The sequence below is a fragment of the Pristis pectinata genome, chromosome 5 (assembly GCF_009764475.1).
Source record: "Pristis pectinata isolate sPriPec2 chromosome 5, sPriPec2.1.pri, whole genome shotgun sequence".
Lineage (NCBI taxonomy): Eukaryota > Metazoa > Chordata > Chondrichthyes > Rhinopristiformes > Pristidae > Pristis > Pristis pectinata.
Genome location: NC_067409.1, coordinates 83081177 through 83133070, shown reverse-complemented (window position 1 = coordinate 83133070; position 51894 = coordinate 83081177). Strand labels below are relative to the sequence as shown.

The following is a 51894-nucleotide window of genomic DNA, read 5'->3' as shown; positions in this document are numbered from 1 at the left end:
GTGGATCCAGCGTACTGCATAAAGAAGTTCTTCTTTATGTGCCCTTATTTCTCTTGCCCAATACCTTAAATTTATGTCTCCCAGTGCTTGTGCTGTCAGCTAATAGGAACAGCCTGTCTTTGTCTAGCTTTTTCTTTTAAAAATATCATAATCTTGTACGCCTCAATCACATATGTCCACAGGCTCTATTCACTCATTATAGTTTGCTGCTCACCACAGCACTATAAGGCCTCTGATTCTCTGCACTTTAGAAGCAATTTATTCCACTTTTCATTTAGCACAGAAGAAGAGGTAAACAAGCACAGAATTTGCAAGCATCCCTGCTCCCCCAAGGTTCAGGTCATCACAGACTGCATTCATGTGGTGCTTCAGCCTACGCTTCAGAACCTGGCGCTCTTAATGAATTGCAAGAGCTTCCACTCAGTGTTCAGGAGATGGCCAACCATTTTAGAAACTTCATGTTCAACATAAAATATTTTGGAATTCTGCCTGACACTAAATGAAACAATACCTTACCAGATGGGTAGTGGGAGAGAAGGGTTAAGGACTGGAGTAAAAATGGAGAAAGAAGTTAAAAGGGCAAAAGTAAAGGTACTGTCTCTAAACACATGCAGCATGTGCAACAAGGTCTTTTCCAGCATTAATGAAGGGTCCTCATCAGAAACTGAAATGGTGCAGGGAACTGCTTTTACTTTGCTTAATACATGTTTCATAATCTTTTTACATTTATTCATAAAGTTAATACAATGTACAAAATCTACGAGATTTGCATACATGTTTATCTATATTGTCCATATTCATTTGCTCCTAATCAAAAACAAGTAGTTGCAAATGTTTGTTGTTAGCTGTGCATTCCTTTTTTAAAAGATCAATTTGATGTTTAGTTAAAATTCTCAATGAAAATAAACTGGATCATGCACATTTGTAACAAACATGCACAAATTATGATCCAGGCTATATAATAATGCAAAACAAAAATGGAATTGGACAACGCTTATTTAAGATTTGTTGGAACACATTTGCTAAAACAAAATAAATGCCCCTTGTATTTGAAAACAAAATGTGGTACTAAATTGTACAGACATCACTGTTGCTATGGTATAAAACGCTGCCAGAAAATCCTTGTCTATTCCATTCACCTAAAGACATTATCCCAATAGCTCTGAAAATAAGAGGGATTCTCAGCTGCAATACAGCTAAAATATCAATGCACTTTGACTTTTTTAATAAATATAGGAGAGAGATTTTTATCCTTAAACCAGACCCACCATAAATTTCTCATCAGCACTGCAAATGTGCAGCCTTGCATTTTTATCTTTTCAATCTTGTGTTCATATTTTTATGAACTGATAAGTAAATACATGGAACATTTCTTCAACACAGTTTTGTGGGTAGAGTACAATTTCCATCTCCCCAGCAACCTTCAGCCACCTCTCCACCAATGACACCACCTCTCCTTCCCACCCCCAGCAAACTCTCCACTATTAACCCTTGCCTCCAAGTCCCTCAACTGCATGTTGTTTCAAACTTACTCCTCAGAATAATCCACTGCGTAGATCTAATATTTTTAATACGGGCTGGTAAATAAATCTGTATGATTAGTGTACAAGATGCAAATGGCAGTCCAAGAGTAGATGAACTTAAAAAAAAATTTTTTGTTTTGGAGGGGCTTTAAGGTAGGCATCACCAACATGTGGGAGGGCCAATCACATGATCTCTCCCACTCAGCAGTGATGTCTGAGTGGAGTGGAACCCTCCACAGGGGGCATAATTGCACGGGCAAATTCCAAGATGAACTGTGTAAGCTTCTGATTACATTACACACTGCCCAAACAGACTGCCGTGTAAGCAAGATATAGCAACTGTATCTCAGAGAAAGAAAGATATTAGTAGCTATACAGCATGGGGCTCCAAGCAACTGTCAGCCAGTAAACAAGGAACAAACTGTCAGAGAAACCATATGAAGTACGTTGATTGGTTTGAACAAGTGCTGGGGCATGGATAATTGTGAAGACACATCAAATCATTCGAGTTGGCTACTTAGGTTAGCTGTCCATAAAAAAACAACTTTGCCATTTTCTGCACAGAAAATTTTGTGTCTGTTACACAATTCCCTTTTCAGGGCTGGAGCTACAAACTGAAACTCAGCTAAATGCTGGCAGCTGCAAGAAATTACTCTGGATGTTTCTCAAAGCCATTATTTGCCAAATAAGATACTGTAGAGGGAGGGGGGAAACATATACATGATTCTCTTGCAAGAAGATCATTGTCTAATGGCAGCATTTAAAAACAACACTGATATTACATTCAACTCCTCAACTTCAGAGCAGATTAATTTCTCGGCCAAGATTATTTAAAATACAGGACTGACTTGGATAAGATTGACCAGCACCTGAAACCCACAGACAACTCTGCACTACACAGTCCTATCCACTACACAGTCAAATTGAATTTTTCAACTGCAACTTTTATTCAAGTTAGTTAAAGAATATCATCACACCTTGGACAATAGCTAACTGGGACTTCTTTATCTATATGGTACTTGTAAACAGCAATGTATATGAATGTATCTTCACCATTATCCATGCCCCCAGCACTTGCTCAAACCAATCAATGTGCTTCTTATGGTTCCTCTGACTGTTTGTTCCTTGCTTACTGTCAAAGTTGCTTGGAGCCCCATGCTGTATAGCTATTAATATCTTACTAGAGTCCTTTGAACGTCGGCTTGAATCATAATAAGTTCCCCAGAAATTCAATAACAATTATTGATGAAACTTGCAAAAAGGAACCCAATCCATCAATGATGGCACAAAAATCACAGATCATAATGATGACTAATGCTAATATTTTCCTAAATAATGTGACGACTGCTGTGCTATATGGCACAATAGAAGTAAAAATAACTTACACAGCAGTTTTTTTTTGGGAAGAGTGTGAACTAATCTGAAGCTTACGCAGTTTATCTTGGAATTTGCCTATGCAGTAATAGGGAAGACTGGATATCTGTCGCTTCCACACTCCAGTTCATTGAATAGTCTATTGACCCGTGATGGATATTTTATTGGAAAATGACTGGACAATGCCAAAATGTGCTTTACAATAAAAGGTCAAGGAATCAGTTACAATGCTTAATTTTTCTAAGTACAACATATTAATATATATGAAGCACAAAAATCATTAGATACTAATTAAAAATATTAGACAGGGAAAAGGTGATTTAGAAAGCTCCGCAACTTCAATGAAAATCAAGATGTGCAAAAAAAGTAAAATCATGAAATAATTCTCAATCAGTCCAATTTCTAAATTTATAAAATTTTGATCTCCAAACTCAATTCAACATAATCCTCTGAGCTGAGCAAATTTAAGATATACCCTGTATAACAATTAATTTTTCAAAAAAATATTTTATATGGATGTATTGTTTTGTTCTTGATGCAAAATCGCAATAATTTGAATTGTAAATGGAGTAGTTTCATTGTAATTATTAGTCAATATAGTATCCAGCTTCTTAATATATTCAGCAGGCAACCCACTTTCTCTTGCACCTTTGACGATCACCTGCAAACATAATTCATGCAATTACAATAGTGAATCCATAAAAATGAACAGTATTTGCAAAATAGTAGTTTTAAAGAAAGTACCCAGAAGTTACCAAAAACTAAACACTTTAATTCTTCTTTGACTTATGGTTTAAGTTTGTAGGCAGCAGGACACTTGCTCCTCGTGCGTATGGGACAATGGGGCACAGTTTGGGAGGAGGGGGGGTGAAGGGTAAGTATTGTCAAATATAGGAAGGAAAACTAAGTCAGTCCAATAGGCAGACTAGACATGGATGTGAAAAGAGACATGGGAGTAATGCAAGGCTACACTGCACTTGTTTTAAAACAAGGAATCTGACTAACTAGGCAAATGAACTGTGTTGATTAGTGCATGGAAAAAATTATACTGTGACTATCACAAAGACATGGTTAAAAGAGCAGGATTAGCAACTCAATATTCCAGAATCTATTGGTGTGATGATGGGGGGAGGGAAGTAAAGAAAAAAGGTGGCATTGCAAAGTTGATTAATCTAATTAATCCATTACTAAAGTAATGAGGGACCATATTCTGCAAGGCTCTTCAAACAAAGCTATGTGGTTAAAGCATAAAAACAAAAAGGGGGCAATCATTTTGCTGTGGGTATACTGTGGGGCTTTCCAACAGCAGGAGCTGGAGGTGCAGGCATGTAGGCAAATCACAGAGGTGCAGTAAAAGGATTATAGTAGTAGCGGATATCAACTTTGCCAATATTAACTCTGATTGCCTTACCGTGAAAGGCTTAAAGGGATTTAAATTTTTAAAGACCATCCAGGAGAGCCTTTTGAGTCAGTACATAGATAGTCCTACGACAGGAGGGGCAATATTGGACCTAATTTTAGGGAATGTAGCCAGGCAAGTGACTGAATTGTCAGTAAGAAAGCATTTGTGAGATTGTGATCATAAATCTGTAAGTTTCAAGGTAGCTATCAAAAAGGATAAGAATGGACCAGAAATTAAGATCCTAAGTTGGGAGAAGGCCAATTTTAATACCATAAGACAAGACCCAGCAAAAATAGATTGGGAGCAACTACCTGCAGATAGATCTACATCCAACAAATAGGAGTCAATCAAAACTGAAATTATGAGAGTTTAAGGCCAATGTGTTCATGTCGAGTGAAAGGTAAAGACAACAATTTTAATGAACCCTGGATGTCAAGGGACATCAAGGGCTGGATAAAACAAAAGGAAGCACTTAGCAGCAACAGAGAACTGAAAACAGGGAAGCCCTAACAGGAATATAGGAAGTATATGGGAGTACATAAAGAAATTAAGAAAGCAAAGAGAGGAATTAAAATATCAGTAGCAGACAAGATTAAGGAAAATCCCAAAGGATATGTCGTGCAAGAGGGTAACCAGGGAAACAGGAGGGCCCATTAGAAAACAATGGGGCATTCTTTGCATGGAGCTACAAGACGTTAGGGGAGGTCCCAAATGTATACTTCTCATCTGCATTCACTGAGAAGGACATTGTAGTTGAAGAATTTGGAGATTGTGAAATTCTAGAGCAAGTTACCATTCAGAAAGGAGGAGGTATTAGATGTCCAAGCAAGCTTAAAGGTGGATAAATCCCCAGGATCTGTTGAGATGTATCCCAATCTGCTATGTAAGAAATTTTTAAATCTTCACTGATCACCAGATGATTGGAGGATAGCAAATATGGTAACTTTACTCAAGAAAGGTAGCAGTGATAAGACAGGTAATTACAGGCTTGTGAATCCAATGTCAGTGGAAGGGAAGTAATTGTAAAAAAATTCTGAAGAATAGGATTAATCTACACTTGGAAAGGCAGGGATTAATCAAAGACAGTCAGCATAGCTTTATTAGGGGGAAGATCCTGCCAAACCAATTTAAGTGAATTTTTCAGAGTTAGCAAACTGTACTGATGAGGGCAGTGCATTGATGTATTCTTACATGGACCTCTGAAATGCCTTTGAGACTAGTCAAAAGGTTAGAAACTATGCAGTCCAGGGCAAATTGGATCCAAAATTGGCTTGGTACTAGGTGACTCTTAGTACCAAGGATTGGTTTTGTGATTGGAACCCCCTGTAGCCAGAGGTGTGCTACAGGGATTGATGCTAGAAGCTCTACTCTTTATTACAAACATTAACAATTTTGATGTGTATATACAAGGTATGATTAGTAAGTTTGTAGACAACACAAAAATTGGTGTTGTTGATAGGGAGGAGAGTAATCATTGGCTAAAAGATGATATTGATTGGTTGGTAGGATGGCAGGAAAATGGCAGATAGAATTTAATGCTGATAAGTTTGAGGTGATAAATTTTAGAAGAATTACCAAGGCTTAGACATACACAATGAATTGTAGAGCCCTAGGGAATAATGAATGACAAAGAGACCTTAGTGTACAAGTCTAAGGAAACCTGAAGACAACACAGGTAGATAAGTTGGTTAAGAAGGCATAAGGTGGTTTAGAAGAATGTTGCATTTCAGTTATGAGAAGGGTCAGGATAGACTGGTTTTATTTTCCTTGGAGCGGACGAGGCTGACAGAGGACCTGATTGAAGTGTATAAAATTATGAGGGGCATAGATATGTAGAAATTAGGAACTTTGTTCTCCCCACAGCAGAGATGTACGAAACCAGGTTTAAGTTAAGTGATGGGAAGTTTAGAGGAGACTTAAGGAAGTATTTTTTCACCCAGATGGTGGTTGGAATCTGGAACAAGCTGCCTGAGGAGGTGGTGCAGCCAGAGGGCTCCACAACATTTATGAAGTATTAAGACTAGCACTTTAATCACCAAGGCATAAAGGGCAACCAGCCAAGTGTTGAAAAATGAGATTAGTATTTTAAAACTAACTGTAGCCACGTAGCTAGCAGCTAAACCTCACAAGCGTGATGGGCAAAGAAGCCAACTTCACATGAGCAATAGAAGAGTACAAAGGTAACTTGTGAAGGGTTAAAAGCAACTATCCCAGTATAGTAGAATGGACAAGTATTTTCAATTTGAATCAACATTTGGAGGTTCTCTCATACAAAGATTGTTAATAGTCCAGGAAGTTCTCTGAGAATACCAAGAAAATATCAGCAATGATACTTATAACAACTTCATCAAAGTGTGAATCTCTACCATTGATTAATCACAGTATGAACTAGGTTGGCATGAGATAAAGAACAATAAAGACAGGACTCTATGTTTGTAGTGATACAAGGGATAATGGGTCCAGTCTGATAGCATTCAAGGCCTCAATAGCAAGCAGTAGAGAAAGTTCCTGTCACGCCAGTAACAGATGAAGCCTATGCTAAGGCAGTGAAAAACCTACATGGAAAAAATTGGTCATGAGACCCAGATGGGGAAACTGTCAGGAGCAATCATTTCAATGCTCCCAGTGTCTGACTGGCTCAGTTGAAGTTTGAGGAGCCCAACAACCTCAAACATTGGTGTAAAAACAACAAAAGAAACATTGAGTATTTCGGCAGCAGCAACTCTGGAGACCAATAGTTGACAAGCACTCGGATCTGGGACGTGAGCAACAGTCAGAATCCCAGCAGTACAGAGCTTGGCCAGCTTGGAAACAAGTGTGCAATACTTAACCCTTAACACACCAGTGATAAGTGTACAAAGTGTTTTTTCTCTGGCTGACCTTGGGTTTTACAGTCAACAACATAGATGGGTATTGGATAGTCGGCATGGACATGATGGGCCTGATTCTCTGCTTTATGACTCAAATAAAATAATGTACAGCCATCATAAGTTAATTTGGATGCATGTCACTCTGAAGTGCATTATAAAAGAGGAAACTATCTGAAGCCAATATAACCCTTAAATCTAGTGGTCATTGTAGCAGATCAGTTTCATATAATTGTCTGAATATATAGGACGGAAATCCTTGTTATTGTGTTCTCGGTAAATTTTAAATACCATTAGAGTCGAGGCTTACTGGCCATATTCTGAAAGGGGTTCCCTAGCATCAACAAGTAAGCAGAATTGTATGAAATCTAATCCCTCCATTACGCCATTTACTATTATTGATTAATACAAAGTTTAAACTTCCAAATGAAAATAAAATAAATACAATATTAGTACTAAAAGTCACACCAAGTCTACAAGTAAATACTTTTGTTCCAAGTATTCCCCTGCAATCTCAAAGAGTCTAAGATGAATTTATTTTACTTTTCTCTTTTCTAAAAAGAATCCAAAACAAAATTCAAATTATTTTATTGTATGGAAGAGAGAAGTGATTTCAACTAGAAATATTCCATGCTACAATTAATAAGCTGGTTGGGATACCAAACTATTTAGCACAGTCCAAATCAAGTGCTATGTGATGTGAAGCACAAAAAAATGAGTTCCTCAAGGAGAATAAATCAACACATCAAGCATTATGGTCTAAATCCTGGATCAAGGGAGTTTGTTTATTTTAAATAGGAAAAAGTCAATTTTCTTTTATTTACATACCTCTTTGTAAAGTGGCGATGCAAGGGAGGAATTAAAATGATTCATCTGATATGTCAGACAAATAATTTCTTCTCCCATATCTTCCTGCTCAACTTTAACCTCCATTGGACTATAGATCCCTCCCTGAACACCTTCTTGGCTGTTGGAGAAAGAAAAGAGACATGTGGGCAGAAACAAATAACAACTGCAATTATGAACCAAATGCAAAGTATTTGATTAAACAGCTATTGGATTATATGTAGATATAGCAAGAAAAAATGTTTTGAATGGGAAGTTGGTGTGGGTGGTCACTGACCCTGAAAAGTGACTCCTTTCTTTTATTTGTTTTTAACATTTTAATTATATTTCCATTTTAAAATATTTTAAAAATTATTTTTATCATTTTTAAATGTCTCCATCAAAAGATAGTCCATAAGCCTTTGACAGACATTTGTTGGATGGGACCACAAGTACCACTGCCTGAATTCTACTCACCTACTGTGCCTCTGACAAAACCCAAGTAGGACATCAGTGAGTAAGTGCTGTTTGATAGCACTGTCAGCTTAACCTTCCATCACTTTGCTAACAGTTGGGAAAAGATTGGTTGAGCAATAATTTGCCAGATTGTATCTATCCTGCTTTTTGAGGATAGAAAATACCCAGGCAATTTTTTCATCTGTCATGTAGATGCCAGCCCTGCAACCATATTGGAGCATTCTGGATAGAACAATGACTAGTTCAAGTTTCAGTACTACATATTGGACATAATCTGGTCTCAGGCTTTGCTGTATGCAGCGCTCGCATCCAGTTCCTGTGTAAGCGAATCAAATTGGCTCAAGACTGGTTTCCGTGATCATGCAGATCTCAGGAGGGGGTGAGATGGATCAGCCACTCTACATGTCATAGTACATGTGAGTGCCAATTCATCAGTTTTAGCACTCAAGTGCTACGCCCCAACAGAGAGCACGGGAATATTCTTGGAACCACCACACCATTTAATTCTCCACCAGAATTTCTGAATAGATGGTGGCAGAATTGTGGAGCTCTGATATTATCACCGCTCAATCTATAACACGCCATTTTGCTACCAAGCATACATGCAACATGGTGCTGTAGCTTTCCCATCTTTACACTTAATTTTTGGCATAGCTGGTGCTGCTCTCGGCTAGTCCTTCTCCATTCTTATTAAGCTAGAGTTAATTTTAATGGTGGAGTGAGGGATATCCTTCATGGACTTTATCAGCAAGTGTGTTGAGGACTGTACACCAAAGGAGTCAATCCAGGTGTTCCCAAACCAAAAACCATGGATGAACTGGGAGATCCACTCCCTAGTGAAGTCCAGGACTGCGGCATTCAAATCAGGTGATCCTGACCATATACAAGAAATTGAGGTATGACCTCTGTAAAGCTATCAGGGATACCAAGAGACAATAACAGTCCAAAATTGGGTCCCAGACCAGCCGTCAGTTGTGGCAGGGCTTACATGCTATAATGGACTACAAAATAAAGGCAGGCAGCATTGCCGACAACAACGCATCCCTTCCCGATCAGATTAATGTATTCTATGCATGATTTGAACAGAAGGGGAATAGAATGTCACCACCCACCCTGACAGCTTCCAATGCACCTGAACCCACGGAAAGCATCTGGCCGGGATGGTCTCCCTGGCTGTGTCCTTAGATCCTGCACAGATCAGCTGGCAGGGGTATTGCAGACATTTTTAACCTCTCCCTGCTTCAATCTAAGGTTCCCACCTGCTTTAAGACAGACCACTATCATCTGGTACCTAAGAGAGACAAGGTAACGTGCCTTAATGACTACCACCCATTGGCTCTGACTTCCACCATCATGAAGTGCTTCCAGAAGTTGGTCATGGCACACATCAACTCCAGCCTCCCAGACAACCTCGATCCACAGCAATTCGCCTACCACCAAAACAGGTCTATGGCGGATGCCATCTCCCTGGCCCTGCACTCATCTCTGGAGCATCTGGACAGTAAAGACACCTATGTTAGAATATTGTTTATTGACTACAGCTCTGCCTTCAATACTATAATTCCAAGCAAACTCATCTCCAAACTCCTAGACCTGGGACTAGGATGGGCAGCAACACCTCTGCCACAATTATTCTCAACACTAGTGTCCCACATGGCTGCATCCTCAGCCCCCTACTCTACTCGCTATACACTCGTGACTGTGTGGCCAGATTCTGCTCTAACTCCATCTACAAGTTTGCAGATGATACCACCATAGTGGCCCATATCTCAAACAATGAGTCGGAGCACAGAAAGGAGAGAGAGCTTAGTGACATGGTGTCATAACAACAATCTTTCCCTCAATGTCAGCAAAACAAAAGAGCTGGTCATTGACTTCAGGAAGGGGGACAGTGCACACACTCCTGTTTACAGCAACGGTGCTGAGATCGAGAGGGTTGAGAGCTTCAAATTCCTAGGAGTGAACATCATCAATAGCCTGTCCTGGTCCAACCACATAGACACCACAGACAAGAAAGCTTAATAGCGCCTCTACTTCCTCAGGAGGCTAAAGAAATTTGGCATGTCCCCTTTGATCCTCACCAATTTTTATTGAAGCACCACAGAAAGCATCTGATCCGGATGCATCACGGCTTGGTATGACAACTGCTCTGCCTGTGACAAGAAACTGCGGAGAGTTGTGGACATAGCTCAGTACATCACAGAAACCAGTCTCCCCTCCATGGACTCTGTCTGCACTTCTAACTGCCTCAGTAAAGAAGCCAACATAATCAAAGACCCCACCCACCCTGGACATTCTCTCTTCTCCCCCCTCCCATCAGGCAGAAGATACAAAAGCCTGAAAGCACGCACCACCAGGCTCAAGGACAGCTTCTATCCTGCTGTTATACAACTACTGAATGGTCCCCTAATATGATAAGATGGTCTGTTGACCTCTGTCCGTAACCGTGACTTGCATCTTCCCGTTGCCAGTCACTTCAACCGCCCCTCCCACACTATCACTGATATGACAGTCCTTGGTCTCCTCCACTGCCAGGAGAATTCCAAGTGCAAACTGGAGGAAAAGCACCTCATTTTCCGTCTTGGAACCTTGCAGCCTAATGGCATGAATGTTAAATTCTCCCACTTTAGGTAACCCCCCCTACCATGCTTCTTCTCTTCTTCCCTTTCCTAGCCTTTTTTTTCCTACCTTTTTTTTCCCTCTCTCTCTTACCTTTGACCCATCCCCCCGGTAAATCTACTCTCCCCTCCTCCCCCCCACACCTATCACTATCTCTTACCTGCATCAACCTATCACCACCCTGTGCCCACCCCGTCTCTCCTCTTTTGTCCACCTATCACTGCTCTGCTTTTCCCTCCTATATATTGGGCTTCCCCTTTTCCTATCTTCAGTCCTGAAGAAGGGTCCTGACCCGAAACGTTGATTGCCTGCTTTTCTCCATGGATGAGCCTGACCTGCTGAGTTCCTCTGGCATCATTGTGTTTTTCATCTAGATTTCAGCATCTGCAGTCCTTTGTTTCTCTGACCTCACAATCTATCTGGTTATGATCTTGCACCCTATTGTCTACCTGCACTGCACTTTCTCTGTAACTGTAACACTTTACTCTGCATTCTGTTATTGTTTTACCTTTTACTACTTCAATGCACTGTTGTAATGAAATGATCTATATACACGGTAAGCAAGACAAGTTTTTCACTGTACCCTTGGTACATGTGACAATAATAAACTAAGTTACCAATTTTATTCAAGGCCATGAGGCTAAAGGTTGTAGTGGAATATATTGCTGCTACAGCTGATGGTCCAAAGCACATGGATGCCCAGTTTTGAGTTGTCAGGTTTATTTTGCCTACCCCATTACGCAAGTTCGTAGTGTCCCCAAAATGCAAGGAAAGGTGTCCTCGATGTAAGAAAAGGCCTTTGTTTCAACTGAAATTATATGATTATGATTCCTACTAACGTTATCATGGACTGCTGCATCTACAACAAGTAAGTACAAGAAGTCCTCAAGTCTGCTCTGTCATTTAAAAAGATGTGGCTGATCTGATTGTAACCTCAACTCCACATTCCCATTTACCCTCTGGTACCTTTCACCCCCTTGCTCATCAAGAATTGACAAAATAGTCAAAGACTCTGCTTCCACCACCCTTTGAGCAAGAGAGTTTCAAAGACTCACGACACACAGAAAACGATTAATGTCAACTCTGAGTTAAATGTGGCCCCTTATTTTCAAATTCTCCCACCAGAGGAAACTTTTTCTCCACATTCACCCTGTCAGAGCCCTCAGAATCTTATACATTTCAGTGAAGCTCCTCTTGCTCTTGTAAACTCCAGCAAATATCAGCCTAACCTTTCCACCCTTTGTTTTTTATATCCTATTCAATCTTTTCCAATTTTTTTCCTTTAGGTTTGATGCTGTTTTTGACTTTTTCAGTTAACCGTGGATGGTAGGTTCTCCCTTTGAAATGTTTCTTTCTTGTTGGAATGTGTCTATTTATTCTGAAAAATGCCTTTAAATATCTGCCACTGTATCTCCACTCACTAATCCCTTAACCTCACTTACCCGCTCATTTTGACTAGCTTTGTTTTCATGCCCTCATTGTTACCCTTTCTTAAGTTTAAAATACTAGTCTGCTAGATCGGTGGGAATGATATCCATTTGATTTGTCCCTCATGTTGGTTCACTCACTACCAGCAGGAGTTCCTCAGGGAAGTATCCTGAGCTCAACCATCTTTAAGTGCTTATCAATGATCTTCTTTCTGTCATAAGGTCAGCAGTGAGGATGTTAACTGATGATTGAAGAATGTTCATTTCCATTTGCTGAAAAATACATCATATGTGAAAAATAATAAACCATACCTGATTGCCATCATCTTCACAATCTAAATATTTAGAGAAACAATTGTAAAATTGGTGATTTGCTTAAAAATATTAAAAAGTATTGAAGAAAATACTTACTCATCCAAAGACTGTCGATCATTGGTTTTCAAGCGCCATATAACTCCCCATACTTCATCATTAGGACTTGGAATAATAGTGGCAACACCTCCTCCCCACCGGGTTACACTCGTATTCTTATGGCCAAATGCAAGCTTATAGCCCTGAAAAAGAAATTTCTTTTTTCAAAACACAATACACTTCTGAAAAATTATGAGATCTATTTCTGAATATCAAGATTGAAACATGCAGTCACTGAACATGCTGAAAATTAGCTTATAAATGAAATAGGTTTTATTTGGTTTAGAGGCAAAACATAAAAGAGATAAACACTATAATCAAAAAGTGAAATTTCATGTAGGTGTTCCCTCAGGCTCAAGGATTATCTGCTTCCACTACAATTCATTGGGTTCCAAAGTAACCAATGCAATCTACCCAGGTTCCACAAATTCTGTCATTAGTAATGCAGGAGAATCTTTAAGGAGCTAATGGTTCAGTTGTTTGCTCATGGTCTCAGTATGCTCCCAGAGAGTCTTAATGTGCTCATGCTTTCCAATATGCTTCTCCACCAATCTATACAGTTTTGGATCTAGGATACCAATGAGTTGGAGAAGATCTCAGATTTTTCTTCCAAGGAGCTTTTGAAGACATTTTCTGAACTCCTTGGAATCACTTGCTGTGACAGAGCTCAGGGATGGGCTACTCATTGATGGAGCTTGTTGTCAGACCTAGTAACAATATGGCCTGCCCTTTGGAGATGACTGAGCATGATCAAAGCCTTGATGTCAAGGATGTTGACCAGGGAAAAGATGCTAACACTTGTTTACCTATCCTGCCAATGGATTTGGAGGATTTTGTGAAGGGAGCATCGATGATATGTCTTCAGTACTATAACTGCCCATGTCTCCAGCAAGCAGGAGGGTGAGTATCACAGCTGCTCAGCAGACTTTGAGCTTATTCCTGGGTTTGAGGCCTCGGTCTTTGGATCTTGGTGCACTGACAGATTTTGTCCAATGTCTGACCTCACTGGCTCTTAAGAAATGAGAAATTATCTACTTTAAAACTTGTTGGATCTTGTTATGGATTTTGCTTATCCAATAAATGAGGAGGGGGCAGGTTGATGAAGGAACTTTGCCTTTGGATTTTAGGTGCAAGGCCTCTTCTCCCCTACTCTTCGGTGAAGGAATCAATGATGGTTTGAAGCTCAGTCTACACAAGCATCGTCTGCATACTGAGGTTGAAGCAATTTTGATTCTGGAGTGGAGGCAATCAAGTTTGAACAGTTTCCTGCTCATTCTGTAGATTAACTCCATTCCAGTGTTTGTTGGAGCAGTTTACTGCACTGATAACACTGTCTTGCTTGATCCCAGTTGGCAGTGGAAATGAGTCTGAGATGGAGACACTGGTGAGGATCATGGCTTGCATATCATCATGAAGCAAATGACAGATAGTGACAAGTTTCTGAGCACAGCCAATTTTGAGAAGGATCCTCCAAGTCCCTCTTGGTTTATGAGTCAAAAGCTTACTAAGCTTAAAAACAGTACTGTGGTTGATGCTGCCTCCCACAATTTACCTACATTTATTGCTAAGTTAAAATCACCTCTGTTGTGCTCTCGATGGATGGAAGCAGCACTGCAACTCTGCTAGGGGATCTATAGCCATTGGGAGGTAAATGAGGGAAATGCTTGCAATTACCCTCCTCAGGAACACAGCAAGGAGACTTGTCTGTAAGTACCACAATTGGATGTCTTCTTTCTTTAAAACAGTTATGATTATGACATCTCTGATATCTCTAGCATGATCTCCTCTTCCCAGATGAGGGAGGTAAGGTCATGAGTTTGTTTCAGAAGCACATTCTCCCCTCCACCCTCTCGACCTTTCAGTACTCCAGGAAAGTATTTTGTCTGTTCCAGCTGACCTGTTTAAGTTACTGGATAGCCTTCACTTTTTGGGCTGAATAGTGCCAAGATTGCAGTAGATAACATGCTGTGATATGAAGTCGAGAAGAAACTAATAGCCCCTTCACAGGTGGTAATTACAGTAGACTTCAGGCCAGACCAGGCACTATTGACATTCTGTAGTTCCTGTTGGATACGAATTGTCCAGTTGGCCATGAGGCATTGACAGAGTTCAGATTTCTTTCCGTTGCCTTTGAGCAAAACATCTGTAGACCCTCTGTCTTCCCCATATTCTTTGTTTTTGTCTATATCATTGGAAATTTGTAATTTCCTTGACACACAGTAAAGAACACTGAACTGTGCATCAAAACTAATGTACAAACTCTATTACTGGTACAATTATACAATCAACATATATTCACATATTTTTGAACTAATCTATTCAAGATCTGGACTAAAGTTGACATGGAAAAGGTGTAGAAGCCAATTACATGATAGGATGCACATCTTTCCACATTCAAGCAGAAGGGAGGGATCTCTTTAGCAGAACCTCAAAATTAAAAGAAATTGCTCAGTCCGTACAAACACTAACAACAAGTCATTGCTAACCAATGCTTTCTTTGATTAGCATCAGAAGGGCACAAAATTACAGCAGTCAGATAATTAACTACATTCCTTAGTGTTACAGGTGTAAACACTATCTATTCAAGAAAAATAGCTCAAGATGGCACCTAGCAATTGAAGTGCAAACAAAATCAACCCTCAGCAACAATTCCAAATCCCAAGCCGAGCAGGGGCATTGCTGCTGCAGCCTATCTTACTGATATTAGGGGAGATTTAACCATGAGATTCTTTCATCTCAGGTGCCACAATAGGTTGATCCCGGCCAGAAAAGCAGCAGGCGCTAGTTAATTTCCAGCAATACCCATAGCAACATTTGAGAGCTCTATGCATTGCTTCTGTCCATAATAAATTTGCTCCAAAACATATTACAATGAATAACTATGTTCAGCCTTGCTAGGGTCACTGCTGATTCAGTGCCTCTTTCCTGGCCTACAAAAGATTTGACTTATTATTCCACACATTATGTATTCATTTTCATCATTTGGTTTATTGACTCAAATGTTTGTGAGCACAAGACCTTCAACTAGATCTCCCAAAAGATAACTTGGCTCACTTCTGTCATTTTTTACCAGAATAAATCGGACATGTAATTTTGGAGTCAGAATTAGGTTTGGTAGCCAACTCTAGTTGAACATTTGTCTTCCATTTATGCCAGCAGAATTTCTTGATAGCTACCATATCTTGGAATAATTTAAACAGATTATATGTTACCATTTGTGTCTTTGCTAGTACTGAAGAGGCAAAGGACAAATGCGCCCATCCAGATTTTACAGATATATTTACAGCAAAACCATCAGCACTAACTCAGTGAAACTGACAGCCTCTTAGGGAATTCTGCACAGATGTAGTTGAATACCAAAACATCCAGGTTGTTGTCAGTGACTCAGCACTCTTCTTGCAGCTTTGTCCTTCATAATAAGAAATCTCTTAAATTGATGTAAATTTCATCTACTAATGAACCTGTCAGTAAAAAAATCCCTTAATAATTGTATCTTTTTCTCACGGGGATCAGAGTTTTTAACCAGCAATTCCTTAAGCAAACTACCTGGCCCAAATAGAGTAACTTTGTATTTGTACTTCTCTCACACAAATAAAATGGATTTTACAATAACAGTTTCAGAAAATATGTTCCTACTTAAGGCCATTTGTATCTTATTCAACATTGTTTAAATAGTTAATTAAAAGTTGTGCTTCATGCTTTCTGATATGCTGCTTCTGATAACTTTGTTACTTTGGCTGTCTAGCTGACTTGATCTCACTGGCACCCTAATGGCAGGAGAAGTCAAACACAAAAATTCTAAGAATTTTTTGATGAACTTTAAGGTCAATAATAACCAGCATTGTTTTGCTTCATTGCAAATTCTGGGCTAAATCTGTGCCAGACTAATTATAATCAGGTACATAAACAGTTTTACATAGATTACGGATTGCTGCTGTGTTGTGACTGATTAGGTTGGAGTAGGGGAACATAGCTAACATGGCTGAATTTGCTATAATTCTCAACCTAAATAAAAAAGCTGATTAGAGGACAAGAATCGAAAGTTTGTATCTTGAATGCATTTTTAACTTTTGTAAACATTCTTATGGGATCAATATGGTTCATTGCTTGAGGAATACGTTGATGATTTATTTTGTAATGGCATTTGCTTAACTATTTGGAGCTCCTGAAACTTTTATTCTGCTAATTTTGCAACAGAAACAAGATATTTATTTAGGGATTGAACTTTTCAATGTTAATAAAAACTGAAAAACACACATTAAAGGTCTGCTTAGATTTTTTTTAAATGGCAAGACTTCATGCCAGTAATAAACATCAAATATACAGAATTTACATTTGCATTTATTTTACTTTAAGAATGTTGCGCTTAGCTTTCAAATGCTCATAGAGACAAATGACAATTCCATTTGTTTGAGAGATTCAAATGCATGCAAAGAATTTTCTACTCAGATTATTGAATGTGGCTAAATCACTACAACTATAGCTGATGACTGATTTCTATTACGAAGCCTTGAACTAGAATTTCCCTGACCAGCAAACAATATCATGGGAGCTTTTCTGGCAACAAGGGAACAAACAGATCTACAGTTTAACATTTTGTGTGAGAGAATGCATCATAAACAATGAAGCACATCTTTAAAACTTCGGAAATATTTTGCAACTGCATAACAAGAAATACATTCCAAAAACCTTTACAGACATTGAAATACATCATAAGTATGATGGAAAGTAGCAGCACAGGGAGATGTAGTGGTGAAGAAGGTATATGGGATGAAGACAGAGACTGCAGATGCAAAAACAGAATGCTGGAAGAACTCAGTGGGTCAAGCAGTGTCTTTGGGGGTAAAAGGTGGATGTTGATGTTTTGGGTTGAGACCTCGCATCACGTATAAAAGGATGCTTGCCTTCATCGACCATGGCATAAAGTAGGAACTCTTACACAACACTGATTACACCAATCCTGGAGTATCATGTGCAGTTCCAGTCACAACACTTACAGGAAGAATGTGATTCCATTGGAGAGGGAGCAAAGGCAATTCACCAGGGTGTTGCCTGGATTAGAGCATTTCAGTTATAAGGAGAGATAGGCTGGGTTTGCTTTCCCTGGAGCAGAGGAAGCTGTGGAGTGACCTGATAGAGATATACAAAACTACGACAGGGGTAGATCAAGTAGATAGTAAGAATCTTATCGCCACGATGGGGTGTCTAAAACAAGAGGGCATAGAGATGAGAGGTAGGTTTGGATGGAATCCGAGGACGATCTTTCTCCCCACTCAGAATGGCTGGAATCTGGAATGTGCTGCTTGAGAGGTGGAGGAGGCCACAGTATTTAAGAAGCATCTAGACAAACATTTGAATTGTCAAGGGATAGGATTAAATGCGGGTAAATGGGATTAGCAGAGATAAATTCAATGGTTGGTAAGATAAATTCAATGGTTGGTAATGGATATGGTGGACACAGTGCCCCTTTCTTGTGCTGTGAGACTCATGATGAAATACAGCAGTGCTATATGTATTATAAGTGGATAGTGGTCCGGATGTTTTTTTTTGTGTATGAGGTGTTGATTTATAGATCAATATTGGCCAAGACACAACAATCTTTCATCTTAGAGCGGGCCATCGGCTTTAACTTTCACGGTAAACACAGCATCTCCAAAGACGCTACGCTCCCTCGATAACACACCAGAGCATCAGTCTGGACTGGAAACTCGAGAGTGCAGATGCTGTAATCTGGAATACATAAAACAAACTGCTGGAGGAACTCGGCGGGTCGAACAGCATCCGTGGAGGCAAAGGGATGGTCGATGTTTCGGGTCGAAACCCAGCATCGCGACCAGCTGATCAACCCCCTCGACCTCCACAGATGCTGCCTGACCTGCTGAGTTCTTCCACCTTCTTGGTTTTGATTTTAAGTCAGTCTAGATTTTTGTGCTCAAGTCTCCTGGGATGGGGAGTTGAATCCTGCGACCTTCTGAATCAGAAGGTGATGGAGCCTTGGCCCCCGGGTGCCAGAGGAGCCTTGGACGCCGGCGTGCACAGCCAGAGCTTCCCCCAGCCCAGCCCTCACCCACCTTCAAGCAGCCCACCGACACCCGCACCGCTGAAGGGTTGAGCAACTGCAGCCGCCCCTGCAGCATGTTACTCCCGTAGGCGAAGTAGAGGAAGTCTTCGCCGCCGACAAGGCCTTGGGTCTTCTCAACCGCAATCATGGCAAAGACGAAACCAAAACCCCGCAGACACAACGCTATTCGGATCATTACCCCCGCCCGAGCCATCGCAATGGACGTTACTGCGCCTGCGCGCACCCACAGAAGGTGCTGGGTGGTTGGCTTGGGCTGTTAATGGTGGACGGCCGAGGGGGGTGGTACTGGTGGATTCGGGGTCACTGCCGGCCTCCGCGGCTGCGATGGCGGAAGACGGTCGGGTGAGCGGGAACGACCGTCGGCACCACCGGCGCAAACGGGGCTCGGCCGAGGACAGGGAACCGGAGAGGAAGAAGAAGAAGCGGCTGCACCAAGAAGTGAAGAAAATCAAACACGTCGAGACATTGTAAGGGGGGGGACATGAATGGGGGTGTTGGCGGAGGATAGGGGTCGTACACGAACTGTAGTGTGGAGGGGTGGGTGTGGGGGGCGGATGGGTATTGGGGAGGGGGAAGAGGGAAGAGTGGGTATTGGGGTAGGAGTGGGTATCGGGGGTGGGGGTTGGGTATTGTAGGGGATGGGTGGGTATTCGGGGTGGGGGGTGGGGGGTTGGGGGAGTATTGTGAGGGAAGGGATGGGTATTGGGGAGGGGGAGGGGTGGGTGTTGGGGGCAGGGAGCTTGTCTTCCTGCCACCTACCTAGTTTCCAAAAACAAACTGCTGGAGAGGAACTCCATAGGTCAAGCAGCATTTCTGGAGGCAAAGGAATGGTTGACGTTCGGGCCAAAATGCTAACCATACCTTCAACACTGAATTTCCCAATTTCAGGTAATCTGCTCCTCTGCCTATTTCTCTCCCCTTCTGATCTATCCAGGTCCTCTCACAACACGCGTCCTTCTTTCCAAGTCACTCCAGCCCCCTATCTCCCAGTTTCTTCCCCCCCCCCCCCCCCATCATTAATCCTTAATCAACATGTAGAGGTCCAACTAGAGAGAGCTCGATACTGGATCTTCTCTTAGGGAATGAGACGGTAGGTGACAGAAGTGTGTGTAGGGGATCATTTTCGATCTAGTGATCATAATCCCAATAGTTTCAAGATAATTATGGAGAAGGATAGGACTGGTCCTCGGTTTGAGATTTTAAATTGGAATAAGGCCAATTTTGATGGTATCAGAAGGATCTGGCCGACGTAGATTGGGATAGGCTGTTTTCCAGCAAAGAAATGCTTGGTAAGTAGGAGGCTTTCAAAAGTCAAATATTGAAGGTACAGAAATTATGTTCCTTTTAGAATGAAAGGCAAGGGTAGCAGGTTTAGGAAACCTTGGTTATCCAGGAATATTGAGGACCTGGTAAAGAAAAAGGAGGCACATATAAGGTATAGGCAGTTAGGATCAAATGAGGTGCTTGAGTATAAGAGATGCAAGAAAACACTTAAGAGAAATCAGGAGGGCAAAAAGAGGACACAAGGTTGCTCTGGCAGACAAGGTGAAAGAATCCCAAGGGTTTCTATAGCTATATTAAGAGCAAAAGGGTAGCAAGGGACAAAATTGGTCCTCTTGAATAGCGAGGTCATCTATGCTTGGAGCTGAAAGAGATGGGGGAGATCTTAAATGAATTTCTTGCATTCATATTTACTCTGGAGATAGACACAGAGACTATAGAACTGAGGCAAAAGAGTAGTGAGGTCATGGACTGTATCTGGATTACGGAAGAGGACGTGCTGGCTGTCTTGAGGAGAATTAGGGTGGATAAATCCCCAGGGCCTGACAAAGTGTCCCCTCGGACCTTGTGGTAGGCTAGTGCAGAAATTGCAGGGGCCCTGGCAGAGATATATAAAACATCCTTAGCCATGGGTGAAGTGCCAGAGGACTGGAGGATAACTAATGTTGTTCCATTGTTCAAGAAAAGCTCTTAGAATAAGCTGGGAAATTATAGGCCTGTGAGCCTGACATCAGTTGTGGGTAAATTATTGGAGGGCATTGTGAGGGACAGGATATATAAGTATTTGGATAGACATAGCTTTGTGCAGGGTAGATCATGTCTAACCAGTCTTATAGAGTTTTTCAAGGAGGTTACCAAGAAGGTCAATGAGGGAAAGACAGTGGACTTTACCTACATGGACTTTAGCAAGGCCTTTGACAAAGTCCCGCATGGGAAGCTGGTCCAAAAGGTTAAATCGCTTGGCATTCAGGATGAAATTGTCAATTGAGTTCAACATTGCCTTAGCGGGAGGAGCCAGAGAGTGGTGGTAGACAGTTGTCTCTGACTGGAGGCCTGTGACTAGTGGTGTGCCACAGGGATCGGTATTGGGGCTATTGTTGTTTATCATCTATATTAATGATTTAGATGATAATGTGGTAAACTGGAACAGCAAATTCGTGGATGACACCAAAATTGGGGGCATAGTGGACAGCAAGGAAGGCTATCAATGCTTGCACATGATCTTGGCCAGCTAAGAAAATGGGCTGAAAAATGGCTGATGGAATTTAATACAGACAAGTGTGAGGTGTCGCACCTTGGGAGGACAAACCAGGGTAGGACTTGCACAGTGAATGGTAGGGCTCTGAGCTGTGTGGTAGAACAGAGGGACCTGGGAAAACAGGTCCATAGTTCCTTGAAAGTGGCGTCACAGGTAGATAGGGTTGTAGAGAGAGCTTTTGGCACTTTGTCCTTTGTAAATCAGGGCATTGAATACAGGAGTTGGGATGTTATGTTGAAGTTGTACAAGACGTTGGTGAGGCTGAATTTAGAGTATTGTATGCAGTTCTGGTCACCTACCTACAGAAAGGATATCAATAAGCTTGAAAGAGTGCAGAGAAAATTTACAAGGATGTTGCTGGGACTTGAGGACTTGAGTTATAGGGGAAGGTTGAATGTTAGGACTTTGTTGCCTGGAGCACAGGAGAATGAGGGGAGATCTTGTAGAGGTATACAAAATTGAGGGGTATAGATAGGGTGAACGCATGCAGGCTTTTTCCCCTCAGGTTGGGTGAGACTAGAACCAGTGGACGTAGGTTTAGGGTGAAAGTTGAAATACATAAGGGGAATCTGAGGGGAAACTTTACTCAGAAGGTGGTGCAAGTGTGGAACGAGCTGTCAGCGAAGTGGTAGATGCAGGTTCAATTGTAACATTTAAGAGAAGTTTGGATAGGTACATGGATGGGAGGGGTTTGGAGGGATATGGTCCGGGTATAGGTAGATGGGAACAGGCAGAAGATTAGGTTGGCATGGACTAGATAGACTGAAGGGGCTGTTTCTGTGCTGTAATACTCTATGACTCTATCTACCGATTCTAACTCCCTTATTTGGTTCCATGCTCCACCTTCCTTTCCTGTCAGATTCCATCATCTGCAGCTCTTCAGAGTCTCCAGTTATCAGCTCCCAGCCTTTGTTGCTATTTCCACTGTTCTGGCCCCCCATCTGAATCCATCTGCCAATCAACTTTTCTTACCTGGATCCACCTGTTGCCCGCCAGCTCTTGCTACACCCCTTCCCCTCTTTTTAATGGCTGTCTCCCCACTTCACACACTGCATGACCTACTGAGTTCCTCCAGCAGCTTGTTTTTTGCTCCAGATTCCAGCATCTGCACTTTCTTGAGTACTCACCTCATGTTTGCAGCTCAACTCTGTACCCATGTGAAATTCGAGGTCAAGTGAATACCCAGACGGGCATCTGTCTGATCTAACCTTTTCCTAACATGCCTTGCAGCTCCTGGGGTTTCACACGGGACAGCAAAGGAACAGTCAATTGCCACTGGATTTCCTGGGCTTGTCAGTGGTGTTTCCCCTTGAATCATCATCTGTTTTAGTTCACCATTTGGTACTGGTAGGAGTGAACGGGAGCTGCTATTAACACAGTGCTCCCACCTGGGCATGCCAAGTCCAAACAGAAATATAAAACAGGAGTTAAATTTTAAATAAAATGTATATTTTAAAAAAAAAGTAAAAATTGGGGATTAAAGAAGGAAGAGAGAAAAGAGGGAACAGCTGAGGGGGGAAGGCACTAATTTGTTTAGGAAATGCTTGTGGCTAGAGAGAATTTTCAGTAATTATTACTTGTATTATGTAATACACAACAGAAATAAAAGCAGGAAAGGTTATTGAACCCGTCAAACCTTTTGTGCTATATAGTCTTTGCTTATTTTGGGCAAAAAAAACCAAAAAGAATCTCAACTACTGAAAGAAATTTATCCTTGTCTCAGTTCTAAATGGCCACCTCCTTATCCTGAGCCATAGGAAACAGCCCTCTAGCATTTACTCTGTTGAATATTCTCTGAACTTTGTGTATTTCAATGGTTCAAGGCCAAATCTGGCCTATCAAATGCAACTTTCTGGCAGGGGGCTTCTGAAAGATTAAGAATAGACAAATTTAATGAAACATTACATATTTTACCATTCTTGAATTAATCCTTTTTAATGTGATACATAGACTGAAAGATTGACAGATTAGCCAGTCCTTGAAGGATATTCAATTGAGGAATGAAAAATTTGTCTTTCTGGTTAATGGTCACCTTGAAAATGTTGATGTTGTGGGGTTAGGTGACATTTGAAGCAGCTGATTGTTATTTGACATTTATGTGGTGCAAATAGTACTTTCTATTGATTGGCCCAAGCCTGAATGATCTCTGTTTTGTTCCTTAGCAGATGGGTTATAAAGCTAAATGCTTAACAAGCATAGGGTTTGTTGCCATAATATTTCATTCATTCATACAGAGTTGAGTACTCCCCTGAAATGGGGTATGGATCTTGAAAATGCTACCATTAGCAATCAGTTATCATCAGATTTATTACAGCTTAATGCAGATGTGTCATAGAGCTACTGTAGGAGTATATTGACAACATTGGATCATTGTAGTGTCCCTGAACGCTTGGTTGAAGGAGTATGCTGTTGAAATTACTAACATTACTCAACATAAAATGAAGTTTAGCAGCTACTGATTTTGTCTAAGAATGGTTCAGTCTTCCTGGAGAAGGTAATCTCACTGCACTTCAGTTACGAGTCACTTCAAGCCAGGGAAATCAGTTATATTCCATGTTTACATAGGTTTTAATTTTGGCCAACATTAAATTTGCACAATTTGAATCTACCATTATTCATCAGTACAAATTTCATGCTACTGTAAAAGATTTTGTGTTTGTGAAATCATTAACAATTGATTTTATTTTAATAGTTACGAGAAGCCACCACCAGGAATGATAAAGGTTAGTCCTTATTTAAAATGTCATACTTGTTTTTTCCATTTTCTAATAATTTTGTAAAGCTGGTAATTTTTTTTAAACAACTGGTAACTCTTCATGAATTGCCATCACTAGCCACAATGCTTGGCTAATAATTCCCATGTATTACGGACTCTGAGGTAACATTTGCATAAAATTATTTGCTTCCAGAAATGCCAGGCCTCCTGATGCCCTTAGATTGGTCTTGATTAGTGAATTGTAATGGCCAAGAGCCATTTCTGTCAGTCTGCTTCAATTATAAATGTTATTTTTTGTTTTTCTGTTTATTACAAATGCAACAAAAGTGTAATTCTTTCACATTGCCTCACAATGCCTTTTATTTTAGATTGAATTGCTGCATCTTGGGGATGCCTAGGGTTGAGGATAATTTCAAGAACAGAAAAATAGCTTCGTGTGCACAGTCCCACAAGCATGGCAGTGTAATTGTAGTATCCACCAACATGTCTGTATCTCTTCCTCACTGTGCAAACCACTACATTGGAAACTTAATCTACATTTTGAAGAATAAAAATAAATGCACATTTCTGTCCCTTGATGTCTCCAAAACAACATGAATCTTTGTGTCCCTTACAGTTTTCTTTAAAAAGAAGGATTGGGTCCTCAATTAATATGCAGAAGGAAGTTAATTGAGAATCTTCACCTTTTTCCTATTCCATCCACCTACATGATTGCTATCTATTGTCTTACTTAGAATAATTTTCTTCATTGGGATTCATCAGTACTGAAGCATGGTCTCTAACTTGTTAATCTTGGTTCTACCATTGGAATTGGTTTGAATTGGTTTATTATTGTCACATGTACTGAGATACAGTGAAAAACTGATTTATGCCAGCCATCCATACAGATAATTTCAAAACTTAAGTACACTGAGATAGTACAAGGGAAAAGCAAGAAAGAATGCATAATGTAGTGTTACAGTTACAGAGAAACTGCAGTGCTGGTAGACAATAAGGTGCAAGGCCATGATGAGGTAGATTTTGAGGTCATGAGTTCATCTTTAACGTATAAGAGTTTCATTCAAGAGTCTTAACAGCGGTATAGAAACTGTCCTTGAGCCTGGTGATGCGTGTTTTCAAGCTTTTGTATCTTCTGCCCAATGGAAGAGGGGAGAAGAGAGAATGTCCATGGTGGGATGGGTCTTTGATTCTGCTGTCTGCTTTTCTAAGGTAGTGAGAAGTGTAGACAGTCTATGGAGGGGAGGCTGGTTTTTGTGATGGACTGAGCTATGTCCACAACTCTGCAATTTCTTGTGGTCTTGGGCAGAGCAGTTGTCATACCAAGTTGTGATGCATCTGGATAGGATGCTTCCTATGGTGCATGGACAAAAATTGGTGAGGGTCAATGGGGACGTGCTGAATTTCCTTAGCCTTCTGAGGAAGTGGAGGTGCTGGTGTGCCGCCTTTGCAATAGTGTCTTAGTGGTTGGACCAGGATGAACTATTGGTGATGTTTACATTTAGAAACTTGAATCTCTCAGCCATCTCCACCTCAGCACATACAGGAGCATGTGCTCTACCCCTCTTCCTGAAGTCAATGACCTTATGGGTTGTATTGTGATTTTTGAATGCGCCACATGAGTCCAGATGTAGAAGGTTTTTATTCAGCCCTAATAGACACACTGGGAAGACCAGGTGGAAACTTTGCAAGGTTCAATGAGATCACCCCTTATTCTTAATCTACTTAATATCTCCTCGGCAAAGCCAGGTTGCATGCAGGTCCATATGCACAAACACAGAGCTTATTCATCTTGAAATTTTCTAAAGTATGCTCACAACTCTTGTCCCTCTTTCTGTCTATGTAATTTGCATCAATATGGACCATGACCTCCAATAATTTACCCATCTACCTCGGAACATCCTGCAGTTACTCTGTGATATGCTGGCCTCTGCTCAAGAAACCAGTGTACTATCCAAAAAATGTGTTTGCAGTTGTGTAAACACTTTCATGTTCCTCCTATCCATTGTGTGACCATCACGTTTACTTTTCTGACCATCTTGCTCCTCTACTGTGTAACTGAGCCATACATGGTACTAGTGACCTTGCTTTGACTGTGATTGTACTTCTCAGAAGGTAAGTTCTTGCATTATTTATATCTCAATATTGGTTAGATATAAGAAGCATTCAGAGGAATTCCAACATTATTTTCCAGGTCCACTCATGACATTTAATCACTCCTTTATTGGTGGCTATGCCTTCAGTTGCTGAAGCTGCAAGCTATGGAATTCTTCCATTCATTAGCACTTTACCTGTCTTTCCATCTTTAAAGTTCTTCTTAACCCTTCCTCTTTAACCAATTTGGAGTCGCACATCACACAAAGGCAGATCACTGTGGTTGTTGGAAGTCAGTTCTTCGAGTCCCAGGACATCACTGCAGGAGTTCTGCAGAGTAGCATCCTAGGCCCAACCTGCTTCATCATTGACATTCCTTGTATCATAAACTCAGAAGGGGGTATGTTCACTGATTATTGTGCATTCATCTTTGTTCATAACTCCTCAGTAAGTTAAGTAGTCCTTGCCTGCGTGCAACAAGGCCTAGACTTCCTTCTGGCATGGGGTGATATGTGATAGAACATTGGCACCACTTAAGTGCCAGGCAATAACCATCTCCAATTTTAAAAAAAACAGCAGATCACCAGCCCTTGACATCCAGTGGTGCTATTGTTGCTGAGTTCTCCACCATCAATGCTCAGCTGGACCAGCCATAAAAATAGTGCAGCTATTAGAATAAGTCATAGGCTGGGTTTGTGCAGCATGTGATTCACCTCCTGACACTCCAACAACTTTTCACCATCTATAAGATGCAAGTCAGGGATGTGATGGAATCCTCAGCACTTGCTGAATGAGTGCTGTTCCAACAACATTCAAGAAGGTGGAAACCATCCAGAACATATGAAATATACTGCAGTTTTTTGTCTAAGCTACTCTGACAACTCCCAACCTGTGAGTTCTAGCACTAAGAAGGCGAAGAGCTTCAGGCACGTTGGACCACCATCAGCTGCGTGCTTCTCTCCAAATCATGCACCATCCTGACTTGGAAATGTACTGTATCTCATTTGATCATCTTCACAGTTTGAATCCACAAACTCCCTCCTCAACAGCAATGTGGGATTATCTTCACCAGAAAGATTGTACTGGATCAAGCAGGTGGCTTACCAACATCATCTTGGAATCTACTATGGATTGACAATAAATGGTTGCCTTGCTGGTAATGCCCAGAAAGAATAAATAAAATTAAATCTACCAAAAGTATGTGGATATGCTTTTTTTCATTACTAACGAACACTGTTGAAACTGGAGGAATTTGTGCAGGGCAGGCACAGTAGTGCAGTGGTTAGCATAACACTATTACAATGCCAGTGACCCGGGTTCAATTCTGGCCACTGTCTGTAAGGAGTTTGTACGTTCTCCCCGTCTCTGTGTGGGTTTCCTGCCACATTCCAAAGACGTATGGGTTAGGAAGTTGTAGGCAAGCTATGTTAACATTGGAAGCGTGGCAACACTTGTGGGCTGCCCCCAGAATACTCTGCAAAAAAGATGCATTTCACTGTGTGTTTTGATGTACATGTGACTATAAAGATATCTTGTATCTTATGCTGTGAGCATTTCAATGAATGATTTTTTTTCTGGGAAGTCATTGATAATGGGGGGGAAAAAAGCAATTCTCATCTATTTTCATATTTAAAAAAAAAACCCTCTTTTTATTCTGTAAAGTAAACTCAATCAATGTTATGAGTTTTGAATCTTGTTGGCTCTTTGGATTAGTGGCAAGTACTGAAGCCACCTAGAATATTTATAAAGCCTGTAAAATAGTTTCTCTGCACGTAGGAAGATGATGACAAGCCAGAAGATTGTATTCCAGATCTGCCAGGCAATGAAGAAGCTCGAGATTTCCTGGCACATGCTCCAACCAAAGGACTTTGGATGCCATTGGGAAAAGAAGTAAAAGTCATGCAGTGTAAGCAGCATCTTGTTAAACTTACTGATTTACTTTTACATTGAAGTGAAACAAACTGGTTAGAACACGGAAAAAATGTTAGTTATGGAAATGTAATCATTATTGGTAGAATCTAGTATACATTCTGACTAGAGTTGTCAATTAATCACAGTTAACATAATTAAAACATGTTGGTCTTGCATGTTACCAGCAAAAAAAAATTTTAAAAGAACACTTTTTGGGAAAAATTTATACGTATCCCCTTTGCCTGGATGAAGCAGTCTGTCCTGATGCAATGAATGCCTAAGGAAACCCTATAGTCCAATAAAGCTGTTTGTTTGCAAAAGAAAACATATTAATCAAGTCTTCTGTATGGTTCTAAAGTCAACCATGTTAATCAGTTAATTTCTTTAACACTTTAACCTGCCTGAATAAAAATTAATCTGGTCTTTTTCTATCCAATAAATATACATGAAAGACACAGTAATTAGATTTCTGAATTAAATTTAACAAAGAAATATCAACCTGTTTCCTTTATCTACTTAAACTAGAATTTATTAAAGGCTTTTGTACTCATTCTTTGGGTGATGCCTACCAGAATAGACATTTGGCCTTGTGCTCTCGGTTGGGGAATCAGAAGAAACGGCTTCTGAGTGAGCAATGTTCATAGTTTGCTACTAAGCCAAATATACAAGTCCTACTGTTCTAATCGATTTTTGAAACAATGCAACTGCTCTGCTGGTTTTGAGGATGACACCACTTGGACCAAGGAAAATAGACTAGAAATTCTGTCAGAGTTAACAAGTCTTTATGAAAGTAGACTATACAGGTGTCAGTGGTGACATAAAGCAAATTCAAACAATTCTATGTTTTGAATCATTATGGTTCTTCAGATTCGTGGTAATTACTGCATTTATTTTATTACCAGCTGGTTTCTTACTCCCTTATTGAAGCCAAAACTCAAATTTTGCCTCCCACGTATCTGATTAACTTCAATGGTTAGCTGAAGAAAATTAAAATTAATTGTAATTTGTATTATGTTGGACTTGTTTCAGGTTGGAGATGTAAAAATTTTGGACACAGAACTGGGGATAGAGAATGTCCCTACTTCATTAGTGGAAATCAGAAATTGGAACAGTTCAGAGTAGTAAGTCAGAATAAATTTCATTACACCTTTGTTTCCAAAAACTTTTAAAATTTAAGTTCCACTTTTTCAGCACTTAGCATTACTGATTTTGAAATTAAGCCAGTAGAAGTAACTTTTCCTGAAGACACAGAATCAGAAAATTTATAACTTGGAAGTAGACCATTTGGCATATTGTGTCTCCCAGTCAAAAACAGCTACCCAGCCTAAAACTTTTCAGTAGTAGGACTATGGATCTGCAGGTTACAGCTCTTAAAGTGCCATCCAACCATCTTTCCATTGCCACTCTTTAAGACGGCAAGTCTTGGGCACCTACCACATTCTAAGTTTTAAAATAAAATGACATTTCTCATCTTCTCTAATCCAACAAGTTACTTCAAATCTACCTGACTTACGAGCATGCTAAAATGCTAGGGCATTTCGAGATTAGGAAAGAGGTAGTTTAGGTCCCTTGAAAAACATTAAAATGGATTAGTCCCCAGGGCCTGATGGGATATACCCCAGGTTATTGAGAGAGACAAAAGATGAGATTGCTGGGGCCTTGACCAAGATCTTTCTATCTTCGCTAGCTGCAGGTGTGCTGCCCGAGGACTGGTGGGTAGCTAATGTTGTTCCTTTGTTCAAGAAGGGAAATAGGGATAATCCTGGAAATTACAGATGAATGAGCCACACGTCAGTGGTAGGGAAACTAATGGAGAGGATTCTTGGGGACAGGATTTATGAGTATTTGGAGAAGCATGGTCTAATTAGGGACAATCAACATGGCTTTGTGTGTGGCAAGTCATGTCTAACTAATTTGATTTGAGTTTTTCAAGGAGGTGATGAAGTGATTGATGAAGGTAGAGCTGTGGATGTTGTATACATGGATTTTAGTAAGGCATTCAACAAGGTCTTACATGGTAGGCTCATCCAGAAAATTAGGGTGCATAGAATCCACAATGACTTGGCTGATTGGATCCAAAATTGACTTGCCTATTAAAGATAGAGGGTAGTAGTGAATGGATCTTATTCTGGATGGAGGTCGGTGACTAGTGATGTTCTGCAGGGATCTGTACTGGGACTTCTGTTGTTTGTCATATATATAAATGATTTGGATGAAAATGTGGTAGGGTAGGTGAGTAAGTTTGCAGACAATACAAATTGGTGGCATTGTGGATTGCATAGAAGACTGCCAAAGGATACAGCAGGATATAGATCAGTTGCAGATATGGATGGAGAAGTGACAGATGGTGGTTTAATCTGGGCAAGTGTGAGGTGCTGTACTGTGGGAGATCCAACATAAAGGGAGAGTACACAGAGAGTAATGGCAGGATGCTTAACAGTGTTGATGAATGGAGAAGGATCTTGGGGTCCAGGTACATGGCTTCCTAAAAGTGGCTGCACAGATTGATAGGATGGTAAAGAAGGCATATGGCATGCTTACCTTCATTAGTCAAGATATTGAGTTTAAGAGCCAGGAAGTTATGTTACAGCTTTATAAAACTAGTTAGGATCATCTACTTGGAACTAATGGCTTTTACTGATGTAGCTGGGTGAAAGTGCAAGATTGTAAGTGAAAGTTGAAATCCACAATTTCAGCTGAACTGATTGCTGCTGATGGGAGAATCATGCACCACAGAGATTTGGAGTCCAGTAGGAGAATACCAACATCCACAGATTTCTCAGAACTTCAGTTGGGAAATCTGCCTGCTGAATGCAGGTCCAACAAGCCCAACTTCACCTCTCCTTCTCCCCCAGCTGACTCCATCTGCCCATCCATCCCTCACTCCACATAGATCCATTAATCAACAATCAGCCCCTGCCTTGCACCTCCCCCTCTCCCCTTTATACTGGCTATCCTCCCTCTACACTCTCAATCCTTATGCAGGGTCAGAACCTGAAATGTCGACCATTCCTTTTCCTCTAGAGTTGCTGCCTGACTTGCTGAGTTCCTCCTGCAGTTTTTTTTGTTCCAGATTCCATCATCTACTGTCTCTAGTGAAGCCATTGATTTTGATGGAAATAATTGGCTGGGGATAAAATGCTAAGCAACTTTCTATTTCCTTTTCTGATTTAATTGAGTTGATTTAGATGTATATAATTGTTTTAATTGTTTCCTAGTATTCCTAAGCCATTTAATCTTTTTATTTTTAACATTTTTAATAGTTACTGAGTGTCCTTAAATATTTGTGTGTACCTCTGATATTCGATGACAACCAGTAAACTTGGGCAGCACTTTGATGCATTAGGTAGTGCATTAATAGCTCTCCTGACCTGCTTCTATTGTGATCTCTGGTGCTGTCGGTGTGGAGATTGCGTGATGTGCCTGTAACTGTGGGTCATTGGAGGAAATCAACTCTTTTTCATCTTTGTCTTGGAGCATCACTGGAAAGGCTATTATTTATTGCTTTTAAAAAGATGGTGTTGAGCTGCTGTAGTTTGCCTCACTGTGTAATTGGATAGCTGTTGATTGTAAATGTCTTTTTTAGAAGTAAAATTTCTAATTTTTCTAACATAATAAAGTCTATGCTTTTGACAATTTTATGCTTAATGTCAGTTATTTGGGGAAAAAATAACGTATGGTAATTTGTTCTTGCTATAACCAATCTTCTAACATGGTTTTTCTAGGCACATGAGGATCCCATGTATGATGTAATCAGAGAAAACAAACGTCATGAGAAGGAAACAAGGTATGCATGCAATAGTATATAATTGCAGCATCCAATACAGCCTGCAGCATATTAACGAGCAATTGTATGTGGAAGCATGTTAATATATGGAAGTTGGAGGGTATCTTGGAGAGAGAGGACTCAGAAGTCAAAGTAAGCTGAAGATTTTGAAAAGTGATGGGAGTGATGTGCAGATCATCAGCAATGTTAAGGTAATCTAAGGGTCTTTTTAAAAGTAAAGAAATATAATAGATACAAGCGTAATGTAAGAGCATAAGAGACGATAGGGAAAGTGAAAATATGTTCAACTTTAACTGTATGACACATCACTGTAACCTGACTACATGCTGAGCACGACTGAGACGTCAATAATGCAGATTATGCCGCAATAAGTGACAGGGAAATTGGTAACAGGAGATGTAACAATACTGGCAATGCACCTGCTGCAGCGTTATAAAGAGAGAATATCAGTAAGGACAAATGGGCAGTAGAGATATTGAGTTGAATTGAGGAATGGAAGAGGATGCATGGCTTTGCAGGATGTTTTTTTTGTGTGTCATCCTATCAAAGATAATACCTTTGTTCTACCTATCTCTTCCCCACCTTCTCTCTTCTTGAAAACTTACTTGTCTTCTCTTTTCCTATTCTGACAAAGGGACCTGAAATTTGTTTCTCTTTCCACAGAATGTTTCCAGCAAATTCTGTTTTTTATTTCACATTTCCAATATTTGCAGTTTTTTTTATGTTCTTTATCAATCTGACTGAAGATAAAATAGCAGGACATACAAACACCAACATTAAAGAAGTTTATTAAAGGAAGAAAACAATTAGAATAAATTTAAATATTTTACTTAAATTTGCTGAAGCAGCACAGTTCTTAGAAGCAATGAGTGTATTCAAAGCAGTGTTCTGGTGCACCATGTCCCAGAACCTACAAGAAAACTTGCTAGTTTATAGAATCATAAAATTGTTACAAGTTATCAAGACTCTGCAACTTCCTGATAGATGCAACTGCTCTGCCCAAGACCGCAAGAAACTGCAGAGAGTTGTGGACACGGCCCAGCGCATTACGGACACCAGCCTCCCCTCCTTGGACTCTGTCTTTACCTCTCATTGTCTTGGTGTAGCAGCCAGCATAATCAAACACCCCACCCACCTGAGACATTCTCTCTTCTCTACTCTTCCATCGGGTAGAAGATACAGGAGTCTGAGGGCACATACCACCAGACTTAAGGACAGCTTCTACCCCACAGTGATAAGATTATTGAACAGTTCCCTCATATAATGAGATGGACTATGACGTCATGACCTCAGGATCTACCTTGTTGTGACCTTGCACCTTAGTGCACTGCACTTTCTCTGTAGCTGTGACACTTTACTCTGTACTACATCAATGCACTCTGTACTAACTTGATGTAACTGCACTGTGTAATGAATTGACCTGTAAGATCGGTTTGTAAGTCAAGCTTTCACTGTACCTCAGTACAAGGGACAATAATAAACCAATACCAATAGACCAACTCCAATCGCCTTTTCCTGCACTCTTTTCCCATAGACCTTTAAATTTTGTCTCATTTGAAGTGTCTGTCCATCTCTCTTAATGATTTGATTTTGGATTCAAATTCTTGTTGATAAGTACTTGCTTTAAATAAAAAGTCTCTTTGCGTCTCCCTCGTCTATTTTGCCCGTAGTTTTAAATTTGTGTCCTTTCACTTTGTCCTCCACACCTCATTGGCCACCCCCCCCCCCCCCCCCCCCCAAAAATCAGGACCTTATAAAATGTTTGATTTCTATCTTTTCCTAGTTATGAAGAAAGATCATTGACCAGTAATGTTAACTCAGATTCTCTTCCACAAACCTGAGTTTTTCCAGTATTTTATATTTCAGATTTCCAGCTTCTGCAGTTCTTTGCTTAAGGATATTGTTGCTGTGTTTGACGTGATCTTCCAAGTTTTCCTTTCTGGAACTGCACTTTAGAGAGCTGCCAATGCCACTCCATTATTAATGAGATTTTTTTTTTGTCCAAAGTAAGTTGAGGAAGCTGGTAGGTTCAGCTTTATGAACAATATGACTCTGCAATTGGAAACATTAGGTCGCTGTGAGAGTATCAACTTAAAATATTTAGATTTGGGGTGGCTTATGGAATTCCAAAGGCACCTGACAAGCTTCCATGTAAGAAATTAGACAGGCACTTACAGGGCCACAGGGATGGAGCAGGGGAATGGGACTGATTGGATTACTCTTTAGAGACCTGGCACAGATATGATGGACTGAATGTGACCTTGTATCATAATGACCTTCTGTAAGATACAAAAATGAAAGTACACATTTGGTAGCAACCTATTGACTATGCAAAATTTTCAGAAGGTATGAGGCAGAGTGGGTATGCAGTTGTATAGGCAGGATGTGACTTGTGTTGATATCACCAAGGATCCATATAGGAAATTGGGCTTTTCCTAACTTTATGAATAGCTTTGAGGTAGCAAAGATCATCTATGTAAGTGTGTTGATGACACTTAAATTAAGTGATGCTTGCTGCAAGTGGAAACTACTGGGGCAGGTGGAGTTCAATGAGGAAAAGTTTGAGATCATTAACTTCGGTCCTCAGGAAAATGAATAAAACCAGAAAGAGTGGATATTAATTACATTTAAGACTGCAGGTACAGATATCAATAAAAGCAAGTTGATAAATGCAACAAATGGTAAAAGATAGCAGATACAATGTAAAGGCTAATGGGATGAAGGCTTTTGTATTGAGGTTAAAATATTAAAAGCTAAAAATTATGTTACCGATATTCTGAGCTATGGTTAGATTGCATCTACAATATTGCATTTGAGTTTGGACACCATGTCCATACAGAGTATTTGACCTTTGGAGGGACTTGGCAGAAGAGCAAGTTAAGAAAACAGATTGCAGATTGGGTTTATATTCCACTGTATATGCAAGATTAAGGGATAGGTCCATCAAGGTGCTTTCAAGTGATTAAAAGATTTAAGGTACATAGAAAATATTTCCACAGAGTCCTAAACAAGGCCATATAAGAGTTTAATTTTCAGTAAGGCAGGTCTAGTGTAATGTCAGAAAGCAAGTGTAGCAGAAATTTAGACCTCTTCGCTTGATCCCTTTTCACCCACCTCGCCTTCCTCCCACAAAAGAAGGCTATTTCAAAACTGTGATTTATAGGTTTTTCTTAGGCTGATGGGTTAAAGGTTGTGCGATGAAAGGGAGTAGATGGAGTTAAAATACAGATCAGCCATGATCTAAATGATGGATTAGGCTCAAGAGGCTAAATGTTATTTTCCTTTTGCTGACGTTATGGAACTTTTCTCTCTTGAGGGTTGCAAAAAGTAAAACTGTTTTGTTTGTGTCACAATGTTTAATCACAAAATTGATTTGCCACAGAATACGGAGTGCACTGCTACTTGAATTTGTTTCATTGCATTACTTTCTTCCAATGTTGCACACACTATTATTTTAAATTAATTTTCCTTTCTTTTAATCAAATGTAATGAAATAGTTGCAGTTTAAATTGTGCTTGATCCATACTTGAATTGCTCAGAGAGAATACTGAGTATTCTAAAATGGATTTGAAAGATTCATCTGGCCCTTTGATGTGACTTGCTTCCACTTTGGTTCTATAGGTTCTGAGTTAACTTACAAGACCAAAGTAGGACCTGCAGATTCTACCAAAGTTGAGGCAGGAAGTACCTAATTGGACAGGTGGTGGATAGTTTGTAAGGTTGTATGTTCCTTCTGACATTTACACTGGGCTTGCACATGCTCCCAATGCAAAGGCTTAATGTTTTCAGTGCCATTCTAGTGCTTCCCTGTTTTGAATAGTCATGTTGTATTTCTTCTAGGAGGCTCTGAGATCATTGAATCTTTTTCCCTGTGTTCAAGTAATCTCTTTCTGTGGCAGAGCTTGCAATAGAATGTATCAGGAGATTAATATTAGTGATGTGGCCTGCCCAACAGAGCTGACTGTGTGGAATTAGGGCCTTGGTGCTGGGGATGTTGGCTTGGGAGAGGACATTGACCTAAAATTTCAATGCTTTGAGCATTTTGCAGAGACTGCATTGGTGGTATTTCTGCAATGCCCAGAGGTGCCTGCTGCAGGTAGCCTAAGTCTCAGTAAGGTAAGGAATTACTGTTCCTTGGTAGACCATGAGTTTTGTCCTAAGTTTGAGGTCTTGATCTTCAAATGCCCTTTTCCCCAGTTGACCAAATGCTGTGTTGGTCTACTGAAGGTGATGGTAAATTTCATCACAGATGTTCCCCTTCACCTAAAGTTGACTCCCAAGATATGGGAGTTTTTCAAGATATCTCCTTTTGTTGGAGAGTGGTGTTGTATAGCTTTGGTAGGTTGGTAGAATACCTTGGTCTTGTGAATGTTGTGTAAGTTCAATGCTGTCATCCTGCAGTGACCAAGCTGATGATTACTTGGAGGTTCACCTCCAAATATGCACAAATGCTAGTGTTTCATCATTCTGTTGCTCAACTACAGAGATTAGGATGACCTTGCTTCTGGAGTGGAGGCAATGTGAATTGAACAGTTTCTTTCAGATTAGTTCCATTTGTAGATCAGAGTGACTTGCCTTCTGACACCCAAAAGGCAAAAGTCACAAGCATGATGGAACACCACCTACTTTCCTAGATGAGTGCAGCTCTGGCAACTCTCAAAAGGCTTGATACCATCCAAGAGAAGGCAGCCTGCTTGACTGGCATCCCATCCACCCTAAACATTCATTCCCTCCAGTGTCATTGGGAATGCCAATCTCCCAATCAACTGGATACGTCGGGGAAAGTTGGAGGAGGACAATGTGGCCAACCACATCAAATTTTGCAGACAAGTTGTGAAAAATGAGGATAATAGAGTCAGGAAGGATGCCATTTGTCACTGTGGCTGAGCTTGCATTCTACACACCTCAAGGAAAGATTAGCATGAATTTAGGAGAGAAGCAATTTTGAGAACTTTGGAGAGGAAAGCAAATGGAAATGGAACTTTAGCTCGCAAGGACTGGTAGATCAAGTCAAGTTTATTGTCATATGCATAGTGAGGTACAGTGCAGTGAAAAGCTTGCAGCAGCATCACAGGCACACAAGTACAGACAACAATATAAATTATACAAAATTATACTATACAGTGAGAGAAAATATGCACACTAGGCAATGCAGTAGATCAGGGATAGCTTTGTTTTGAGGAGAGGATCTTTGAACAAGTTGAAGGAAGTAGTAACTAAGGAAGAACTGTTAATAATATTTGATAAAGTGGGAGCCACAAAAGGAAGATAGGTGGCTGGCAGTTTAGTGGAATTGGTTCAAGGGAAAAGGAAGTTGATTTGGTTTGGAGGGAGGCATGTGTTGAGTGAAGAGAGAAACTGGAGAAAGATCTGTTCAGAGTTTATGTGGGTGGGAAACTTAGAGGAAGTTCGAGTTGGTCAACTTGAGATAGAGAAGGAAATTGCGTAGAAAACATGAACTGGTTCTTATGCTGCCAGTACTCCATCAGTTTATTGCATGAAGTAGTGTTGACGACCAAGAAGACGAAAGTAGTTCAAGACTGCAAGAGGGGAAAAAAGCCAGGGGTTATCTTAGCACACCAGGAGTAATAAATGGCTTTGCAGATGAGAGCAAGGCTTGGTGGTGCTTGATTGGTGCTGATGATTGAAAGATAATGAGTGATTAATTGCCACTTTGCTTGTCCCTCCGGATACAAGGGAACTGAGATGGGGACTGTACCAAGGGACAAGCAGGCTGAAAGAGAGCAATGTTTTAATGAGTTCCCTAAGCTGATAATTCTCATCATTGTGCTTTAATTCACAATGCTTGATAATTAAGGAAATTAGACAAAGTTCCATTGTCAGTAAGGATAGTTATTTAATTACAGTAATGGGGCATTTTCTTTCTAGGATACAGCAGCTGAAACAGATGTTAGAAGACCCTACTTCAGACAGTCAGAGTTCCACTTCCTCAGGTTCCAGAGAAAGGCACAAGAAGAAGAAAAAGAGAAAAGAGAAGAAGAGAAAGAAAAAGAAGAAAAAAAAGAAACACAAGGCTAGAAAATCAAGTGACAGTTCTGAATAAGGCAAGAAGACTTGAATGTTATGTTTTTTTTCCCCAAAGTGAGAAAGGACTGTTAAATTCGTCAAAAAAAAGGTTTCTTTTGAGTAACATTATAAAAATCACATTTTCAACAAAACTAGGAAGAAACTGCAAATCAACAAACCAAAACTTGGACTTGATGGTTGAGGGTCTTCTTATGAAGCATGGCTTGTTATTTACAAATCTTATATTTTGCCTTCTGGTCCTCAATCTGGTATCAGCTGATTAAGGACCAGACTGAGAATATTAACATTTTCATAGATTAGCTGGTGAAAGACAGTACTTGGTTCATATACTAAAGAAGTGTAAGCCTATCTTGTTTCGATGGAAATAAAAATGACTTCTCTCACAGGCATAGTGAAAGCATTTCTATTTTGTTTTCTTGTAGAAGAGGGATTACTAAAATTACAAGAACATTGAGGGAAATGGGGATAGATGATTAATATTTCTCATTGTGAAATTGGCTTTAAGTCACTTGCAAATTAGAACCTTTATAGTTAATTTTATGTAGCATTGCTAAGTAAGCATGATTACTATCTTAATATATGCCAAAGGTTTCTACTTTTTTTTAAGGCATCTGATGGTTCTTTGGACTCCCAAGTTCTGTTCAACCACTCCACAACCATCATTGATACTAAGATAACTTAATTTCCAAATTGTTCTCTTATTTATTCTGGGTTTTAGAAAAGGAGAAAAGTGAGAAAGTAGTGTAGTCTATGTTTGCAGAATACTTAGTATAAAGCTGAAAATATATTTAGAAGCTAACATTTCTTGTAATTTATTTAACAAGGCCAGTCCTGTGTGTGTTTACATTTTTTTATTATTATGGGCTGCAGGTGTTATATTAGCCTGCCTTTCCTCAGTAACAGTGATTTCTCATGTTTTAAGGAAAGTGAGCATCTGCCCCTATTCAAGTTGTAAAGTTAGAAAAGCTTAACATATTGTTAAAAGAATCATAAATTGAATTATCAAAATTCTACTGTTACTGTTTTAACAAAATTAGCATAGCTTGGCCAATATTTATCCTTTGATCAACACCACTGAAAGAGATTGTTCTATCATGTATCTTGGTAATTATCTTGGAATCTTACAATGTACAAATTGGCTACAGCATTTGTGTATATTATTACAGTGATCTCACTTCAAATATACTTGGCTGTGTAGCAGGTATACAAATTGCTATATAAATACATTCATTCCTTCTGCAATGAGCAATGTCATAGAAGGTGTGCTTATTTTTTGATGTACCGTGTAATTTTATATTAATGTGGCAATTTTATACAATTTCAGATGAGCATCCAGGAACTGAACAGGTAGTTCAGAGAGTGTGGTGGCGAGGTGAGTGTAGTGTGGAGGAGGAGAGCTAGAATGAGAGCAGGTAGGTGGCAAGGCAAAAGAGACTATGTAAAGACACAAGATTCTGCAGCTGCTGGAACCTGGAGCAACACGCACAAAATCCTAGAGGAACTCAGCAGGTCGCATCTATGGAGGGAAATAAACAGTTGACTTTTCAGGTTGAGACCCTTCATTGGGACTAAGTTAAGATTTGCTGACTGGGTACATTTGCTCTCAATCCCTACCAGAAAATCTAGTCACAGATCCTGAAGGCACCCCTCGCTGCCACCACTGCCTTCTGTCAGAAAGCAAATGAAGTAAGAAGTTTTAAGGGCAAGTAAAAGAAAAGCCAGAAGTGGCGGCATAGGGCATGATTTTCTTTCGTACAGAGATATTGCTGGAATGGCTTGCATTTATTACTTATCCCTACTCACCATTTTGAACTTTTGGAGTCTTGGAGAAGGTACCAACACAGAACTGAGTAGGGTTTCCAGAATTTTGCCAAAGTGATTATTAAAAGAATAACAGTGTATTTCTAGATTAAGATAGTCTGTGACTTGGAGAGAAACATGAATGTGGTCTTCTTCTGTACCTGCTGGGTGTTGACATATTTGGTGGTAGAGAATGCAGGATTTGGATCTACTTTTGGGAAATCCTTGGTAGTTTACTCCAGTGCATCTTGAAGATAGTACACACTGCAAGGCTATCTATAGTGGTTTAATGGAGTGCAATTTTTTTTAGGTGGATTGGTTACTGACCAAGCAGCCTGCTTTGGTCTTTATGGTGTCAAGCCTTTTGAGTGTTATTGGAGCTGCATTTATTCAGGTAAATTGAGAACATTCTAGCACATTGAATCTACCTGGAATTTGATTCTTTTGTCCATACCTGGTCAGTTTTCAACTTGTTTCTGCCAATATCAGTTTCATATTATACTGGAGACACAAGAAATTCCGCAGATGCTGGAATCTGGAGCAATACACAAAAAATGCTGGAGGAAATCAGCAGGTCAGGCAGAATCCATGGAGGGAAATAAACAGTCAACATTTCTGGCCGAAACCCTTCATCAGGACTGGAAAGGAAGAGGGCAGAAGCCAGAATAAGAAGGGGAGGGGGAGGAGTGTACACAGGCAGGTGATAGGTGAGTCCAGGTGAGAGGAGGAAGGTAGGTGGCTGGGTGGGGGAGGTGGAGAAGATGTAATAAACTGAGAGGTGATAGGTAGAAGTGGCCAAGGGCTGAAGGAGGAGGAATCCAGTAGGAGAAAGCAGTGGACCATGGAATGAAGGATGGGGGAGGGGAGCCATAGGAATAATGGAAGACAAAGGGGGGGTGGGGGGGTTACTGGAAGTTAGAGAAATCAGTGTTAAGGCCATCAGGTTGGAGACTCCCAAGGCAAAATATGAGGTTCCTCCAATATGTGGAGGAACAACACCTTATATTCCACCTTGGGAGTCTCCAACCTGATGGCCTTAACATCGATTTCTCTAACTTCCGGTAACCCCACCCCTTCTTTTTCTTCCCCACCCCTATTCCTTTGTCTTCACTTATTTCTATGGCTCCCTTCCCCCACTTTGACTTGCCCATCTCCTCTCCTCTCCTCCCCTCCCCTCCCCCATCCTTTATTCCATGGTCCACTGCCCTTTCCTACTGGATTCCTCCTCCTTCAGCCCTTTGCTTCTTCTACCTATTACCTCCCAGCTTATTACGTCTTCTCCCCCACCCACTAACTTCCCCCTCTCACCTGGACTCGCATATCGCCTGAACCCACCTATCCCCTGCCTGTGTGTACTCCTCCCTCTCCCCCCCACCTTCTTATTCTGGCTTCTGCTCTCTTCCCTTCCAGTCCTGATGAAGGGTCTCAGCCCGAAATGTCAACTGTTTATTTCCCTCCATGGATGCTGCCTGACCTGCTGAGTTCCTCCAGCACTTTTTGTGTATTGCTCAAAATATACTGGAAGTGCTTGAACAGAAACTCTGTTAGTTCTGAACTGCATGTTTTAAGCACAACAGCCAGGATATTGTCAGGATGCATAACTATTGCTGTTTCTTTGATATCACTGAATTAGTTGAAGATGTGATAAAGATTTGAGCAGGAGGCCAAGATGGATCATCCACTTGATGCCAATGGCAAAGATGTTGCAAGTATTTCAATTGATTTGATGATGACAAGATCAAGTGGGTTTTCTCCTCTGGTTGGTTGACTCACCACTTCCCATAGGCTCCATCATTCATGTGTGCCCCAAGACTTAGCTCATCCAGTTGCAGTGTTTTTCTATCTGGTCCCTGAGAGGATGTGAGCTAGAGCTGAATACCTGCTCGTAGAAATAGCAGCAATCCTAACCTCCAATTCCTTGTAATATCCTGTTTGGCTAACCTACAGTGTTTAAATGAATCTGCACAAGGGAGCACGTGCATTGAATCCTTGAAGTCACGTAGTGTAGCGGTTAACGTAACGCTGTTACAGCGCCAGTGACCCGAGTTCAATTCCAGCTGCTGTCTGTAAGGAGTTTTTACATTCTGTATGGGTTTCCTCCAGGTGCTCTAGTTTCCTCCCACATTCCAAAGACATACAGGTTAGGAAGTTGTGGGCATGCTATGTTGGCGCCAGAAGTGTGGTGACACTTGCAGGCAGCCCCCAGACCATTCTATGCAAAGATGCATTTCACGGTGTTTTGATGTACATGTGACTAATCAAGAAATCTTGTATCTTAACTTCTGACTGCTGAACCATTGCAAAATTCCTTGTTAGCAAAGACTTATTGGGATGTTCAAGGCATGGTGGTGGAGGACGGTGAAAGACAAATTTACTGGAATTAACAGAAGATTTCCTATAAGTAAAATTCTTTCTGACCTTCCTTCACATTCCATCCAAGGTCATTCAGGGTGCTATGGAGCCACATACAATTTTTTTCCCAGTTTCCTATGAACTACATATCCTAGTTAAAGGGTTGGAATGAGTGATGCATGAACAATAGAGCTGAATTCCATCAGCAAGGTCAATGTATTTGAAATTCCCTCCACCGTTGAGTTTTGAAGAACTAGTTGTGTAATTAGAATTAATGAGTTATCTATGGTCACTGGATAGCCATCGTAGCAAGCTAAAAACTCAACATGACCCATCCACTTCCAGCAATAAAATACCAGTCTCTTATTTCATTACTTAACTGCGTCCAATACCATAGGAAATCAATAGGGTAAATAGGTGAAGCTATACATTTATATTGTCAATAAAGAAATTGTAATTAAATTAATGTTTTTGTCTTCTTAGACAATCTAAAGTGCTTTAGAGTCAATTATATAATTTGAAGCAAGTCCTATTGTAATTCAGGTAACCAGTATCCAATTTGTACATTGCAAAGTTTTCAAGAACAGCACTGACAAAAAGGACCAGACAATTTGGCTTTTGTTGATTATTCAAGACTTTTTATTTTCAAATGGTGCTATGTGACCATGTACATTAAATCTAAGAGGGTGGTCATGGCTGTAGTTTAACCTATGCCCAGAATATCCTAAATATTGACTCTCAGCACAACATATGTTATGCTCTTTAATTCAATTAAACTTTGATAAGTTGTAATAAATTTAGGATTTGAGTTCCTCAATGTTTGCAATTTTTCTTTTTGGGTCCTCTATGCAACTGGCACATTAATCATAGAAGATCCTGCACGCATGATGTGCTGTCTAAATGTGTGCAATGTGTGCTGAGAAGCCATTTCCATGATTCTGGTCCATTCATGTGGCCAGCAAAAATCATGGGTCACTCATGCAGACAAAGGTCTTAATAACGTGCCCTGCCAGAGCCAATCCTAGGCATTGGTTTGGTAATGAAAACCTGTCATGCTGCTCTCTCAGATCTAGTCTTTCCAGATGCTGTAAAGCTTCAAGGTCCACAACTAAGAACACAGCACTTCATTGGTACTGTACTGAAGGATCAACATTGCATCAAGACTCAAAGTAAATGGCACTTTAACTACAGTTATCACTTTGAGGTGAGAATATTACCAGTGAACAACAGCTGACATTTACATAAATTTAAATTATATTGCCTGAGAATGGCTTTAGCTCTAACAAATGTATGGTAAAATTCTAATAGAAAAGACCACTTAAGTGTTTTGAATAATTATAAATGAAATGGCACAGATTTGCCAGAGTGGCAAATCATACTGAGTGCTGAGAGTTGGATTTTTCTTTCCTCATTCTTCACCAATTTTGTGCTGGAAATTACTGGGCATGAAAGCAATGGGACATCGTGGACCTTAGTAACTAAAGGGACCAATTCTATTTCAATTAGTGAGACATAAGGGTAGATGTAAAACAAAAAAGGGTGAATTAATGTCAACTTTGATACATTAGAAAGGAGTGGAAAGATTGCATTAAAGAAGGGGGTTGAGGAAAAAGATGAAGAAAAATAAGTGTTTTAAAACAAAACAATTTAGTACCTGTAGCTGTGCGATTATTTCACTTGCATTTTTTTTTACAGGGCCATTGCATTCTGAAACTTCTGAAACTGGATATTTAATTTAACATCCAGAAGATATTTAAATTCATGGAGAAATCAATAATAGGACCCAATTTTGTGAGGCTATTGGCAAAGGAAATGGGTCAGTTGCTTGAGGCAGTCTGGAATCTATGTCTTAATTTTCTTACCATGTTATTGGAGAGTGTGTCTGTAACTTCCTGTTACTTTCAGCAGCAAATGCTGGTCCATCATTTTATAATACCTTATCAAGACCTATTGGCAACAGATAGGCCTAATGCAAATATCAATCACTCAAACACAAAGTCTGACAACACCAAGGAACAATATTGATGGACTAACAGGCTACTACTTAAGTATTGGACAAAAGAAGACGGGGTCATACAGAGAGCTTTGGAGCAATAGTTGACAGCAAAGTTATTGAAGTCAACTGGCAGCCCTGCTCCTTAAGAGATGATGGGACATTTGCAGTAGAAGGGTCAAATTGCAAACAAAATAGCAATCTGTAGTATTGTAATCCATAAAACAGCTTACAATATTTTTTGCAGAAGGTAATAAGCAGCTTGCTTTTGACTGTCACCTACTGGTTAGAGCATACAACTGCATAACAATTCAAAAGTATTCTCATGCTAAGTATAAACATAGCAGCTAGTTTTTTGATAACAGCCTTGAGCAGTTTTATAGTACGCACTTGTGATAACTATAATGTTGAAAATTAATGTTTTCAGTGTTAAAGATGTCGTGAGTACATCTCATTGGCTCATGCTTGATATTTCATAATGGACATTTACAGGCAAAAATAAGTACAACAAATACTGAAATGAAAAACAAAGATGCCCTGAAATTAAAACAGAAAATTCAGAGTTTAATATTAAATTTCGAGGTCTGCAACATGCCTAGATAGAAGATAACATGGTTAGTGCCTCAGAACTAATGCTACTTTTGATGTAAGGTCATCACCTTAATTCAGTTTTTCCTGGTCCGCAATTGGCCTGAACTGTGTACTTCTAGCATTTTTTTTAAACCAGATTTTCAGCAACTGTTGTGCTTTGCGTCTCACATTCCCTTCTGCCATCTTTCACCTTTTTGCATTTGCACCTCCTCCAGATAGATTAGCTGTGATTCACCAACCTTGCAAACTGCACCAACAGCATTTATGTCATCTGGATTACTTTAACCTCCACCCTATCACAGACATTCCCTTTCTTCTTTTCAACCCCTGCACTCTTCTTTGAATTAAAACATGCTTAGTCTCTTTTCCAGTTTTAATGAAAGGTCATTAACCTGAAACATGTACTCTGTTTCTCTCTATATATACAGTATATGCTTTCTGACCTGCTGAGTATCTCCAGCATTTTCTGTGTTTATTACTGGAGGCAGATACTTAAAATCTTTCAACAATTTTCTGATACATTCACACAGTGGATGTGATGTTTCATGCTTGGAATTAATGGCTTCTGCATATCTATACAATTAAAAATTGTATTAACATTTAGTTTTAATCGGAGACATCTTCAAGAGGCAGTGCCTTAAGAAGACGGCATCCATCATTAAGGACCCTCACCATCCAGGACATGCCCTCTTTGCCTTACTACCATCAGGGAGGAGATACAGGAGCCTGAAGACCCGTGCCCAACCTTTTAGGAACAGCTTCTTCCCCTCTGCCATCAGATTTCTGAACAGTCCATGAACACTACCTTGTTATTTCCTCTTTTGCACTATTTATTTATTTTTGTAACTTATAGTAATTTTTATGTCTTGCAGTGTTCTGCTGCTGCAAAACAACAAATTTCATGACATATGTCAATGATAATAAATCTGATTCTGATGTATAAAGCATGTTGATTGTCTCAGTTATTTTTCACAAAGAAAACAATATGGCAATTGGTTTGTTGGCCTTTATTATGAGGGGATTTGCAAACATAGGTAAAGATATTTTTCTACAATTATATAGGGCCTTGATGACACTGCACCTGGTGCATTGTGTACAGTTTTGGTCTCCATATCTAGAAAATGATACTCTTGTCATAGAAGGAGGACAGCAAAGATTCACTTGACTAGTTCTAGGGATGGTGGGTTGGCCTTATGAGGAGAGATTGAGTAGAATGGGACTGTATAGCCCAGAAGAGAAATTTCTTCATATAAAAGGCAGTGAATCTTTGGAGTTCTCAACCCCAGAGGGCTCAGTTATTGAGACCATTGGAAACAGATTAATAGGTTTCTGCTTATTAAGGGATATGGAAGTGCAAGCAAAAAATATTGTCAAGGGGCCAGGAGGCCTAATCCTGTTCCATTTATTTTGTTTTTTATGTTCTTATCGCTCACTGGAAAAGATTTTTTAAAAATCTTTTCATGCAACTTTCCTACACACATGACCATATAGTCCAAAAATTATATTTATAAAGTAATAGTTTGTCTCTTCAAAAAAATCACTGAATTACTAATCAAAGCACTCATTCCACCTTAATTGTTTCCAGACCTTCCAGATAAATGGCTGGATTCACAATGTGTTATAAGTGCTGTACAAACAACATTAAGAGAATGAAGGTTCAATCTGGATCTAAAGAGCTGTGCCAAGAAATGTTACTGCAACTGCCAGGAGTCGCCATAGTCTGCCTCCTGTTCCAACACTGGTAGAGACCTCTAGCTCAACACATGCTACATTTTACGTCATTCCACTCTGCTGCCCAACTGCAGCCAATGTCAGTGGATCCAATTTGCAATTTCCATCTAACGACCTTGGTGGTGGAGCAGTGAAGGCTTCCTCTTCTTGCCAGAGCTAGAATGTGAGATGAATTATTTATTATAATGTAAATGATTTGTCTGAATTCAGTGTTTGGCATTAGTTTTGTAGTTTACTATGTCATTTTTCTGCAGCACTGCAGTTAGTAAATATCAAGTGTAATCTTTGCATAAAGCATAGTTAAAAGCCAGTGGCAAATTGGATCGGGTGCATACATGTAATCAGCTCCACATGTCGTCCTTATTTTTAGATCTTTGTTATAACTTTATATATCCATATTAAGAACAGAAACTGCCTACGTAAACTTGATATGTTACTGGAAGCACTGTGTTTCTACTGAGGATGCATTGGATGGTAGAGATATGAGGTAGAGTATTCTCAGTATGTAATATGTACTTAGGGAGTTTCCATTATAAAAGAAGACAACCATTTATAATGGTAACTGTTGACAAGAAGTGAAAACAGATGTAATTTTTAAAAATATGGATGCCAGTTAAAGATTTATCTGCACTGTAGTCTTCCAACATTCCTTTCAAATGTTACATTAATTGCAACATGTGACATTACTTTCATCTTTAAACAATGTTGGAAAGCCTCCGCATCCAAGAAAGTGATTGCTAGTAGTCAGAAAGACATTTTGAAGTATGTATTCACCATCTTCTGAATTATGCATTATAATTAGCACCTGAAAGTGAGTTCAAAGCAATAACACAACTTCCAGTTTATGTAATGATAAACGCAGAAATCTTATCCCAGCAGTTAAAATTTAAATGTTCCTACAGGGTGAGTGGGAGTGTTTACATTCTTCACGATTTCCATTCCCCCAGGATTTTTTTTACATCCAGCTTGACACCACAGAGGAATCAATATATCTCACATCTCAAGTAGCATCTCCTCTTTCCAAAAACTAGCTCAGCTACAAATATAAAATTGATCATTCTTAGAATGTGAGGAGAATTATCACCATGGCCAACATTTAATGTCCCTTCCCAATTGACGGGAATTTAACGTCCTATTCCCACATAATTGAGTGTCTTGCAGGATGTCTTCAGAAAGGAGTTAAAAGTCAATTATACTTTGTGGGATTCAAGTCCCAAGCAGGCCAAACAAGGCAAGGACAATAGGTTACTTCAAATAAAAGCTGTTAGCTAGCTTTTTTATAGGACAATTCAACAACTTCATAATCACTTTCACTTGAACTTCTTTTTAAGATTCCCAAATACTTGAACTGAATCCAAAGTCACCAAACACATTTGGTGGGATTTGAACTGGAAGTTCATGGATTATTAGGTCAGACCTCAAGATTATTGCTCCAATAACATAACTACTGCACTAACCTCTTTTCCACCATTGCTAAAAGTACACAGCAAACTCAATGACCAGGATTTCGGTCGGAGTTACATTATGTACTACGAAGAGAGAAGGTAAATAAATGCAGGTAGAATTGGCCATTTCTTCCTGTCATCATTTTGGCTCAATTTTGTTTTTTTTGTACAGTCCATCCTCTTGGGCATATCCCACAGTCTTGCCATTAGCAACACACACACAGACAAAACTTAATGTAATTTTAGCTGCGTGTTTGCTGCCATGGTAAGTCAGCTGATCTCATCCTATCAGAGACATTCCCTTTGTTCCACCCATCCCTACCCCCTCCTTCTCTGCTACTTAAAGCTAATGTTTCTCTCTTTCCCATTTCTGATAAAGAGTCTTGGACTTGAAACGTTAACAGTTTCTCTTTTCGCATGTGCTGCCTGACCAGCCATTTTCCGCATTTTCTGATTTATTTAAGGTTTCCAGGATATCCAAAACTCTTGATTTTCAGGTCAGTAAATTTTACAGCCATGTACCTATCCTCTCCAACTATTTCTGAGACTGTGCATTGGAAATGACACAGGATATAGAGACATTTACTCTAACATGAGTGGGTTTTTTCAAGGTTGTACAAATGATGGGAAATTGAATTCTGATCTGGATGAGAGGATTAAGAACTTGTCTACGTCAAATTTTGCCATGGTCTGTGGAGATGAACTTACTTGCATCTTAAATGGCCTAGTTGGACAATAAGAGAGAAATCAATTTATCTGCCCAGTCATTAAATATTGTATTGTAGCGGTTGCTACCGCGAAATAAAACAAGACGCTAGTCAGAGGATTGTCAAACAAGAACTGGTTTATTTTCCCGCCTTGCACGGGCCTTTTAAGGGAGACTGTTCCCGCCCAATGCAACCGGCAATGACGTAAGTACCACGTCATCAAGTCTTTCCCGCGCGCGGGTTCTCCCCGTCGCTCGGGAAAGACGAGGCCCGCCGCCATCTTGGGCCTCGTCGCTCCGATGCCGCGCGACCCAACTGCCAAGCCAGTTCTCCTGACCGGCCGGTGAGTCACTACACAACCCCCCCCCCCCCCCACCAGAACCGGCGATACAGTCCCCAAGGTCCGTGGGCTGTGCCAGCCGCCACTTAGGGGGTCAGCCTCTGCGTCGCGGTGTTGAAACCTCGACCAGTTGTTGCAGATCTAAATGGGCCGGTTTGAGGCGGTCCGTCGTGAAAACCTGTTCCCTGCCCCCAATGTCCAAAATAAAGGTGGATCCATTATTCCTGATGACTCGGAATGGTCCCTCATATGGTCGTTGCAACGGCGCCCGAGGTGTGCCCCTGCGAACGAAAACAAACTTACAGTCTCGTAGTTCTTTGGGCTGGCAGGATGGGGCTTGACCGTGCCGCAAGGTGGGAATCGGGGCCAAGTTGCTGAGCTTCTAGCGCAGTCTTTGTAGGACTGCTGGGGGTTGTTCCCCTTGGTCTCGAAGGGCAGGTATGAAATCCCCTGGGACAACTAGGGGCGCCCCATACACAAGCTCAGCTGACGAAGCGCAGAGGTCTTCTTTGGGGGCAGTGTGTATGCCGAGCAGGACCCAAGGCAGCTCGTCAACCCAGTTAGGACCCTTCAGGCGGACCATCAAGGCTGATTTCAGATGGCGGTGAAAACGTTCCACCAACCCGTTTGATTGAGGATGGTAGGCCGTGGTGGTGTGCAGCTGCGTCCCTAGCAGGTTCGCTAATGCAGACCAGAGACTGGAAGTAAATTGGGTGCCCCTGTCTGAAGTGATGTGGGCCGGAACACCAAAACGTGAGAGCCAAGTTGTGAGCAGCACCCGGGCGCAGGAATCAGTCGTGATGTCAGTCAGGGGGGTTGCCTCTGGCCACCTCGTGAACTGGTCCACGATGGTAAGGAGGTACCGGGCTCCTCTTGAAACCGGCAGAGGGCCCACGAGGTCGACGTATATGTGGTCGAACCTCCTACGGGTAGGCTCGAACTGTTGTGGCGGGACTTTGGTGTGTCGTTGGATTTTCGATGTCTGGCAGTGTGGACGAGTCCTGGCCCACTCGCTGACCTGTTTGCGCAGGCCATGCCAGACAAATTTGCTGGCGACCAGTCGGACAGTTGATCTGATGGATGGGTGCGCCAACCCATGTACCAAGTCGAAAACGCGTCTCCGCCAGGCTGCAGGGACTATAGGGCGGGGCTGACCTGTCGCGATGTCGCAAAGTAGGGTCTGCTGACCTGGACCAACCAAGAAATCTCAGAGCTGCAGGCCCGAGACTGCGGTTCTGTAGCTGGGCAGCTTGTCGTCGGCTTGCTGTGCGTCAACTAGGGCCGTGTAGTCGACACCCAAGGACAGGTTGTGGATGGTCGGTCTGGAAAGTGCATCAGCAACGACATTATCCTTTCCGGAGACATGTTGGATATCTGTTGTGAATTCGGAAATGTAGGATAAATGTCTCTGCTGACGAGCTGACCAGGGATCGGAGACTTTGGAGAAGGCAAAGGACAAAGGCTTATGATCAGTGAAAGCGGTGAAAGGCCTGCCTTCTAGAAAGTATCGGAAATGCCGGACCGCCAGATACAGCGCTAGAAGTTCCCGATCAAAAGCACTGTATTTCAGTTCAGGTGGTCTAAGGTGCTTGCTGAAAAATGCCAAGGGTTGCCAACGGCCTTCGATTAGCTGTTCCAGTACCCCACCCACCGCGGTGTTGGACGCGTCCACCGTGAGGGCAGTTGGGACGTCTGTCCTAAGGTGTACAAGCATCGTGGCGTCTGTCAGGGCGTCTTTGGCCTTAACGAAGGCAGCCGCAGCCTTGTCATTCCAGATGATGTCCTTGCCCTTACCAGCCATCAGTGAGAACAGAGGGCGCATGATATGGGCTGCTGCAGGGATGAACCGATGGTAAAAGTTGACCATCCCAAGGAATTCCTGTAGGCCTTTGACCGTGTCGGGGTGGGCAAAATGGCGGATAGTGTCTACCTTGGCAGGTAGGGGTGTTGCCCCGTCGCTGGTGATTATGTGGCCAAGGAAATCGATAGAGTCAAGTCCAAATTGGCACTTGGACGGGTTGATCGTGAGGCCGAAATCGCGGAGACGGGAATACAGCTGGTGGAGGTCGGAAAGGTGTTCTTGGTGGTTACGGCTGGCGATCAGTATGTCATCTAAGTAAATGAACACGAAGTCCAGGTCTCGGCCTACCGCATCCATCAGCCGCTGGAAGGTCTGCATGGCGTTCTTAAGGCCGAACGGCATTCGAAGGAATTCGAACAGGCTGAATGGGTGATAATCGCAGTTTTGGGGACGTCATCCAGATGGACCGGGATTTGGTGGTATCCCCGAACGAGGTCCACTTTGGAAAAGATGCGGGCCCCGTGTAAGTTTGCTGCAAAGTCCTGGATGTGAGGGATGGGATAGCGGTCCGGGGTGGTGGCGTCATTCAGCCTGCGGTAGTCGCCTCAGGGCCTCCACCCTCCAGTGGCTTTAGGGACCATGTGCAGGGGGGAGGCCCAGGGGCTGTCTGACCTGCGAACAATCCCCAGCTCCTCCATGTGACGGAACTTTTCCTTTGCCAGGCGGAGCTTGTCTGGAGGTAACCGTCGTGCTCGGGCATGAAGGGGTGGCCCTGTAGTAATGATGTGGTGTCGTACCCCATGTTTGGGCCTAGAATTTGTAAACCGAGGTGCCAAAATTGATGGGAATTCGGCTAGGAGCTTGGTGAAATTGTCACCAGAAAGGGAAATGGAGTCCAGGCACAGGGCTGGTAGGCTGATTTCTCCCAGGGGATAGGTCTGGAAAGTGCTAGAGTGGACTAACCGCTTCCCTCGCAGGTCGACTAACAGGTTGTGGGCCCGAAGGAAATCGGCTCCTAGAAGTGGTCGGGCGACG

General features: G+C 40.9%; 2 protein-coding genes across 4 annotated transcripts; one reads left to right on the top strand and one right to left on the bottom strand.

Moving 5' to 3' along the window:
• Positions 1 to 2659: 2659 nt before the first annotated feature.
• On the bottom strand, positions 2660 to 19341 carry LOC127570570 (gamma-glutamylcyclotransferase-like). Its single transcript, XM_052016241.1, has 4 exons — positions 18997 to 19341; positions 12926 to 13068; positions 7995 to 8133; positions 2660 to 3558 (listed from the first exon to the last, which is right to left on the bottom strand). The coding sequence occupies exons 1-4, from the start codon at positions 19198 to 19200 to the stop codon at positions 3406 to 3408; spliced, it is 639 nt and encodes a 212-aa protein (XP_051872201.1). The 5' UTR covers positions 19201 to 19341; the 3' UTR covers positions 2660 to 3405.
• rp9 (RP9 pre-mRNA splicing factor) lies at positions 19222 to 40460 on the top strand. Of its 3 annotated transcripts, XM_052016244.1 has the most exons (8): positions 19222 to 19474; positions 24239 to 24269; positions 28130 to 28259; positions 29294 to 29385; positions 31990 to 32051; positions 37941 to 38116; positions 39424 to 39471; positions 40210 to 40250. In XM_052016244.1, exons 1-6 carry the CDS (start codon positions 19332 to 19334, stop codon positions 38113 to 38115), a joined length of 633 nt encoding a protein of 210 aa, XP_051872204.1. In that variant the 5' UTR covers positions 19222 to 19331; the 3' UTR covers position 38116; positions 39424 to 39471; positions 40210 to 40250. The 3 variants fall into 3 exon arrangements, with proteins under 3 accessions (XP_051872204.1, XP_051872203.1, XP_051872202.1); XM_052016243.1 differs by having other exon boundaries at positions 39424 to 40460; XM_052016242.1 differs by lacking the exons at positions 39424 to 39471; positions 40210 to 40250 and having other exon boundaries at positions 19223 to 19474; positions 37941 to 39344.
• The last annotated feature ends 11434 nt before the right edge of the window (positions 40461 to 51894 follow it).

Bases quoted from the DNA above. Each gene is read 5' to 3' on its own strand.
- LOC127570570 (XM_052016241.1), bottom strand. From the start codon at position 19,200: ATGGCTCGGGCGGGGGTAATGATCCGAATAGCGTTGTGTCTGCGGGGT. The intron at 8,134-12,925 runs GTAAGTATTTTC...TTTCTCCAACAG, and splicing joins GATCGACAGTCTTTGGATGA to CCAAGAAGGTGTTCAGGGAG. The intron at 3,559-7,994 runs GTATGTAAATAA...TTATGTTTGCAG, and splicing joins CATCGCCACTTTACAAAGAG to GTGATCGTCAAAGGTGCAAG.
- rp9 (XM_052016243.1), top strand. From the start codon at position 19,332: ATGGCGGAAGACGGTCGGGTGAGCGGGAACGACCGTCGGCACCACCGG. The intron at 19,475-24,238 runs GTAAGGGGGGGG...TTATTTTAATAG, and splicing joins ATCAAACACGTCGAGACATT to TTACGAGAAGCCACCACCAG. The intron at 28,260-29,293 runs GTAAGCAGCATC...GACTTGTTTCAG, and splicing joins AGAAGTAAAAGTCATGCAGT to GTTGGAGATGTAAAAATTTT.